The following is a 72,089-nucleotide window of genomic DNA, read 5'->3' on the forward strand; positions in this document are numbered from 1 at the left end:
CATGATCTTTTGTAGCGTATGTCCTTCTCCTTAAGTAAGGTTGCTTGAGTAATTAGCAACAGTAGAATAACTTTCAGAAAAACTAAATTAAACCAGTATGAAGAGCTCAGGAATATAGTACCATGACAACATTCCTGTGAATATAAAATGATGATTTAGGATGAATGTTAATTTGAAAAAAGACATGTTTTGGAGGGTAGCACATGAAGTAAAATAGTTATTTTTGTCACTGTAACATAGAGTATATAACACATTTAAAATATGATTGTATCCAGGTGTTCCTACCGCAGGTTGTCAGTAAATAGAGTGATTTTGTTTTCGTATGTTATATAACCCCATTGCCTCCCACTCTGTGTCACACACTGCAGAGTACAATATGTGTTGGATCGTGGAAGAGGTCATAAATCGCCCCTCTAGCAGCCCGTGTCTCTGTCAGGCCATTTTCAAGAGTGGAAGACAAAAACCCTACAGTAGCTCTTTCTACACCAGTTATGGAAACTAACTCCAGAATTATTTGACCTTTCTCAATTCTGAGAAAAAAGGATTTCTTACCTGTAACTGCTAACCTCAACCTCATGTTGTGGCCATTAATTATAGTGCTCTCAGTAGAGTACACAGCACAGATGTGATGCATCCATCACATTTGAAGAAGTGGGACTCTAAATTATGAATTTTGAAGACGTTACAGTATTTAACAGACAGTGTTAACTTGTGTTGTGCATACAGTGGGTTGACTGAATCTCTCTTGGAGTCTATGTTATTATTTGAAATCTGGTCATAAATTCAAGTTTCCACCCCAGACATGGCTTACACTGGAACGGGGTGAATGAACTGTTCACACCTCCACGACTCTGCTGTGTTTTTGCAGAGGACTCTGTTCTCATCAGAGTTTCATCACTCTTTCAGCTGCAATCTAAGTGAGGGACATCTTTTTATTTGCATGGCAACATTTGATGGTTCAGACGCCATTTTGAACAAAGTTTTGATACCTGACGTACACTTTTATATAGAATGCCGTAGCTGTTTTTAATATGCTGTTCTCAGGATTCAAATTACAATAACAATTAAGCTATCATCCAGATACAGAAAATATAACCAAAGTTGCTATTTTATTACATTTAAATAATAGAAATAAACTGATAAATTAACAAAAGATGAGAAAAATAAATATATACATAAATAATAATATATATGACAAGCCAACAAAAAATAAACCAAGTCACTCTCTCTAACCTTTTTCAAAGTGAGATCTTTTCGTATAGCATAAATAGAACAATACAGCCTACACACTGAAACAAAAATAATAATATAATAATAATAACAATGCAAAAAAGTTATGACAGAACTGTAGAGATCTATTATTTTACACAAATCCTCCACAGCTGCGACATTGTAAATAAGATTCATTGCCAGTCCTATGTCATTGATATGGGTTCTCAAAGAGCCAAATGGAATCAGCATCTCAATGAACACCCTGAGAACACTTTTCCCATGTTACTGATGTCATTGGGGTATCTGAACTAAAGTTGGCATTGACTATTCATGCCAAGACAAATGTCAGCCGGGGCGTCCCTGCTGTGTCCCAGCTTGGGGTCATGGGTTTATTTTACTAAACTATACTAGACTGAAAATCCCTTGCTAGCTGCCTTCTGGGCAGTGGTACTGTAGGGGCTCTGGGAAAGGTTTGGTTCCCAGACAGAACTGGTTTTCTAGACTTGTTGATGACCTTTTCCCTGAACAGGGTAGAACAGCTGACTGGTGGGAGCTGCAAAAAAACTATTCCCATTTTTATTAAGAATCTATTTAACAATTCCCACATTTTATCTCCTTTTACACAAACTGTGAAAGACTCCAGAGCTTATGAGTATGTGGGCCATTGTCGAATAATTTAGTTTTCATTTAGTTTTCCTGTTTAAGGCCGATAGTTACTTGTGTGTGGGTTTACACAAAAGGTTCAGACAGCTGTGATGAATGTATGTCGTGTTTGCTTTTGTCTGTGTAATTATGCATGATTTTCTATGAACAGCCTTCACTCTAAAGGAATGTTTCTCTTGCCGTATCTGGACTTCATTTGACATGCACTGTTTCTTTTTAAGAGAGCCACCTAATATGTTATCATGGTATAAAACACAAACCAGAAGTGTTTCTTTTTTCCATTCTGTAATTTATAGTCACCAATTATGATAGTGGGTGGATGGCTGTATTTACAAATGCAGTTATATTTGAAATCAGATTCAGACAACCAGTCTAAGCTTGGAGAATAAAGAAAAAAAAACTTGTTTCTGTCTCTCTGAGAACCATAAATTATGTTTTGGGAGTGGTGGTTGGACTTTGACGTCTGAGCTAACCAACTTACTCACTCATTGTGGCGTTGTCTCTTTAGAATGAGTAGCAAGCAGTAACAGAATCCTGACAGGCCTGCTGACGCACATCAACTTCAAGCGGACCAATGCATGCTGCTTCAGCCAAGATGCTTTCCTGGAATTCATGAGATGTGACTGACTGACATACAGGCTTCAAAATACTTCTGTCCCAATGGAGGGGGTCCATCCAGACTACTATGTTCCCACCATGTCTGCCTTCGTGATTGATTGCCAAAAAGTTATCTGAAGTTATCTTAGACATTTAACAAACGATTGCCACACTTTCTTCAGTCAGTGTTTTCTTTACGCCACAGTCTGCTTCACACCCAGTAGCGTCTAATGCTGTAGCTCCATTCATTGGGGTTTAGAGGGAAAGAGATGGAGGTACGGTGAAGTTCCTGGTTCTGCAGGATGTTGACACAGTACAGCTCAGAGCACCCACCTCTATGGGAAAAGCAAAACCCAGAAACCCTCTGAACCCCTTTGTTATAGAATATTATGCCTGCCATACTTGCTAAGCATGCTCTTTTGAGGACTTGGAAAAAACTAAGCGCAGATAAACAAATAAAGACACACAGGATGTGTTTAACTATTCTATTTAAAAAAAAAAAAAAAATTAAGACTGCAAAAAGAGTTGAAGAATAGTCACGCATACATGATGGGCAGATTGGCGCAGCATCAGCAGCATTGCCTGTATTGTACCAGACCATTGTGGTGAAGAACGAGGTAAGCTGGAAGACAAAGCTTTTGATTTACCAGTCAATCTACATTCCAACCTTCACCTGTGGTCATGAACTTTGCATGTTAACCAAAAGAATGAAATAGCGAATATAAGCAGCTGAAATGAGTTTCCTGGGCTCATGGGGTACAGAGCTTGGATGTCTGCAGGGCGCCAGAAGTAGAGCCACTGCTCCTTCTCATTGACAAAACCCATTTTAGATGGTTCGGCCATCTAATCAGGATACTTCATGTACACCTTCCACTGGCGGTTTTCCTGGCACGTCCAACTGGTAGGAGGGCTCGGGGTAGACTCAGAACACACAGGAGATTATATATGTCATTGGGCCCGGGAACACCTCAGGGTCTTCCAGGAACGTTGCTGGGGAGAGGGAAGTCTGAACTACTTTGGTTAACCTTCTGCCACTGCAAACCACATCAGAAAATGGATGGATGGATGAAATATGATTAATGTAGGTGGTAGTCCTGTGTTGTCCTTTCTATCTATATTGATAAGCTATTAGTATGGTCCTATTGTTGCTATTTGTGTGTGTGGTGCCGCTGGCCCTGCATATTGAGTTTGGTGGATAAATGTGTGGCCAGTGCCATGGTTGCATGTCAGCACGTTGAAACAGTAATTTTAGAGCAACTGATATAACAATTTAGAGTACGTGAGAAGGATGTTGAAATATTATGTTGCTGTCCATTATTTTTGGATAATGGGGTAGTTATGCTCATGTTATTTGTACTTTCACTAGAGAGTGGGCTTTGCAAATATTAGCAGGGCGACATGCTTACTGCCTAAAATCATTCCTGATATTTGATTGAGGTAAAGTTTACTGCTATTGTCATTATTGTTATGCTGTGTGTTGTTCAAGCAGCACTATAAGGTACAATGATATACTGGGTATGGTATACTGGTATTATAGTACAATTATTCAGACATTGATTGAGAGTTATTTGAACTAGAGTGTAATGCAAGGCCTGAACATGTTATCATTGAGAATTATATTGTGTGTATTGCTTAATGTTACATTGTTATTAATAGTTTGATGGGTCGCTTCAGAACAACTAAACCCAAATAAAATAGCCTAATGGAGCACATGATTCACTTTAGCAGTTTATGATCAAATGTCTAACATTTCACATGTACTGTGTCGTCTTCAGAGTCAAGTTGACCACACAAATATTGAAAGTAATCACAGAAGACAGACTTTGTTGATTATTGACAAACTAAAGAGTTTTTTTTCTAATTTCATTAATCAGTCATTTAGATGTTGTGAATTATCACCTGCAAGTTCAATTCACTAAAGGCTACATTTTTCAAACTTCCTTGTACTTCATCAACGTCTTTTGAGCTCCTTACAAACCTACAGTAGGAAAACCCAGGACCGGGTTACATTTTCATCTCAAATTGGCAGCCCCTCAACTGGATGTGAGTTTGACACAGAAGCAAAACCTTTTTCTGTTTGAGTGTTTTCAAGCTCTTTGTAGGGTAATTTTGTCGAAGAAATAACACACCACTGTCTCGGTCTTTACAACTCCATGATCTTGATGAGAATTTGGTCTCTTAAAATTGCAAACAGGTTAAAAAAAAAAAAGGTATTTTACCAGAAGTTTGTCATTTGTATGAATCCCTGGTGATAAATATAGTGGAAAGAAATTTTTAGAACTGTGAAATAGTCTGATATGGACATTGAAAACATTTTTCTGCTGGTCATTCCACTATATCTCTGTTTTCCAATATCTGTCATCATCTCCCTGCATCTGTCTTTCCATTGCTCCACAGTTGAAAGCCCTTCCTAGGAAAAAGAACATAACTTTTATTTAGAACTGGCAGCTATAGTGCTTTTGTGGATTTTGCTGTCCTAGATGTTCTCTACACAGTACCATATATCATCGTCCCCCTTTCCAAAGTGATTATGTAACACAGCAGTAAGGACATAAACAGTTCAGTGTGCTTTTCTTGGTCCAGATAACAAGTTGCTTTATTTCCCCCAAAATTTGTGTTTATTTTTCTGCCAAGATTAAATTAGCTGATACCACATGTTTGTGTGTTGTTCTACTCTGCCCTCTGTAAAAGACCACTACCGCTACTTCTACTACTACTACAGCGACTTCTGCTATTTCTAGTGCTACTGCTGCCACAGAGATTTTTATAACCAGTTAAAGCAATAAAAAGCAATAAGCATGATTAGACACAGAGTTAAAAGGCTGACAATAACTCAGAATAAAATTTAAAAGTAATGAGTAGTCATAAAACAAAAATGCTTTCACCACATAAGCACAAAATCTGTTTGAAGATGAGACTTAGAAGATGACTCATTTTGACAGACTAAGCTCCTGGATGGTCCCAAGCCTTGAGGCCCACGTGGAAAAATGTCTGATTGACAATTAAGATTCGGCTATGTGGAAAGTTTTGTTCCACTCTGGAGACAAGATGTCAAGTCAAATTTTGTGTGAATCAGCATGAAAAAGACAGATGACGTATAGCGAGCATTTCCCCCATCTGCAACACAATCTATACCAAAGTGTTAAATCTTACAAAATTACCCCTTTCACCGATATTAGTATAATGAGACATTTTCATATTAGATTAGAAAACACACGCTCCTGTAAAAGGTCAGACACATGTTTTCAGCTCCATGATCAAAAAATTGACAGATAGGGTTAAGGTGAAGTGTGTAGCTAATAAAGCCTTGCTTTCCTTCTGTTTTCCTTGTTAAGTGTCCAAGAATCATGTGTAACCATGGAATGTTGACACTGGTAAGTGCTGAAAGGAGGTGGGTAGTCAAATCAGATTATACACTGTGAATGTTTGTTTAAGGAAAGAGTTGTCAGAGGTGAGCCACATCTAAAGGCTCTAATGTTATTTGCTGAGACAGACAAAGGTTTACAGAAGTTTTGACCTGGCCAAATGTGAAATTGTATCTCATTTGACTTTGGTTTAATTGCTTTTCAACATTTGTTACCATGGATTGCAAATTTTCTGTGTGCTATCACTTATCTTCACTCAGCTTTCCTGAATTGAGCGGCAAACACCTTAAAAATTAGCTGAAAAGACTATATACTACTATGACTATTAGCGATGCCATTTCTGTTTTGTTTGTCTGTCCATTGACTTTATAATCCTCTATTTCAGGGAGATGACAAGACCAACAACTCCCCATTCCATCACTGCTCTCCAGCTGTATTCCCAATGAGCCCAGACCGCAACATTTTAGTACTTGCTCTGTCATATCAGCCATTCAAGAAATCCACTGCCAGGAATCAGATAGGAGACCTTCTTAAACCATGATATAAATTTACTTGACATGTTGATTTTGGGAAAACTAATGCACATACTGGAAGACTTTATGCACTGAAGGACACAACTTGTGAAGAAAAGATGATCTGGTCTTCTTTAATTGCACCATTTATTGTGCAAAAAATGTTCTTTCAACAGTGTACTTCTCTGCAGTGGAAAAACCCAAGCTGCGAGGGGTTGTGTTGAGGTTTGGTCCCACTGGAGTGTCTCTATGTGCCTATGTAAGCAGGTGCTCTCTGGGCTCCCCTGTGTCATGGTGGCCAACAACCCTAAAAGTCTGCTGCCTCTCATCCAACCTCCACTTGTTAAAATGCGTCACACATCACCAGTTTTTGTATGTGTATGAGAGAGAGAGAGAGTGAGAGAGAGTGTGTGTGTGTGTGTGTGTGTGTGCGTTTGTGGATTGCCCCATTTTGGATTCCCTGCCCTAGAACTCATTCACAAGTGGTGCAACAAGTCTGGCTAATAATTCAGCATTGTGGGGTTCTTGGAGGGTATACAAGGGAGAAACCTGACACACTTCTCTACCTTGTCCTAGCAAACACAGCTGTTCCTGCATCCCCACATCACTCCTCACTGTCTGAACTCCTTTGCCCAGAATTCCCTTGGCCAAACAAAGCATGCAGGTCAACACAGCAGTGGTGAGTTTATGCTGAGCTGTGCTAAACAAGTATTAGTTTAGAACTCAAAGGCTACTCTGGTAAGAGCTGAATTCTGCAAGTTTTGTGTCTGATATGCTTTTCTCATGGACATTAGTATTGTATAATAAACTTCACTGCCTATAAACACAATACGAGGATACAATTGTGGTGAATCATGAACTAGCCTTGAATCACCATATAATTAAATCAATTTGATCAGGTTTCACCTTTTGTCTATGCATTTTGATATCATGCATTGAGGTCAGAATGAAAATTGCCCCCCTGCCTCGGTTGTAATTGTTTACATATGTAGTTGTTTTTGGTATTTGTATCTGATGACATAACATTTATGGTGCTCTGATAGATGCAGCTTTAAAAGACAAACTGTTGGGTTTTATATCGTTATTATTGTTAAGACTTTTTTTCAACCACCATGTTAATGCTTTGGCCATACCTCAGCAACCGTTATGGAAACAATTATGAGGAGAAAAAAAATCCAAGTATTTGGAGGACACTCACACATACACACACACACTCAGTCGTGTTTCCATCACTTAAGACATTACATTGCCTTACTTTCATTTCCCGGAGACTTTCCCTAATCCTTACCACTATTTGTCTAACCCCTAAACTTAACTCTACCTCAAGCTTAACCTTACTCATACCTCTAAACAAGTCTTAAAATTCAGTGATCTATATTATGAGGACTCTTTTTCCTAAAGGAAATCGAGTCCCCACGATATGACTGTGTACACAGATTTATGTGTTGATGAAATTGGGCTCCTGCTCCACTCATGTCACCTCCTCCACCACCGTGGTGTTTCTCTGCTCCTTCGTGGCCTTGCACCAGAACTGCACAGGCTCCCCTCAGCCCAGTATTTGTCCCTGTCTTGCACCATTTCCAGGAACACTTTGTGCTGCAACCTGCTGATGGCTGGGTCAACATGTGTCTATGCCCTCCACCTTATCAGTTGCTCCATGGATTTCCTCAGCTCCAGAACAAGTCAGCTCTCTCCTACTTGCATCCAAGTCTGATGGATTTCATCAGGAGCTGCAATGTGTTCTTGCCCGAGAGGTCTTACTTGGAGAAGTATCCTGCTGGCTACTGATGATGGAATCCCGCACACTTTCAGTGTTCACATTACTCGCTGGTAAAGTGTGAACTTATAGCACCACACCTTACATTTTCCTGGGAGCTGGCTGCTGTCAGTCCTTGCTAGACCTTCGGCCAGCTGCTTCTGTGTCAGCTTCCCCATCTGTCTGTTTGAGAGCTCTGCTGTGTGATGCCTCCTGCGGCTTTGGATAGGTTGCTCTGCCAGCCTTGGAATGTCCTCTCCTCCTACGACAGGCACTGTGTTGTCCATTCTCACTTTCCTAATTGATTGCTTTATCTTCATCTTTGCATGTCATCAGTTCATCAAGGTACTTGAGGAGCCTCGTCATACATGGGGCTGTCTGTAGGATGCTTGTGATGTCTGTTGTAGGATGCTTGTAGGATGCTTGTGATGCCTGATAGGCAGGTTGGCAGATTATTGATTATTTCAAAGATGGCTACAAAGAGTACTGGGGAAGATGGAACATCCCAGGGCAATGCCACCCTTGAGCTGTTGCCCTCCTGTTGTAAAGTCTTCTGGGGAAAAGTACATGTGGAGGCTGCTGAAATACTTGGTCATTGTGTTGATATCCCAGGATAGCATGTGGAAAAATTCCAATGCGAAATCAATCAACTTGTGTGGCACAGGGCCACGGGTGTTTGCCAAATCAGGCCACACCACATGTAGGTTGCCCTCTCTCTCTTAGCATGCTGTATTTGCTCCCAGATCATGGAGGTATGCTCAATGCATACTGGGAAGCCTGGAAGTCCAACCTTTTGTCAACTTGTGTCGATATACCCATTGCCATTGAGGAAACTTTGTTCAATAATACTACATCATTATTTTCTGATGTAAAATATAGGGAACTCCTGGGATCTGTTATTGGCCCTATGCTTTTATCTCTTCATATTTCACCTCTTGGCCAAATTGAGTACAGTCATGGAATTACTTTCCACTTCACTGTTACACTGATAATGCTCTGCATTATCTTCTTTTAAAAGCTGATGACCCTTCTCAAATGATCAGAGGCCTGCTTGTCTGTTGTGAAAAGCTGGATGTCAAAAAACTTCCTGCTTCTAAATTCAGATAAAACTGACAGGCTGGTCATTGCCCTGACCAGGCATAGATAACAATTTGAGCAAGTGACAGCAACCCTTGACAACTGTGCGATTTCTCAGTGTGTGGCAGTCAAGAACCATGAGGCTACATTTGATCCTACCCGCTCTTGTGACCAGCACATTGAAGACATCACCAAAACAGCCTTTTTCACCTACAGAACATGGCTACAATAGTCTCTTCCATCTATGGCAGTTGTCTGCTGTCTGAATCTGTTGAGGGGTTAAGGTTAGGATTTAAATCCAAACCTAGTCTCAGCCTCAGTGAACCCATTAAACCTAGTATGTAGAGTATAGTCAGTGTGATCCTGCCATTGAGATCACTGTAAACATCTGATAACCACTGTATTTCTCTTACCTTCTGCATGTTTACTCTCTCAAACACACAAGTGTCTAGGCTGAGTGCCCCCCCCAACACACACTCTCTCTCTCTCTCTCTCTCTATTTTCTCCTCCTCCTTCTCTTTTTCATTCAGGCTCTCTCTGCTGGACCATCGGCGGTCTCCCTCTGTACACACAACATCTCTTGCATGTCTGTTCATCTTGGAAGAAAGATCCCTCCTCCTCTACCTGAGGTTTCTTCCATTTTTTCCTGTTAAAGGGATTTTTCTGGAGAGTTTTTCACTGTTGTAAAGCCCCTTGAGGCAAATTGGTGATTTGGGGCTATGTAAATGAAATTAGACTTGAGTCTGTTGTATGATCTGGCCTGGCGAGCCCTCTACATTTCTAAGATCCTTGTGAAACTTTATATACCTAAAGCAGAGACCTGGACATCTCATAAAACAGTGCTTAAAAGTCTGCTTGGGTACTGTATATTCAAGATAAGGGGATTTGAGGTCATCAGTTGCACTGGCACCACACAGCTCTTTTGTAGCTTTAGTGAGGATCACTTTATAGTTACAATTTATAGTTGACTTATGTAAGAGTGGAGTGCTGTTTCAAGCCCGAAGTTGTACTGGCATCCCAGTTTTTGTTTGTCTCCATCACTTAAGTGGTACAAAATATATTGGACAGTACAGTACACTTAAGTTTCTGAGAGTACTCAAGGCTGACTGTTTCTGTTTGTTCTTGTCCCAGTTAAGACTACAAGTCTGCAAACCATTTCCAAGGTTGAATGCATCTCTCTTTTGTTTGGATTTACTTAAATGGACCACATTTTCTGTTGAAGAGGATGATTTGTGGGGGACTGACAGCAGATCTTATCTCGCAAAATGTTCCAGTCAATTATTTGTACATCAAAAAGCAACTTTTTTTTTTAAGTGTTTTTCTTTTTTTCTGGAATAATCCAGCTAATTTGCCCAGCACTGAACATTAAGGTTCAAACTTGAAGTGCTACACCTTCTTACAGGGTCCCTGATTGAAATTCATACCACAGTGAGAGCAACTCTCTGCACAGCTATATTTAGGTTGAGCGGTTTCCAGTCATAAATCCATACTACAAAGAAGACTGCTGTCCGTCTGTGCTACCTACCTGAGAGGGCACTGAAAACATCTGGATAGTAAACCTCACTGGCCTAACTTACCCCAGAACTTACTAACAGAAGTGTTTATTATACTATATTTATATAGTATATTTATGACGATTAGCAATGCTAACTTCCTAACTTATCATCATCTTAAAAGTCTTTGGATTTGGTTGTGATATGTGTTGAACAGTCAGAAAGGGGAAGGGTTAATATGGGGACAACTATTGAAAAACCTCAGGTTGAACTGAGCTGAACCTTTGTGTTAATGCTTCAGTAGCATCAGGTATCATCCCACTGTTGAGGGTGTTGTAAGCCATGTTTCCTGTCGTACTGGGCACCAGACAAAAGCGCTGACAGCAGTGGGCTCATCCCATTCATTCCTGGCCTACAAGACCTTCAGTCTTCAAGCAGCAAATGCTGATCCACTGTTTCTGTTTTTTCTCTCTTGGGTCAGTCACTTTTTACCCTCACTTCACAGTCTACTTGTCAATCATTTTAAGGTTTGACACATTTTGACATTTACCATAAACACTGAAATTGGTTAATCTATAACTAAATAGAGGTAAATTGAAAAAAAAAAAAAATTTGGTAAGACTGCATTTAATAAAACCAATATGTTGGTAGAAACTTGGTCTTTCTACAAAGTCCCAAAGTAAATTCAGTCTTCTTAAACAATCAAATGAAATAAATTGCAAATAATGTTGCACTTGAACAAATATTGATGTTCCTTTTAAAGATAATAAACCATTTTCTACAGGTCATGTGATTTTCAGTAAGTAATATAATTTTCAGTCATGAAATGGAAAGTAAGTCTTCCAGCCTCATGGTGTAAAATTTTGAGTCTTTGAAAATGGCAACAACGTGTACTCAGCTGCTGTCTGTGAAGTATTTTCCATTGTTATTGTGAGCTATGGGAGTGTGTCTGCACATCACTGCTTTGGAAATGTGAGTAACCGCAATATTCTTTTATTCTATTCTCAGTATATTTAGAAAGATGGTTTTCAAGTAATCCATACCATTTATCATTCACTTGTTTCATGTGGTGCTTCATGGTTCAGAAGTTCTTTTGGTTTTAATGTAAGATTTCAAGGCTTGGGCATACAAAAATTTGATTTCAACAACCTCTGATTTAATGATGTCAGTGTTTCCCCACTCTTTCCCGACTGTCTTCCCACACTAGCATAATCAAATAATACTGTGGCATAGCTAAACACTTCTTGCCCTCCAGTGGAGGGAATCAAGCAGGTCTGTGGGCGCATTTGGAGATTGCGCAATTGACCAGATGTCCCAGGAGCTTCAAGATATTTTGCAGGCTCCTGTGTTGTCCCACTTGGACTCTGTATGTTTTTCCTGTTTTATTTTGAAAACACTTACCTTATGTGTTCAAGTTGTTTTATTTTCTCTGTGTTGTCTCCCGCACAGTTTTCTGTGTCACCTGTGTCTCATCAGCCAATTAGTCCTCTGTGTATATATAGTCCAGTCTCTCACCCTTTCAGCTGCCAGGTTGCCTTTGCACTAGCAGTGAGGCAAGTGTTCAAGCTGTCCTTGTTTGTAGTTGGGTATTCCTTGTGCATGTTTTTTTTTTTTTTTTTTTGCCTTTTCCTGATGTTTTGACTTTTGCCTGCTCTGTGCCTGTGTTGTTTGCTATGCTGATTGACTTCTCGTGTATGACCACTGGCTTTCAAGTAAAGACTTTGATTTCTGAACTCTCACCTGGTCTCCTGTGTGATCTCTGCATTTGAGTCGATTCCCTGTTTGAAGAAAAGCAACATTCCTAGTTCAAACACTCACAGCAGACAGCCGGTCTGTGAGGAACTAATATGAAGAATTTGCATATTGTTGTGAAAGAACAAGGTTGGTAAAGACAGGACCCCCTGCCTTTGGACTCCCTCCACCCAGCATGTGGAGAATGACATTGACAGCAGAGAGCGGGTGTTCAGCTTTTAACACCGATCACTGCGCTCTCTGCTGAGCTTGACAGATCAATAGATTGCCAGCGCAGCAGGCCCCTGGGATGGAAACCAACATCACAACAGTGTCACCGCTGAACCTCTTAACAGCGACAAACAATGAAACCTGAGTATGACAAGGAGCCCATTTGCAACTATCTCATGTTCCTTTTTAAAAGCCTATTTAACAGTCTGCGTGAATGGTGGATGAGCAAGGCCTTTTCTGTGATCTGAGGAACGTTTAGTAAGCCAGAATGACATCTTTCATAGGATACTTAATTTACAGTAACATTTGTTTAAAACTGAACTTTTAGTCTGCAATGGACAATCTTTTTTTTTTTATGAGGAACCCTGGTCTTTCTTGAAATGACATATCATGGTATGCTTTTTGTGGTGGAAAAGAGAGAGATTACATGGAGCGTAAAATTGTTTACAGAAGAAATGCCCATTATGCACACTTTTCCAGTCCTGTTTTTGTTTCCAAGTTTCCTTCCATGGGATAAAACAGTGACGTCCTCCCATTCCTGCTGTCCTGCTGATGGTGAATACTGGTTGACACAGATCTCTTAACCTAAATCTGAGACAGAGCCTAGTGTGGACAGTCTGAGGATAAAGGGATGATTGCAGTGGAACTTCAAAAGCCTGTCTTTGGATTGTAGGGGTAAACTAGAGACCATGCAAAGAAACTTACTTCACTTACTTGAAAGGTTGAAAATGTGCTTTACTTCTTTAGATTTCTTTGTGTTTGAAGAACTGGTGTTCTAGGAAATGTGATCCTACTTTTATGAGGACATTTACCTCAAAATTACTGTAGCTGCACAATGCATCTTCATCAATCTGCTCTGTGCTGTCCTCCACAGTGTTCCATTGTTACAAACAGTATATCTTTCTTCAGTTGAGAGGTATCTGGCTGGTCCACATCAGTATACTAAATGCAGGTGTGAGAGTGCAAGCCAAGCACACACTGTATATGCTGTCAGGGAAATGTAAACTTTGAAAAGACTTCCACAGTCTGTAGAGAAGATTTTTTTTCTCTCATTACATTGAACCACTTAGCTTTATGGGATTACGTAATGTTATGTAATTTATTTTAACATCAAGAATTCCTCCACTGATTAGGTAAAGCTTAAATGTCACAGGCTTGATACTGTCTCAAATGGAAAGAAGAACACGTCATTATTTAGCTAACCAGATTTCTGTGATGCATGAGTATTTTTTAAAGAAATCTTCAGAACAGAGGTATTACCAACCAACATGTTTAGATTATACCCTCTATTGTGGATATGGTTGCCAGTGTCTTCAGGGAAGAATAAAGGATACATTTCTTTCTCTGTTTTTGTAGGGGATCAATAATTAAGATATGAAAACAAACAGAGTAGCTAGAAATGGAGAGGGCTTCATTATGCGGAGCACGCTTTTGTTATTGCAGCCCCTCGCAGCTTCTGCTCTGTTAAGCCCCCTCTTCCCTCGTCACATCAATAACCTGAACTGATCATCAAGGTGGGCACTGTTTCCACAACCAGTGTCCTCATAGGAATTACTACGGGCACAGGTGTCTTTATTAGAAAGTCTTCAGCCGAAGCTCCAAAGAGAATATCCAGTGTTTGCCTTAAGGTTGATGCCACTTTTCTTTAAATCAAAATTCTATGATCTTTTTTTTGAGATCCTCTCTATTGTGAGCTGACCCTCAGAATGACAAGACCCACTTGGCCATGTTATTTGAGGTATGACCATTTCTCCATTCAGATTTACATGACAAATCTTTCACCACAAAAATACGAGTGACAGCTTTTATTTACAAAGAAAAACTTGACTCACAGGGGCTGACAAATCTTTCTCAACAGGCTTTTTGTGCCCTCTGCTGACAAAGTTGGGTCTTGCGCTTTAGCCCCAGATTCAAGTCAAGCATACTGTAATGTGTTTGCAGTGACTAAATTATGCTTAGTTATGGTTCAGCACAGTGCTGAATGTTATTAATCCAGTGATCCATGTCTCCTGTATAAAGTAGTGGGTCAAATAAATAAAGCAAGTTTTTTCTTTTTTTTTTTTTTTTTTCACAGTAATGGAAACAGAGTTGTGTGTGTGTGTGTGTTTGTACGTGGCTGAGGGTGTATGTGTTAGTCTATATTCTGTCTCGCACCCCTTCCCCTCCACTCCCTGGTTAAGTTGTTGTTTCTTGACGTGTTTCTTGGTGTGGACAGGCACTTCTGGTATTCTGTGGGCACACTGGCAGCATCGCCATGTCTGTTGTACACCTCAGTGCCAGTCGGTGTGGGCAGCAGGGAAGCCACTTGGAAGAGCTATGTGAGACAGACAGACATTGGCATTTACATTTAGCAGATGAGGGTACAGTGACTATCAATTAATTTAATGGAATCAAATGTCAGACGAGACCCACTAAATACTGAGGTGAATATATTTGTTATTTTGTCGGTAGAAAATAGTTCAACTTGATACGATTATGACAGGGAATAAAAGTATCTACACTGTTACTAATTCAAAAGTCACTGCTACTTATATAACCAGATGCATGTTCAAAACTGTTGTGTCAGGTTGATTTGTGTTCGCTCACATGTTGAAACATGAGAGATGGCAGAGGTGAAGTTTGTAGGTGAAGCTCTTTCCTGGTCTTGAGTCTTGTCGTTGCCTGAGAGAACAGGAGAATCTGGAGCAGGCCAATATTGAAAGTGAGAGCCGATGAACAAATAGCATACTGTCAATGGTAGATTGCAGTGTGAATGTACTACATAATGGAAATGTCTCGATTATGACATGGTCAACACTGCTTAATGCAGTTCAGGTTTAAACATAGCATATAATATAAATCCATTTCTTGCAAGTAAACACTATAGCAGTGTCTCTTACCTGTACGTAGTCCATTTCCTGTTTTGGCTTCCTCTCCCAGCAGCATCTCCAGCAGCAGGCTGTCCATTCTGGCCTCACCCAGCAGCTGTGCTAAGTGGAGAGTCTCCACCATCTGCCAGGCCACGCTCTGCAGGGGAGGCATGATCAGCAAGAGCTCCCCAAACCTTCCCCGCTGCTCACAGGTTGCTTCTTCTAATAGCAGTTGGGCCTGGAAACGCAGATGTCGAACCAGCTGAGGACTTTTCAAACCTGGACAGTCTGCAGGAGAAAAGTAAGAGGACACTTATTGAAGATGAGAGAGTATGACAAAAAAGACTATGAAGAAAAACAGAGGTGAATGAAATAAATACATATGGTTTAATTGTGCTGTAACTTAATTTTATATGACAACAAAAAGTAAGCATAACTTTTGGCATTACTCCTCTGAAAGATTTTTTTTACTTGCTGTCCTTGCAACGGGAAAGTATAGTTTTTAACCAGTCACTGCTTCAGTCCCTAAAACCCTTTCTCAAACTACATAATCAGTATGTACGTAATCAATATTTTATTGGTTCCAAGAATCCAATGGTTGATAAAACTGTGGAATTCAATGAGGCTCTTTTGGCTCCTATCTAAAATGAGGAGCCAAAGGAGTTCTTTTGGGCACCCTGATATCATTTTAAATAAAAAACACATTTTTGCAGGAAATCAAAAATAGTTACTGCATTTAATGTCAAACTTTTGTGAGGACATCATTAAATGTTATGAGTACTGTAGTCTTGTGTGCATACATTAAAACTACTTTGTATTGTCACAAAACAGCAGGGTAAAATGAGAGTAACAGATAATAATTTTTTCAGTGAAAGTAAACACTTTTCAATGAGATGAAAGATGTTTGAATCGAGGTTGTATTATAATCCCAAATTTGGGCTACAGTGTCTTTTTCTTTGCTGGGCTGTGTGGCAGAGTTGTAGTTTGCCTATTCAGTCCTCATGTCCTTTGGTCCTCCTGCCTATTCTTCTTCTGCCTCAGGTAAATGGTCCATTAAATTCAGCAGGGAGCCACCTCCACCTGACTGCCAAAAACCTCACCACATCCTGATATTATTAGAAAATCTCCCCAAAACACTCTGAAGCCAGACCAGACCACTCAGACTAAACTACACATGCAAAAGGCCAAGAAAATAAACAGATCCAAGAGAGAATGTCAAAAAAAGGTATTATTTGTCTGGTGCAATAAACGAGGTCAAGCGGAAGAACAGAAATTAGAATCCACAGTCACCGTCTCACAGACTGATTAGACTGACCTGGCGCAAAGACGACAATAGTTTTGAGGCAAGCAAACTCTTTGTCTGTGATGTCAAGCTCCCTGAGAGGTTTGACCAGCTCCTCTTGGATTCTGAAAGCCACTCTGGACACCTCTATCTGTGCACCTCTCAAGGGGATCACGAAGTCATTGCCTGCTCAATGAATATAAACATATCCTTTCATTTGCAAGATATTTTAGGACAAAGATACATGCTATGACTAAAATGCAATTCCTCATCACATAACTGAACAATGAAATAAAAAAAGAATGCAGCCAGTTTTATACCTAGAAGAATGAGATTGTTGTAAGGTAGAGAGCGTCTCGCCGCCCCTAGAAGAAGATGTTCTGCAGAGTGGGTTCGGAGCAGGGTTACCTGCAAACAGTTTTAAAATGCAAATTAATTGTCATCCAAAGCATCAACCTGAACTGAGAAATGTATACACTCATTGAGTAAAAAAAAAAAAAAAGCCAGTCAGCCACTGTTTATGCGTTAGATATATAGACAGGACAATAGACAGTTGTAAGTTAGCTGTTAGTATAAAAAGTTCTTTAGATATGTCCTCTTTGTACCCTATCATCAATTGGGAGGCTGCAAAACTCAGGGATGTGTTTTGCCCATTCCACCAGCAGGAGGAGTTGCTGCTTCATGGACTGAAACACGTCTCCCACACCAGCTGTCTTCTTGGTGTGGATATCATGGCTCCCAGGTGAGACCAACACTGGAAACTGAGCAGCGGAGCAAAAAGTGAGTTCACAGTGGACTCAGGTGATGCAATGTGGGAATGAACCTTAGAAAAGGTGCATGAGTATATGCGGGGAGGGGGATGAATGGGGGATTTAGGTGATGATGGTGATAGGTGTATGAGTGCTTTTGCACTCAGAGAGCTGTAAAGGCTAAAGCAAGACAAGGCAGGTAGAGGAGATTTGGGTGGATGGAGACCACATGATGACCAATATGGAAAAACACTCCACCAGCATATGATGTCATAGCTCATTTGCCAATCATGTAATTTATTTCTGTGCATTCCCTTTACATGCAAAAGCGTATATCTGGTTGTTATTATTCATTTGAAGGTAATTGAACATCGTCACACAATCCCAGATCAAGTGGTGCAATTAAATGGGCTATGATTAGATGGGGTCCCTCGGCAATTTTGTCATTGCTAAGGAGTAACTGAATCCAGCCTACAGCTACAACCTTTGCAGAATTTAATCGCTGCTTGTCTAAAATGTAACTTATATCCTCTTCGTCTCTGACCTTCATCAACATGATTTCCAGAAATAGTGCAGGGATCCCTTGGCTGGCATATATGTGAAAAGTGTCCGTATGTGTTGCAGAACTTGGTATATGAGCTCTTAAGCAACAGCGTGTTACCTGTTGCACACTGGCCTCTGCCCGCAGGAGCACACTGATGGACAGAGTGCCCACTGTCTGTCCCTTGGTTCTGTGACTGTTGATGCAGTCTCTCTCATTCTGAACAGCTGGAGATTAAAGAGAGGAAAGAACCATCAGAGACATTTCTTGGCTTCTCCAGACATCTGTTTTTTTTTTTCTCACCTCAGCTGCAAACATGTTCTGAAAGAAAAGACCTACTCTTTGCCTCCACAAGGTCCCTCTGTCCTCTGTGAAACTGAAGTTGTTGTTCATGCCAACATTAGCCATGCCAAATGTTGCCTAATTTGCAAATGTGGCAGAAATTGGAGAAAAAAAAAAAATCCTGCGCCCAGAGGTCTTTCATTTGGAGATTGAAGTGTATCTGTTTCAGGATGTAAAACAGCATAGAGTAATCAAATGTCACTGTCTCTAATGTGAAATGAGAAGTGATAAAAATGGGTACCTTTTGACTGGAATTAGGTTTTATTCCTATCATGTACACCTATCTTGATTTGATATATGTTGATGTAATATTCTTATGTTGATAACAGCTTCTTACATTTGCTGTGCACAATAAAAAGTGGGCGTAGATGCCTGGATGCTTGATAGTATGGATTATGTTTAGCGGAGGAGATGTCATCAAATGTTGATGACCCTGTGAAAGTCATTAGAAGCTGAGCAAGCTGGAAGACCTCAGACTGATTCCGATGTGGATTTACAAAGTCAGACAACAGGACCAAGTGCCGGAGTAATCAGTCATCAGAGCTGTCCTCTCAGCAACCAATCAGGAGTGTATTAATCAAACCAGAGGAGGAGAAGGAGCAGGGGGCTAACTCTCCGCTGCAATGACATGGTGCTGCATGACAATGTCAAAAATGAATCTTCTGTAGAGCATCAGTTAAGCCTGGATTGGGAGTAAACAGTTACAGGGAGCGCGCTCTGAGGTCAAGTTTAAAGTGCCTGATATTTTATTCTACAGCATGTTATGCTAACTAGGCAAATTACTGAGGCAAACTTTTTAAATTAGTAGCCCTGGCCCTCACTGCAGGGGATTGTAAGTAACATCTTTCCAGGAAAATGCAGAACAAATATTTGCCCATGCTCAGTCATGTTAATTATTCATGTGTAGAGACTATTCATGGCTCCTCTGATCACATCTTTCTTTCCCTGGATATCTGTGGGAGTTAGTGAAAGATAAGGTCAAAGATGCATATAGAACACATAAATACACACAGAAATCAATGACGACACACTCATTGTTGCACAAGAAATTACTAAACTAAAATATCTAACTAAAATACTAACATATCTTCTCCTTTATTAAATCACCCCTGATCCCCATTTTCCATTTCCTACAAACAGAAATGACACATTTTTAATGTAATGGAGTTCAGCAAATTATTGTTTGGAAGTTTTTTTTTGAATATGTATCTCAATGTTTCATGTAGGTTCTTGTGGTTCAATTACATTTTTAGAATTTAAACCTTGAATGTGCATTGTATTAAATAAAAGAAAGCTGCTTAAGAAGATAAAAACATTTCCACTGACCTTCCTTTTTCATTCCAGCTTTGAAACACTTTTGTAGTCTGCAGTAACGACACTGGTTTCTTTTGTCTTTCTCCACAGAACACTGCCTGTTGAACCTAAAAAAATATTAAATCAGTGGAATTTCCCTTTGCTATCTGTTAGAATATGTAACACAGTTACACATGTTTAATATTTTGAGGTTTAGGAATTGATCATATTTTGTGCTTGAGCCTTCACGTGCAGTGACCTGACAACTTACTCTGCACTCAGGGACACTTTTTAATCCAAGCTAAGACAAGACAGGATCTGTAGCATGATTCAATCAACAGCTCACATGGGAAAGCAAAAAAGAGCCTACAGCTATATCTCACCATTGATTTAGAGTCCCCTGTCATTATATATATGTTATTGCTTCCATGCCTGGACTGGTCCCAGAGACTGTGACTGTGACGGTGGTGACGTTTCATCTATGATATCTCACACTGCTGTACAATATGTGATAACTTTAACACCACAGAGAAACCTCTCACTTCAACTCAAATAAAGACTGTTTTGAAATTCTCAGTGTTCATTGTTATTGTTCCTGGTGTGCATTGTCTAAAATTGAATTAACATGTTGGTGGATATTAAGATATGAAATGAATACATTGTTGTTGAACAATGATCTGTTGTATTTAGAAAGATCTATGATGAACTCACCTACAGTTGTAAGTGTGGTTATTGCGAATGCTCCTCCTGAAGAAGCCTTTGCAGCCATCACAGCTGGATGCACCATAATGCTTACCTGTGGCTCTGTCTGCACATATGGAGCACTGAGTCCTACCTCCATCAGGATGTGATAGTGATGAGGTGGCTGCTGATGAATCTGACAATTAAAAGATAGTAGACACTTAAAATAAAGTATCACAGTATACAGTGGAAATACCTGATGAAAAGTTTGAACATGAGACATGTGATAGACATTAGCATTGTAGGGGAGATGGATTCTCTGAGACCTTTTATTTGGTTGCTAATGAATAAATAAGTATCTCTGAGCCTAATCTAACAAACCTCACAAGTATCTGAGACACATCACGCAGCTGAGAGAACATCAGCTTTGTTAGGAGCAGACAGACACCTTGATAGACACGATTATTCATGATGCCTTTTATCAACTAAGGCCCATAATGAATCTTATTCCACCTTTCTGAACAGAAATAACCTTGCACATGAACATGGCTATGCAGTAAGGTGTTGATTGTGAACTTATGGCCCATTGGGAATCACCTGGGCATTGTTTCATAGGTTTAGCAGGAGCAATGGTGTTGATAATAAAACCAGGGTTATAGGTAGTGATATCACTGCTCTATGTGACTGCCAGTGCTATAGGCCTCAGAGGAGAAGTGCTAGTTATTACTCAAGAGGAAGAGAAAACTCCCCATTTAATTAAAGCAGTTAGAGGTCAGTGGCAAGCCAAAGTCCACAACTCTCCTCTGGCTAATTTTACATTGGATGCTCTGTTTAAATTCTTCTTCCATGTTGCTCTAAATTGCATCTTGCCAGGGTTTGATTGCTGCAGGATTGTCTTTCTTTAAAAGCACTGACCGTCAAATACACGTTCTTGGTGCAGTGTTCTTGCACTGATGCCTGTACTGTACAGACCCTAGGCTATAATGTATGTAAATTGCATACTTAGTTTAGGGAGATGAAGCAGCTAGGGATTGCAATTTAACAGGGAAAATGCGTTCTCTGGTCAAAGATCAGTTAGATTGAATTAAGAGATTAGAATACATTTGCCTTGCAGTTATCTGAATTTGAAGAGCAGTCTGTTGGTAAAGCTTTTTCATTTAAAGTGGCAAGGAAAGGTCCTGATTCAGTTGAACGGAGCCCTAATTATAATGATGACAGGGGATAAGATTATAAAGGGAATTAGATCAGAATATAAACTTATGTAGAATGCTGAAAAGAGTCAAAGGACAGAAGGACATTTTTTTAAGTAAAAATACCAAACATTACCAGTTTCAAGATTCTCAGTTGTAACGATTAGCTGCTTTTCTGTTTTATATCACTGTGAAGTTTCCTTCGGTTTTGGTCCACTGCTTGGACTGAACAAGCACTTTAAAGACTTTGGACTCTGGGATATTGTGATAGGCCACAGGAGGACAGTTTTTTAGATCAAATACTTAATTGAGAAAATAATTGGCAGATTAATTAAAAAATGCTAGTTACAGCCCTAAACTGTGAATGATAACTGTAACAATTACAGTATTTTGTGGATTGAAAAATGATGACACTTTAGAGGGTTACAGTTACAGTCCAGAGTGATTTAGGTGAAGCTGTTTTCATCATACCTGTTGTATTAGTCTGCAGTGGTATCACCATTGTGTCGTTTAAATGCTCAGTGTCTGTGCTGCAATGAGTGTAGTCCAGATTAAGGATAGTCCCAGTAAGCTTCATGGTTCTGATGAGGCTCTATGTTTAGAAGGTTTTTTAAAACTGGTTGACAGGCAAAACTCCAACAGTATTGACTGTAACTTCCAGATCACACATTCAGCTCAGTTTCTCTTCATCATAGGAATCCCATGCGTGGGCTGTATCCCTTTCCTTCCTCCTTCTACAGTTGTTTGCAGCTTTTGTATTTGTCTTCTCGATCATATGAATGTTAACCTTCTTTACAATGTCACTTGGTGGTGGGTTCAAAGGCTGCTCTGTGATGGTCCACTCCAGTGACTTCACAGCACTGAAATTTGGCCCACTGTCTGTTTGCTTGTTTCTTATCAGTAAAGTATAAAGGGGAGAGTTCAGATAAACAAGACTCACTGTGAGGACCAAAAACAGATAAGACCTGTGAGAAAGATGTGTGACCCACATGTTACAATACATTCATGACTAGTTAATTTTATTGGGAAAACAAATGTCATCAAAAAAAGTCAATAGAGTCAAAGACGAGTCCAAAGGGTGCATGCTGGGATGTCTTGTATCGTATTTTAGCAGAAAATTTACATGTTATTCTCTTATCTTGAACAATCAATATGGCACAGAAGAGCAATGTAGCACAAACAAACAGAGTGGGAGACTTTTTAAAAGAGTTTGGATGGTATGTGATTAACCTTTGCTTCTAGTTTTGAGGTAAGTGATATAATACCAGGCCTCATTACAGGGAACACAGATGACATTTGTTTAATACAGACTTCACATCCCATCATATTGGTGTTATTTGGTGCTATTGATCAGCACCTGAAATCTATTACATATAATGCTAATCCACACCTCTTTGATTCAGATAGCACAAGTTTGCAAGATAGTTTTGCTGTCTGTTCAATCGCCATTGTAACAGAAACAGAAATGTCATGATAGCACAGCAAAACTATTCAGTCTGGATTCTTATTCAGAAATGTCATTCGGACCACAAGATAATTCACTACTGTGAAATCAGTGATTATTCAGTGAAAACAAAGACAGTCAGTTCTGTGGCAACTATAAAAAAGATCAAAGAAAATAAAGTTTGGCTAAGAACATTTCATGTCATTAAAATGGCCAGTTCACTGTTGTGGTTCTCTACATGAGCTCAAACACAAATACAAGACAGATAAACATAGCATGCGAGATTTTAAGCATATGTCAGAATGTAGGGACAGAGTTATGAAAAAGTGATAGATGGGGGTAAAGGTGAACGTGGTCACACCATTTTTTTTTCTTTTTTTTTTTTCTTTACAAATTATAACAAATTATATGTCAGACCACATATGAGCTTTCCCAGTACTGATATCCATCATGCTTTGGTGTAATGGGATTTCCTGGGTGAGTAGCACTCCTTCCCTGAATGTCACGCTAGGCCGCAGGTCAGACCTCCCCTGGCAGTGGCTCACATACTTAAGCTTTGTTTAGGTGATTGATAGATCATAAAAACCTCCAAGTTGTAAGGTGACTGCAGAATTGGCTTTGCTGGTCTGTGAGATTCTATCAGGGAAGAGTTAAAATGACCCATGAATATTGAATGTCCATCTTGTGAATTGAAAACATCCCCTTCAAAAAAAAAAAAAAAAAAAAAGCTATACCATGAACTACATTATACAGTAAAGGCCTAACACAGTTTAACTGAAAACTACAAATATTTTCAGTTCTTACAAATACAAAAAACATTTTGTTCAGACTGAATCAATTACAAAAAAAAAAAAAATGTTTACATTTAATTTTGTTCACCTTTAATTATCGATTCCCTGTGGGTGGGGAAGTCAGTCATGCAGATGAGCATCATTCAGGACAATGGACACAACAGGGTTTTCTCCATCCACTGGGGGGAGACAGAGTACATCGTTTCAGGGCTCCTTGTGAAACTGTGCTGAAGCAAATGCTTACCTAAGCACTGCATCATCAAGGTGGTTATAAAACACTTTTACAGGTATAAACTGCTTGTTATTTATTTGTGTGTCCCTGTGCAGTTTTGGTTAGTATGCTATATCATCAAAAAGTGTCAGCATCCACATAACTATGTATTTAAAAAAATATTTAAGCCCTATTAAGTGACACACAATTTAGTTGATGAAATATAATGACAATTTTGAAATTATTGTGCTTCTTTGTCCTCAATTAACCATTGTTAGATTATATTAATTCTCAGTGTGCCCCATATTTTGGTACAAACTCGTCAGTAACTCTCCTCATTTGTTTGACATACCTTTATGATGCAGATTTGTTTTCTCATGTTCGGTAATGTATACCAAATGAATTTTGATGAGTTTACAAAAAATTATTTGCAGTATTCATCCCTGTTTAAAAAGCCAATGCAAAGGTTTGATGGTGGCCTATAGACTCTGACCTGGCCAGGGACCTTTGTTGGATGATATTTTTCTTGTAACAGTTTAGTTTCACTATAAGTTGTCATGGGATACATGACAAACTCACTATATATAAATCAAAACTGGTGGCTGAATCTTCACTAACTCATTGACATGTAACTGCCCCTTCGCAGATCCTCCGTCCTGCTCTGACATACTGTCTGTCAGTCTCTGGATTATGACCAACTCCATGTGCGACGCTCATTCACATAAATTATTTATGCATTTACAGGAATGCAACAGACATATTCCTGCCTATTTGTCAAGTTATTTCTCACTGGGTATAAAGACAGGAGTGCTGCATAAAAGATAGCAGTTAGAAAACAGTAAATGAATGAAATCAAATATTCTGGAAATATTTGCTCTTTAGATAAGAACATTTTCTGTTGGAGCATTTCTCTAGTCCAAACAAGGTCTGACACATTTGTCTCTGTGAATTTGATTAATAAGGCTAGATCTCAGATCTCCACCTGAATACCAATGCAGTGATAAAACCTGAAAGATTAATACAATGTACAGTACAAAAAAGCGAAACCGCAGCCTTTGGAGTTTCATTCAAAAAAATGGGGGGAAAGTAAAACAAAGCAGCAAAAATTGGTCATAAAAGCATGGTAAGCACATGATTTAGTGGGGCGATAAAGAGTGGAAAGGTGGCCATTCATCATGGAGGCTAGCTCACCAGGAGAGGGCCTGTCACAGACACCACCAGGTCTGGGAGGCATTTTGAGAGAGAGAGAGAGAGAGAGAGAGAGACACACAGAGACAGAGACAGAGAGAGAGAGAGCCTTCAGTTGCCCCTTCAACCTGTTTGTTCCAATGGCTTTTCCAGATGGACACATACAGGCCTTAGATGGGTGAGGAGTGCTTTGTCTTTGCCGCTCTGCAACTCCATTGACACAGCAGTGTTGAGGGATGGATGTTGTTAACTGCAAAGTAGAGGACCAGACTTAAGAAAGCTTTGAGCTGCAGAAACACTTGATGGGAACAGAAAAAGCTTTATTGTGGTAACTTCAGATTTCCCTGTAACAATATAGTGTAATGTCTCAGCAAAAGGACCCAAATCTGGCTTGTAAAAGAATTAACTCACCTGCATTTTTATCAATGAAACAGATACCTGTTGTTTTACAGGCCAATGTAAAACGCCATTGATGCTTGATTCATAACTTCTGTATGAATCAAACTAAACTTTGCAGTTGCCTTACTGAGAGTGCTACGAGTAAAGACCACTAATAAGAACCACAAAAGGAAAACTGTCACAAAATATCAGGATTTGTTTATTTTCCATAAATCTCATCTCTCTCTCTCTCTTTCTCTCTTTTCACTCAGGTACATATCAAGCCAGTATGACAAGTCTGAGAGGGTCAGAGGACACTCTGATTTCACTATGTCCAGTCCACTGGGACACACTAATCCACTGATGCACGGTGTCCATTACAGTAGGCACATATGAAACTTTGTGCAAAATTCAGCATATTGGAAAAAATTTGATGTAATCTGATGATTAATTATAATCATTAGTTTTACATTTTACAATTTCCTACCTAGAATTCAAGGTCACAGAAAGAAGCTTTTCAAGGGTGCAGTAAGTACAAGGCAAACTAACTCGTACCCATGTGGGACAGAAATGTTCAGGGAGATGCACAGTATGGATATTTAGAATTTACCAATTTACTTTGCTTAACTAGTGAGATGGTATGACACATTTCACAAATTATTATTTTTCCTTGGAATAGACAATAATTTACATGAATGTTTTGTTTATGTTGACGCATAATAATACTTTTCTTGTTTTGTTTTTAGAGCAAAACAGTCGAAGCAGTCGCAAACTTGCACAGGAGTCAAACATTTCATTAATTGTGCAGCAGCGCACGGAAAGCGTCTCAGTTCAGCTGGAAAACAGACTTCAAGAAATATTAAAAGCCTCCTCATAGCAGTAAGACGCCCCGCGGGAGGTAAAGGTTTTAAAGGTTTAGCTCATTACATTATTTTCAGACAAAAAAAAAAAAAAAAAAATCTTTGTACCTCAACTACGACGCTGTTCGCTGGTGCAAAGTATCATTACAACAGTTAAGCTGCACTGAGCGCCGTAAACTGACTGGTCGTGACAGAAAACAGAGCAGCAGACTGGACCACCTTCAAAGTACCAGGTAAACACAAGCAGACATTTACCAATGTAGTTAAAGAGCAGTGGATTTGTCTCAGAAGAGAGGTCAGAAAACCAGACTTAAGCTAATTGGTAAATTAGTCAGGTGACCACAGACACAATTGTATTGCCGTGAATGTTTGCCTGTGCTGGATAATTAGCGACATAGTTACTTTATAGCTACCTTGGTGCTAGCAGTATAGGAACTTTATTAGCTCATATCCACCAAGAGCTATATGGCTGTGTTTTCTGAAAAATGTCACCTGGTGGACAGAATTTGGTTAATGCACCTTTCATCATTAAAACTGATCAAACCCCCCCCCCCCCAAAAAAAAACGTGTTTGGTAAAAATTTCAAAAGTGGTGGTAACTTCAATTGGTTCTCTTCAGTCCAAGCTCTGTGGAAAAAGCTCCTTCAGTTGTGTTTGGAGTAAAGGAGTCGACTTGACTGTATTATTTTAGAAACATTTTGAAGACAATAAAAGATAAATTCAGACAGTAGTCATATTAGGATACAGGTGTGGGTAAAAACTTGTTTGCCATGCTGTTCCATAACTATCCTTTGTCTCATGCCAGCGGCTAGATGGCTGTATTTCAATTTAAAGCATGTCCAAACTACATATTTATCATAAACGCATTTAATCATGAAACTGCTGTTTAGATGTTTGTAACGTTTAGTTTGACATTAATTGTTTGACATGCAGTTCACAGATTAAGGGCTTCCCACAATTGAGGGATGGAAGAAATTTAGAGATTTAGAGGTGTTGGTAGGTAAATTTTATGACCTTATGGAATCAGGCTAGCTGTTTCCAATCTCTCATGGTCATTATCCTCTCATCTTACTCTCTCTAAAATTATTTATATATTTGTTGTTGTATGGTATATTGTAAACACTCTCACCAACATGTAAATAACTCACAAATGTGGAATTTGTGTGAAAGAATATGAACCTCTCAAATATATTGCTGTCTTAAGTTGCTTTTTTTCCCACTCTTTGATAGAAATTGAACAGTTGGTAACATCAAAGCCCACGGTCACTGTGTCACTATGAACCTGAGATTTTGATTTGTCTTTATTGTTGTTGAATAAGTAAGTTGAGATGTGGGTTGAACAGACCACTGCCAACAGAAGTTCAAGAATGGTTCAAGTGGAGAGCCCCTTCTGCCTCTTTCCTTGTCAGAATTGATAAAGCAAATCTTTGTGTGGCCTTCGAAACATCCTTTCATATGCCTCCCATATGTTTTAAGGACTTTTTTTTTTTGTTATGTAAGCAAGAAACCCGACATGCTTAAAACTGTTGGTGTCAGGGTTTAATTACACTTTGAAACTGTATCTGACCATATTTGCTGTTTCTAAAGTGCCAGTGCAGAAAATGTGATTTTAATTCTGCGCTGTGGATGAATCTGTGTCACTTGCTTGTATTTTTTTCTGCAAATAAAAGAAAAACAGGGCATTGTGAAAAATGATTAAAAAAACCTTTTTCTAAGGTCCTCTGTGAACCAGCATTTTAATTAAAACCACTTGTTTTCAGACCTGTGCTTGCTATTAGTCATGTTTGAGGGATTATAGACAGCACTAATGAAAGTTAAAGATTAAATGGAAAATGCAGATGTGTGAACAATGTGTCTTATTTTATAGCATTTGCAGCTTTTTAGTAATTTTGAAAAACTGACTGACATTGACAAGGTCCCCTAAATCCACTTAAAAATAAAGATGACATTTTTCGGAAATAGAAAAATCTAGAAGGGGTTTCTTGGTTGCCGGTCAGCAGGGGAGCTCTTGAAGGAACTTGAAAACATGTTATCCTTTTCAATCACATTATTAGTACTGCCCAATAAATCCTCAGTTGGGTTATTAAGTTGAAACAAAATGTGTGTAAAAAAAAAAAAAAAAAAAAAATCACCATGACCATACGAGTGGAATGCTAATGTTAAGTTGAGACTGCAACTTTTTAGCCCTGATTTTCTGCTTGCCTACAGTTTTTGGAGATTGCAGAGAAAAGCCCTAGATCAGAGGCAAATCGGCACTCGATCACTGTTTGTGAACTGTTCAAAGGCTCGATCTGAGAGATTTACCGAGGCATGCAGACGCCTAAAAGATATCTAGCAGGCTAAATATCTGGACCTGTTGGGGCGTCCAAATCCAGTAGTGTTGTGACTGGCAATGAGTACGGCAACAATCTACAGCCAATGAATGTGGAAGATACAAAGTGAGGGGAAACCCGGGGAAGGAGTTGCACAGCATTAATCCCTGCTGCCCATGTATCCCAATCCATGCTCTCAAACATATTCTTCTCTTCTTTCCTCCTTGTTTTTTTTGCTGCAAATCAGTGCACAAACAACTTGGATCACTTGTTTCAACATCCATTTTCCAAAAAAAGAGAGAGACTTGTTGGGGATTCCTTGTGGTGAAAGATCTTGTTACCCTCTGTTGCCAATCAGTCATGTAGTGCGCAAACCATAACAATTCAAGATTCCTGATTACAAGACAGGTTGTGTGGTGTGAATAGTACAGGAATCTGACAGCTTTGGTAAGAGAATAACCTCCATGTCATAATTGGGCTGCTATCAAGTGCAGTATTCTTTTGACTGTCTGCATTGTGAATTGTGAGTGACCCTTGATCCAGAGATGGCATGCTGTCATTCAGGCCTCTTATAGCTACTTCCTCAAATGTCCCAGGACAGAGAAAAGGTCAGAATGGATAGCCTCTACCCCCTCCTCATTTCCTACTGCCCTTGGCTCAAATATCATATCTACACATGCTGGACCAGGCAGAGGGTTAGTGTTTTTGAAAAGCATGCCTTAATTAGACGGTACATGTATTTCAGGTATATTTCTTAAAATATGCGATCCTTATGAGAACTTCCAGAGAAGTTTCTTTTTTAAACCTACCACCTACCACCACCAGAGGTGTATTATTTAAAATGCAGTGAAGAGTTTCATCCAACTAGAGCAGTTAAAAACATGTTCTTGCTTGTGTCTTGATGAGAGACTGTGGAAACAAGTGAAGAATGGAAGAGCAGTTCATTTATTTTATACTGCACCCAGCATTAGAGGAAGGGAAGGCAATGATCAGCAGTGAGTCTGGCTGTTGGCCCAGTATGATTATTAAGAATTGGTACTGATAACTGCAAACACTGTATGAATTATGTCATGGCATTGGCATTTGTAATCACATATTTGCTTCCCCCTCTCTCTTTCTGTTTGTGAATCAGCACCCTGTCAGCTCTTCAGCAGATTTCAGAGAGGGAAGAGAAGGGAGAGAAAAAAGAAGAGAAATGACTGTGCAAGGGTTTCAAAACCAGGTATGAAAGTTTTTTTTTTTCTGTTCAAGATTTTGGCATATTTATGGAGCATTACTATAGGAGTGGGCCATTTAATGTTGCACACATTGTTCACATCAAGCTTACAAAAGCTGAAGGCACAGCCATGTGATCATGACCTCGCAGCTGAAGGGCCAAGCTGCATGAATCAAATGGGCTTCAGCATTTTTGAGAACTCAACACAATTAATAGAACCAGGTTATGAAAATAAAAAGATGTAGGAACATTACTTGTCCTAAAGCTTTGTGCTAAGCAGCCTAAGGCGCCCACACATTGCTGAACTGTAGAGACATGGTATGATGCAATTGCTTAGTCTATCAAAACACTTGCAGAGAGAGAGAGAGAGAGAGAGAGAGAGAGAGAGAGAGAGAGAGAGAGAGAGAGAGAGAGAGAGAGAGAGAGAGAGAGAGAGAGAGAGAGAGAGAGATAATAGGCCTTGGTAAGTTGTGTGTAGGATTTATTAAAAATGTAACTCTCATTCCTGCTGAGCTCCCTAAAGATGTTGTATGCATGATTGTGAATGGGGAATAGTGCGTGCATCATCACATTATCTTTAATCACATTACCTTCAGTCAATAGTACTTTTGTGTGAAAAGCAATAATGAGGATGAAATATTTGATATGCCATCTGGGAAAAAAAACTACTTACTTTTTTAAATATCTGAAAGTCAAATGTAATTTAAAAAAACAAAATGGCTCCATGCCAAAATAAAGTAACATTTATAGATAACCACCAACACCATGTCAGATTATTCCAATCTGTTAAAATGATGCTATGTTATACAATATCTGTGTGAATGCTAAGATGGAAACCTGCAGGCCTGTATTGTCCTGACTACAGAAATTTAACCACTGACTCCTGTGGCTGAGTCAGACGAAAATGTGGTGTGCTTTTACTCTGCTCGGCCAAATGTGAAATAAATATAAAGAAAGGAAAATGGCTGCTCTCTTGGCTGTACCCTTGGTCCCTTGCTCTTTGTTAAAACCATATCTCTGCTGCTCCATTGCCCCCAGCTACATTAAATCCTATTAAATTCACCTTCATTAAAGCAGTCCTCTCTAGTCCTTGCAGCAGCCCTGGTGCGGGCCTCTCAAGGACAGAGCAGTAATGAGGGTGGACTGGGTTTAACCTTGAAGAGTACAGGTTTTCATTTCCAAATCAATAACTTATGGTTCAAAACTGCCACTAGATCCAGGCTATAATTTTCAAGCATTAATTGTGTGGATTATGTTTCTCCAGCAGTGAGAAAGTATTTAACATGAAGCTGCAGTGTAGATTGTGCATTTATCATTATTTAAAAAATCTTTTTTTACTTTCTTTTTTACGATAGGATTTGATGGCTTGAACATTTTCTATATCTGTGGGTTTGTGTGCATGTGTACGCTATGCTGCACAGATGGGATAACTTAGGGAGATTGTATTTCAAAGAGTCTGCATGAGTATAAGTGATTAGGCTGTTGGTGCAATTTTCTACAGTGAAACCAAGCAGAGGGCAGTAGGCTGGAATTTCTCCTCAATCCAGTATTGCAGTTAAGTGTCGTCATTCACTCTAAAGAGGGAGAAATCTAAGAAATCTCTTTCACAGCTGTGTAAGACGAGTTTTGGCAGTCACCTGCTGTCAGAAGAAGTAGGAAAATATGAATTATGAATGAAAAAATTAACACGTGGACAACAGACAGACAGCAGGGACAAAAAATGCCTGACCTACAGTAAAGGCGTGAAATTGTTTGAGCTGTCATTTTCCATGTTTTAGTGGGACATTCTCTGTAGTGGGCTTTGGCGTCAGTGTCATATGATTGTATAGAAAGCATTAACTTGTCCTGCGGTGATAATTTCTGCCCGACATGTTCATAATATGAAATATTGGATCTTTTCATAAAATATGGGGGGGGGGGGGCTGTGGTGATCACTGGAGCTTAATTTTTTAATCAACTTCTCTCTTAAATGAAGCTTTATTAAATTACAAAGCTCACACAGAGGGAGTAGGACACAGGCAAAGATGGGCCAGTGTAAAAAAGAGCTTTGTGGGATAATTAAATAAAATTAATAAAAAACCCTCTGCTTGCATAGACTGAGGAGAATGGGAAGGAGAGGAAACCCAGTAGCCATTTTCATGCTCCGCTTTTCTTTCATTCTTTCTCATTAGGGTCTCAGGAAATTTACCATGTGGAATTATGAAAAGAAGAGAAGGATACAATGGCTGCAAGATATTGATGGATAGTAAATGAAGTGAAGTAAATGATAGTTACATTCAGTTTTTTCACATTTAGATTCATGCACAGTGTACGCCGAAAGTAAATATGTCTATTGTTGTATGTGAAGTCATCCAGATCATGATATTTCTTAGAGCTTTATGAAGGCAGCTGGACTTGTTTGAGGTTGTTGAAGACATTTCACCTCTCATCGGAAAGGCTTCTTTAGTTCAGTGCTTATTGCTGCTACTCTGCCAGAGAAAGGAGACGTGATCACATTTGGTCAGCTTACAGGTATGAGAGTGCAAACTACATTGTCATCCTTCAGAGACACACACTTATTTAACTTAAAATATCTCCTAATAGGAACTTCCTAACTACCCCTGTGTTTGTCATCTTGTGAATTGTACTTTAACTCTTAAAGCTCTATTAAATGGTATTTGTTACTTAATCTGTAATTTCTGGTGAAAGGCTTGTTTCATAATTTTTTCTGAACATGATACTTGGGTTTTCTGTCCATATCCTAGTTTAGGTCATTTTAGCAAAGAAAAAACAACAGAGAAAATCCAGGACTTAGGCAGAAAATTTGAACAGACACAAGTTTTAGATCCCTCCCCCACTTTCCGCCGAGCTCGAAAACTGTCTCCCAAGTCCCTCCCCTGACTAACAGAGGAGGTAGTGCACTCCAGAGAGCGTGCGCACATCTTAGCTTGGGTGCACGAGCATAGTATCCACAGCAACTGGAGACACCAGAAAGTATGGAACACACGGGAGTAAGAACTAGCCTATTCTACTCTCAGATAATGTTAGATATTGAATTTATACTTTAGGTAAGACTCAGCGTTTCTGTTTATTTGGCAATAGTCAACTTTGGGAGAAAAGCAAGGTTGTCATGTTTCTGAAAGTACAGCTTGTTTACATAGCCTAGGTTACAGATGAGTAACAGTTAGCATTCATTGCAGCGTTTTACTCACTGGCACTTTGATAAATGTGACATGTTTACCGGATAGAGTTTTGAAACCGAGGCACAGGCCTCAGAGGAAGAGTACATCCCCTCAGCCAGCCAACACTCCCCCTGGGTCTGATTGGTGGTATTGAACCAGGAGCAGTGGATTTATGCAAATTGCATTACAAGCTATAGGTGGAGCCAGAGCAGCCGGTTTTTTACCAAAAGTACCTGCTTAATGTACTACTGTCAGAATATAGTGACAGATTCAGCAAATAAAACAAAAAAATTGTTGCCTACTGAAGGTTCAAGACTTTGACATTGCATCCGTGTTGAAGAGATGACAAGGTTAAAGGGCTTCAGGAAAAATGGACTCCAGACTATTTGGAGGAGAAGGAATCTTGTCCACAATACTTTTTTCTGGCAAAAAGTTAGACCCCGATTCGTAAGAGACTGACAAAGAACAATGGCTGAGATTAAAAGTAAAGATACCCAACCCTTGCACACATTTAAAAAGTAACAATTTAAAAATATCAACACACTCCTCGTAATTGAACATATACCACACAAAAAATTCATAAGAAAGCAAAAAGTGCTTTTAAATTCTTTACCTAACTTTGGCTTCACTCAGAGTGATGCACTCAGCATTGGCTCAAGGCATTGTTCATCACATTAGACTGGTGCTCTAATCACACAGAATTGAGGGAAGTTTCTCTGTAAATAAATATCTGTGAGGTATCTCTTGGGAGGAGATGCCAGTGAGCACTGCTTCATCACATGTCCAATCCACAATTCCTAGAAATGGGCCACAGAGAACATACAGTATCTAATTCATTAACTTAGAGTCAGTTTCATTAATATGGTGTGACAACACTGAATAGACATGATTTTTATACTAGTTGCAATCTTGTCTTGAGAGACGTGTTTAGATAGATCTAATAATAGTTTCTTTCAGAACTGTTTAATATCAGCATATGCCATCCCTCTCATCATGAGACTTTATCTTTGAGGCTTCCTCTTTTTGGTCATGCCTCACACTTCAGTAGTGTGGGCACACTTCTTAGTCTTTAATCATCACAGACCCTGAGGTTAAGGGAATAGTGTGCAGCTCAGTAAATATAGGTCAAATGTGATTATCCTGCAAGGTCAGCATTGAAATTTAACAGCTCCTTCTTCAGCCTGTATGCAGCTAATTGGAGAAGTGATATATTGGCATCGCACAGGTCACATTTGTCTCCTATGGAAAAATATGAGATGGGTAGTTCCTCTTTATGTTGACAGGTTTTGTCTTGTACTTCCCATGAAGTATGGTTTAGTATATGCTACTCTGTGAGGCATCTCCCTCCCTACTCCGTTTTGTGTTTTATCCATTATAGGAGATGTGCTTGTTCTTCTTGCCTTGTTTTACTGTTGCCTTGAACATTTCACACAGTTGTCCTTGACATTTTGTAAAGTCTTATGAGTATTTATAGTCTCTAAAGAGGTCCAGCATTGCGCTGTGGGCTATTGCTATAATGTGTTGTCTCATTTAGAGTTCTGTGTTTTTTTTTTTTTTAATACTGTTTTTATAATTCTCATGAGATTCAACTGATTAGTAGTTTTAGGGCAAAATTGCTTTGACTCTTATTTTAGAGGTAGACATCCCTTCCAACTGTCCTGAAAGTGGTTTATATTCTGGTAAAACCCTTAGCCTCTGTTCTTTTGAATACTCTTTTTTTCAGCTGCATCTGTCTCTCAGGCTCTGCATTGTGAGTTTTGGTAATGTAACAGCATGGGCAGATTAGGTGGAAAGTTTGGTAGCTTTAATGGTGCATGAGATGATCCTTTTCCATCCTTAACCCTGGTGATTAATCTCTTGCGTGACCAGGAATGCAATGTCAGATGGTTAAACAGATTTTTTTGAAATTAACATTTTGAAAGTCTTAACAGTATGTGAGTCAAACTGAGGGGTGCTGAGCAAGGAGTCTCTGAGGAGTGGTTATATTGATTTGTGTTGTAGTAGATCACAATGGTCAGCAACTTCCAGAGTTCAAGTTATCACTCATATTCTGATAGCTTCATGGACATTATATAATCATTTCAATTGATGTATTCTTGTTGAAGAGTGATGGACAACAGTTTCAATTCCAATTGATTCAAATTTTGGTCATGGTCAATGCATGCTGTATTTTCGGCCAGTCAAGTTTATACTGTAGAGGTGTTGTCATAAGACACAACAAACCTGCTCTATTAGACGTTTGACAGAAGTGCCATGGTAATTGAACTCAGCTGTTTTTTTCCCCATGGCATTCGGCTTTTGCACATGGCTTTTCATAATTGGTTAATGATTTATAGTTTTCTGCAAATATTTCTATGATTAGCATTTGGCTTGCTAGCTAGGTAGGTTGACCATTTTTATTTGTTCCTCATTGAATACTACATTGGAAAGCAGACAATGTCGGGTAGAATGCAGTTTGCCAGTAGGACACTCAACTCAGTGGTAGACTAATCAGCCTGGATTGACTGTCACAGTTTTTACTAGGACTATTTATAGATTTTCCCAATCAGACCTGACTGTAGATAGAAAAACTATGTATACCTAAAATAATGCTGATTCTTATGCTTAACATGAGCTCCAGCTTTATCTGTGGAGTTTGGCCATGCTTCTATATTTGAATAGGTGATCTAATTTCTTTCCATAGTCTAACATCATCATAGTCAGGTGAGCTAGAGACTCACCTGAAGAAAACTATCCAACTGTCTTTAGTGATTGTCTATTTTTGTTAGATCCAGTGTGTGTGTCAGTCTTCTACACAATGCGTGCTTGGCTAGACTCTGGCCCTTGCCCTGCTGTGAAGACAAATACAGGGGTAAGACCTGTGAAAGAATGTATTTTGACATGAATGCATCTAAAATTGATGTAAATTGTTAGAGAAATAGGTTGTATTAACTGTAGCAGATTTCCAAAAGACAGTCTCTTAAGTTGACGGTATATGTTTTTACAGCATTTCTTTCAGTAGAGAGTTGTCATGTGCATTTTGTTACTGGTTTTCAATTGTGCCTTACTGAAAAATGTCAAAATTGGAATGTGACCAGGAAACCCTATACTTACCCATGCTTTTAAAGAAAATAAAAACACCCTTGGTGCACACACCACTCATCCCTGCATGGCATGTTATCTAATGTCACTCACAAAATCTTTGCATGTACTTCAAAGCTGAAATATGGTAAAATCATATTTCAGCACCTAATATTGCGCTTTTAGTCACTACAGAGCGTGTAGTTGGGCTAATTCAGTTAGCCCAAACCTCTTCCAGCCAAGGCTCTGAAGTTTTACACTCGTGCCCAGTATGTTGTGAAACTGCTAACACTTTTATGTCTGTCTGTCTATCAAACTTTATAATGCTCTGATTTCTACCCCACTGGCAGTGTCTTTTAATTAGATTATACTGGAGGAATAACCACAGTTCAGAATGCCAATTTGTGTCCCAGGCGGTGTAAAATTTGCTGTTACACTGCCGCCAAACAGAGCAGGTGTGAGTAGACAAGGTCCTTAGGCAAAGAGCAGCAGACTGCTCCGTAAGAGTTTCTCTCTCTCCCTTTCTTTTACCTCTCTCTTCCCTCTTTGCAGTCAAACATTAGAGGCATGAGGGGATAAATAAAAATGATATTCAAGAGTCTGACAATCAAAATAAAATACAGACATTTTGGTACAGATTATGTCTCCAGGGTACAATTTTCTATACTACAAAGAACAGTGATGTTGGCGAGCAAGTATGTATAGTGCGCATACTGTATATTGAAACTGACAGTGTGTTAGTTCACTCAGTCAAACTGATCTCTGACTGAGTAAGAGGTCAAACAGTGTCTACAGCTGGTTGCAAAACCAAACGTTAGGAACATTTATTTCACTCGCTGTTTTGCAGTTTGTTGATGTGTGCCAAAAAATATTATGAACATACTACAATTACACCTCTGATGCATCATTCGGATGCTTGCAACAATCAGACTTTTTTATTCAGTGTGTTAGGAATCTATAATTTACACTGAATATACTAACCCTGTGTTTAAAGAATATAGCCGACGAAAGCAGCAAAGTGAACAGCTGCAGGTAATTAGAGCTGGCCCAGGAATGGCCAGGGATTCAAAGTAAACATGGATGGTTTCCACAATCAACAACATTTACAAATGCAGAAGAAGGAAGCTACTGAATTTGTGAAGAATGTGCAGTGGGAATGGAAAGCATAGAAGCATGAAGCCAGCAGATGTTGAAAATTAAATACATGCGGCATGTGGCTAACAGGACTGTGAGCTTATTCTTCTGATGGCAGACCCTGCAGTTCCCGAGGGCTAGAGGACAGCTGTTCCAGGTTAATACTTACAGGTTTACATCCAGCCAGCCATAGCTAAGATAAAAAAAAAAATGGATTTCCTTTAGGGGAAATTGACCTTAGATTTGGTGGATATCTATGGCCTGCCACTGTTGTTTGCTATCTTACACATATCAAGTCTGATTCCTTAAAATTGGTCAGGAGTTTGCAACACGGTGCAGTTATTGAATTCACTGACTTTAAATGGCATAGCCCTGAAATACTTAAGTCTGTGGGTGCCAACTGGTTCTACTTAAAATTTCTGGAAAGCCTTGAATTATAGATCATCAGCAGAAGGAACCTGATGCTCACCTGTGTCTGTGTGTGTGCCCCCAGCTGATGGTCACAAATTTAGGTGAATGGCAGTACTAGGTAGATTCTGTCAGCCCTGTGAAGTGAACAAACAAACAAACAAACAAACAGGAAACCTATAGTCCTCATGAGGTCAGCAAGGAGTAAATTATCAGGCAGATACATTCTTAACATTGTAGTATTACATGATAAAATTCTTTTTGGGGCTGCATACATTAGATGGACCTTTATTGGAAATATGAAAGAACTTTTTTGGCAGATATGCTTCAGGATTTTGTGGTGAAATCTGTCAGCACTTTGCTGGCTTTACTTTGCTTTCATGTGAAAAATTCAGATTTTTACTCTTGCCTCAAATATCTTAAATTGAGACATATTCTCATGTATTTATATTTGTGGCATTTAAAAGTAGTACAGCAAAGACACTGGTTAAAAAAAATGGCTGGAGGTACCTTGTGGAATACATTGTGTTAAGTCTGTCGCTGTGTGGCGTCCCTTAACTAAATATTAGCACATTGGCTGGGCAGCCTGAGTGTGGTTCTTCCTTCACTGGCTTCCACTGAAACAACCATACTCTGTTTATTCGAAATAGCTGCCTGAAATTTTACTGTCAGACTTTCTGCCTCTCTTGGCTCTTTGGCTGTTGCAACAAAAACATGTCAGTAATATTTAAAATAGTAATGTCATAAATTATTTGCACTAATCTGTGTTGGTATTTGTTCTGACTCATGAAGCAGTGGGTGATTCTAGGCTGGGGAGTATAGGTTTTGTTTTTCAAAGCCAGGGACAGTTTCGCAGAAGTGAAGCTTTAACATTTGCTTTTTGTTTAGCATCACAGCCTGTAGAAAGAAAATATGGCTTTTTACTAGAAAAGAAAGCACTTCATTAGAAAAGACATTCAGCCTAGCATACGGTGCCCATTCATTTCACTGTTAATATTTCAAAAGGTCAGTAATGTGAATAGTTTATTCTTTACAGTAATGCTTCAGTTTTCTTGTCTTAATACTACATGACATACTCTTGGAATCCATCAAAGAAAATAATTTATGTATTTGCAGAGTATGGTGTTTTTTTTATTTTGAGCTTAGAAAAAAGAATTGAGACTTAATGTGGGAAACTGTTCCATGCCTAGAACCTTTTACAAATTGAAATGCGTTTGGTTTGTACTTTTACTGTTGACATTGAGTAGCATTGTTGTTGTTTTGATTTTGCAGTTGCATGTTGGAGTGAAACTTTGTGGGCGGTATCCATTGGACAGAGAAGAGCTTTTTACTTTAAAATTAGAAACTTGTAGCCCTGTATTACAGTGCTGTTAGAGGAAAATATTACGACGCATGATTAGAGACTGCAAATGTTCATGGGATGAAGTTCTAACATTTATTTTTATTCACATTCATTTTAAGCCTTCTGTCCTTCACCTCTTAGTTTGTGTCCACTCCTGCATGTGGGAATCAGGGCAGTGTGCCAACTTTAGCTACCCTGCTTCCCACCCTTTTCACTTCTCTCACCCCTCACACCTCTGCCCACCTCTGCCCCATCTGACCAGGTGCGTCTGTTCAGTCGATCCACTCACGACTGCAGGTTGGGTAGCTTATTATTACTAAATCGTTGCTGTCAGCTCCCATCAGGGCTTAAGATGAATGTTGCCAGCTGTTGCCCTGCTCTCATTATTTCTCTCTTTTTCTGACTGCGTTTTTGACTCGCTCTCGCTTTCTCCTTGTCAGATTTGCTCCTCATGCACTGGCCTCATGGTGGTGGTGAAGCTCCTTCATTGGTGAGTACTTTATTGCAGACCCAGACTGTGCATCCAGCAAACAAGTTCTTAAAAATCCCAGAAGAAGTAAAAAGCATACTAGAGTACAGATGAAAGGGGGAACATTCTGTAGTGTCTCATTTCATAGGGTCATATTGTAGATTTTATTTTGCAGACAGGACAAGATGTGTCAGATAAGATGGTACGTATTCACCACAACTGCTCCCTTGTGTATTCAGTGAGAGGGAGATAGACATTATGTATCTCATGTTAAATCACTTTTAAATGTAGTAGCAGTAGGGAAGGGGCGGATGGTCAGATCTCCACTTAAAGGAGTGATGTTTTTTTGGGCCAGGGGCACATTGGACAGAGTTCAGGCCCTCCTCCTCCCTGGAGGTGGGCTAGGATCATTAGTTTTAGTTTTTGAAGTGTTTGGCCTTTTGATGTTTCTATGTTCTCTTTAGGCAACTTGGCCTGAAGGATATTTAATATCACTCCTACAAATTTCCAGTTAGGAATAATTTGAACTGAGCATCTGTCAAAGAAACTGCCATTTAAATACATTGGTCATGGTTAAAGAGGCATAAAATGAGGACAGATTAGACAGAGCACCTTTCTCTGAAGGCTGGCTCTGGTTGAGTCAGGGCCAACCTGGGGCACATGGACCCAGCAAAACTGCTCCTGCTTTCGTTTCATTAAGTATAACTATCTAACACTGCTGGGATCCAAACTCTCCCCTGGCTGCCCTCCCCATGACCAGCCATGCTTGCCTGTGCTGCGACTGTGGCATGGTGGGGTTTGTTTTAGGGTCTCAGTTACTTGATATTTTATTTATGAATGTTCAGGGGAGTTGGGATGAGATATTATTTCTCTGTGTCTCTGATGCTCTGAGCAACAAGGGACTGGTGTCTCCCCAGTGTCTTCACTTCAAACATTCCTCTTGTGTTTCCACTAGGGTGTGCAGGAGGACCTTCATCAGCATATCCAATCTTAGATTATGTTTTATCACCAAGAGAATCATGAAAGAGCATACATTACGTCTTGTGGAAGAAACTGTCTGTACCTAAAGCAATTGACTGGGTCGGTCTCAAAAATGTTCAGCTTTTCTTCTTTCTGTCAACTAAAACAAAGGCACAGTCACTGTCTGAACCACAGAAAGATATATTCAGAAGGACTGCAGATCAATTAATTTATGTTAATTAACTTCTTGTGACAAGGTGTGTAGAGTTGTTAAGGTATACTATTTTGTAAAAAGAGAAAAAAATTTGCAATGCGTTTTTTTTTTTTTTTTTGTCTTTTGTTGTTTTACACTACTGGAAGTACAATTCTAGTTTAATTTGAACAACATAATTTTTAAACAATAATTGAAAAGTAATTATAGTTCCCATATATATTTTGCGACCAGTAAATATTCTTGTCTTTATCATTTAATATAGATTCATCATACAGCAATAACTGATAACAACTTTGGGAAGGAGTTGTTGAAATTGGTGGAGAACATTGTAAAAACATTGTGAAACATTCTTTTATAGCCCCTACCCCATAAACCCCTTTCTTCCATCACTCTGGGGTCTAGGTATCTGCGAATGGAGTGTGTGAGAGGAACACTTCAGACATTATCTTTAGGGGCAAATAAACAACATATTAATTACGCATTGGATTGACATGGGACAGAAACTCTCTCTCTGTCTGTCTCTTCCTCTCAGTGTCCAAAGTTTTATTTTTGTGCTGTAGATTAACTGCGCCTCATCTGTCCCTCCCTTCTGTCTTTGGTCTTACCATTACATATTTATTCAAGCTCTCTGGCTAAAATGTTTTGATGTGGCACAAGCATTTCAACTCTTTTGATAATTTTCTTAAAAAGGAGTCAACATGACCTCAATCAGGGATACAGGCCTTAGAACTCTGAATACAAATACAGTCCGTCCAGTTTGCTGTAAATTGGATATGCTGTAGTATTTACAGTATGACCTAAACCTATAATATTACAATGAGTTAATATAATTATGAAACTTTGGGAAAAAAATAGTTGTCTCCATATCATAAATTATTCATAAAACAGATGTCTTTTTTCAACAGTGATTTGTATTGGTTTTAGAAGGCATGGACAAATGACATCGTCTTGCTGCTAGGGGCATCAGATCGGCAAGGGGAAATTATGTGTTTTTGTCGTTTAATTTGGAAGAAGTGTTGTGTAATTCCATAATCCCATTCCACTGCCACAACTTATTAAAGCAATGTACAATTTCAGATTCTTTTGCTTCCTCCTTGACATGGTTGCCCTTATTCTTTCACGAATACACCAATGCAATTAACCCTAAGAATGTTCATTAAAAAATTAGATAAGCCCTAAGTGTTAATTGTCTAAAAATAGTTATCTCCATGATAAATAGATCACCTAAGGTCTGAACTAATCACTAATGAGTACTGCATGCAAATTCTAATCTATTTTTTTTAAATGATCAGTTTTACTCTGCTGATACCAATTTGCCCAAATTCATAGTATTGTCTGATATTGAGTTTTTTTCTCTTTCAACCGTTCTACCTCACTGTGTGGTAGGTCAAATTTTAAAGGAGCTATTTGTACATTTTGCTATTGCTACATTGCCAGCATTAGCATGAACAGCTTATTACTTACTATTCCAGAAGAGATGTTGTGATTTCACAATCAAACTGACTTATTAAGAGCTGTCTCCAGCGGTGGAATGCAACGCCAGTGTCAAGTCCTATTTTTATTACTTCCTTTCTTCTATTGAAGTTAGCATGCCAAAAAGCTAGCCTCAGCCTGGCTCGTCACTTTACAATAGCTACTCACTGTAGCCTCCAATCTGCCCTGAAGACGTAGTGCTGCTCAGAAGGCATATTCTAACCTCTTGTGGTATAAAGACAATGATGGCTGAAGCTCTTGTCAAGCTACAATCACCACCACCCACTCCAGGCAAGAAACCATGTGTGGTGGCAGAGAAAACTTACAAATAGCCCCTTTAAGAACCCCTGTTCCACAGGTTTGGTTGGTATCTGGTGATATTGGCATTCTTCAAGTTTACAAGCTCTTGGTTGCTGAGATCTTGGCACAAGCAAGATGGGTCACTTTGCAGTATTGTGTTCAATTTTAAGTAAACCTTGTAATTTGGGTGAAGCTAATTGTAATGGTTCAGAATGAGGGAATTGTCAGTGCATTTGATGCGAGAGGGACCATGCCACCGCTGCACACTTTCAAGTGTGATTGGGTGTTAAATAACTAGATAACAGGGAGTAGTTAATCGGTGTGAAGTTGTAACTTTATCCTCTCTACCTTGGCTTGTCCTGGTGGTGGGAGGAGACGTGGTTGGAGGTGAATGCACTGTTAGTGTGGAATAGGCTGTCAGGGTTCATTAGCCCAAGCCATCTCTATCTCAGGAGGAATGTGGCCAGTGGTTTAAAACCAATTTCCATTACCTGCCTTCATTTTATTAACTTCCGTACCATTACCAGGGAGCTTCCCTTTGACGTTGGTTCCTGCTCACTGTCTTGTACTTCTAAAAGATCCCTCTGGGAGCAAGGCTGTGAGTCCTCACTTATCCTGCTCTGTGTGTTCCCTTTAATCGCCAAGCGCAGTGCCTCAGCCGTCTTCAGCCCTGCGCAAAAGTGTGTGGGGGTGTCAATCTTAGATGTCAGATGTGAGGACCCTTGCATAAACCTCTGTGGCACCCACACTTAAGGCAAGAGCTGACCATAGTATCCATTCAAAACTATAGTTTAAGTTTACTCCCGCCTCTTAAAAGGTAGTCGAGTGGTTAGGGCGCGTACCATGTGTGAGCGCAAGACGCTCTTAGCAGGCAGTCACCGGTTCGACTCCTGATTGGTCTGACTCTTTCCTGCATGTCATTCCCCTCTCTCTACCCCTTTCCTGACAGTCTCCACTGATCTATCATAAAGGCACAAAAAAAAAAAAAAGATCCTCTTAAAAGTTCAAAACTGGTCTGTCAGCTTAGTTTGAATTATCAATGGCTGCTAAATTTTGAGTCAGACATATTGTGTTAGGATAATCCTTTGGGAGCCTGGGATGTGTGGTAAATAGTAACCATGATATCTATCTATTCCACGACCTCAGTCCACCACCACTGATTAGATCTTTTGGGAGCATTTGCCATGAATAAGATGGGCTGTTCTTGGAGCCTGAGTGAAAAAGAGGAGTATGAAGCTTGTGAGACGCCCCTCTTCATGACTGCCACTTGGGAGCACAGGGAAATGGAAGAGGAGGTGAAAGGCCAGGTGTCTGCCACAGAATTTAATTAGAAAGACTGGATGCTTTGTCCTCTGTAAAGTTGCTTCAGGCATTGTTTAATTGCCCCATTCCCCATTTCTTCCAGCAGTCCCTTCTCTAAAGTTCATTAGTATTCATCTTGTACAAGCATTTGAATGTTGATTTCAAGGATGTTCTGCTTTACTGTACTTAAACCATTATGTTAACTCGTAGCCAAATTGCATTATTGTCTAAATGTGTATTGAAATACAGGAACATTGCAATACTTGAACTTGAAACCATTGCAAATGTTGCAGTTGAAACCACTGTAGCTAGCTGATGAGATCAGTAATTGACTGTACTGATTAACTTGCCAGCTATTACAAAAAACCCTCCCAGCTGATGTTTCAGAGAGTAACAAGATAGATTAAGATATGGAGAACTGAAGAAAGAATATTGAATCGTGAGACAGCGTGCAGTGTGCAAACTATGAAATCTTTTTAGGGATTTTCTATTTTCTTTTGAAATTGTTGGAATCAACAGTGTGCGCAAAAGGGGACAGTTTATCATTTTACAAGAACCAGGTTACACCAGAGTTCTGCCTTTTTGCAGTTAAGCATTGCTTACTGGTGTTCAGAGGAAAAATAGTGACTGTATTAAAGAAAGCAATCTTCAAAGGGAAGTCAGAGAGAAAGTTTGGCATCAGAAACATACAATTCAGCTTCATAAAAATCTATTTGATAATTCTGTTTTTCATGATAGACTGGTTAAAACCAGATCAAGCATAAGTTGAGGCACTGGTTCTGTACTGGTTGTTTATTAACTGACAGTTCAGAGCGAGTGACTTAATAAGAGGAATTTTTAGGTCAATCATGGATCGATTTAACATTTAATGAAATCCACCAGGGAGGTTTGGGTTAAATCAGGGTTTTAAAGTTTTGATAAATCAGAGTACGTAATAGGCAATTAACTTAAATTTTCTTGATTCATATGATGGTATTACAAAATATGTTAATAATGTAAGAAACCTTTTAAGACAAAGCAAATTGCTTTTTTGGGGTCTTTTTTCCCCAATCACCAGCCTTGAGTTTTATCAGCAGTGTTTAGCCCAGTTACCAGCATTTAAGAGGTGAAAGCTGAGATTAACCCCTGCAATAACACTGACCATCATTCATTAAAACTGTAATCATGCGTAAAATGAGATTGATAGAAATTTTTCTAAAAGGCTGAGAAAAGGAAATAGAAAAGGAATTATATACCCTGATGCAGGATTTAATGGACAGAAAGTTAATTCAGCTGCGTTCAAAATATGGCAAGGCAGAAAATCCTCCTGGGCAAATTATAGACCTCTCCACCATCATCACAGCATTTCTAACAGGAGACAGAGGTTATGCCCCTTCTAGCAAACCCATACCTGTACTGCAAACTGCATACACACATACACCAACACATATTCTGCTCTGGAATATAATATCTGGTTTATCTAGTTGCTGGGAATAGTTAAATCCTTCATGGGGGAAGCACTCTGTTGGTAGGATTACCTCAGTATTCGCCCACCATTTCTCTCCTTATTATCACATTTTTTTTCTCAACAGGCGAGTTTAAGGCCAGTGTTTTAATGTTCAGCTCTATTCAATCCCTAGCTTTTACACTGGATATAATATTTATTTTGGTTAATCACTTAAGTATCGCAGCGAGCTCAATATCTTCAGGAGTCGGTAACAGGATTATGTGTATGGGTGAAAGTCAGAGCACAAACATACTTTTTATATATACTGCATTATTGAGTTTCCAAAGTAAATTTTTACTTTAAAACAGCCTTGGATGACAGTAGTCTGTCCATTTCACCACTTCTGCCTGGGATAAATTTTGAATACATTTTTTACACTATGACCCATAAATGAAACAGAAACAGCCTTTTTTCTTCCTTTATAGTATTACAAGTAACTTAATGAATATGGATACAGTGTGTCAGAAAAGACACGAAGAATAATAAATGTGATATAACATCTCTGCTGTGCCTGTTTTTCTCTGCTTGCTTGTATTTTTGTATTCACTCTTTCCACAGCTTGGGTCCCCCCTGCATAGTTCACTTAAGAGTGGACTCTGTACCTGCTGTTTTAAAGGTTCATTTTGAACTTACAACCAGGGCTGACACCTGAGGAACCCTGCCTTTGATTGATTGTTGAGACCATTGATCTAATTTTGAAACCTTTGAATTTCTCTTGGCATCCTTCCTTTTTTTTGTATGAAGTGGAATAAACCTAATTTCCGTGTGCCTCATGCAGGGCTTCACTCTCCAAGGTGGGAAAACAGAGAGAATAAATAAATAAAGAAACCCAAGAAACAGGTCTTTCACAGCGGCACAGAGATTTTTATAGACTGGATCAATTAAATTTGTCTTATTTGGAACGATGGGGCTCTGTAACTCAATAAGAGGTAATGTGGTTGAAAATGCCTCTCACTGTGCAGCCATTAGGTGAGAGAATGTTACCATGGGAGTATTAACATGGAGGGATTACAGAGGCATAAGACTGGTCTGAGCCAATTAAAATCAAGAGCAGCCTAGAAAGCGGAGATGTGGGCGGCTGTCTTGGGCTACTGAGTCCTGCTGTGAAGGCAAAAGTGGGAGAGAAAGGACATCACAGCCAGGTCTTGCTGGAAACCAGTAGTGCTTCAGAAAGGAGTGGAGAGACTCTGGCTTTTAATATTAGCATGGCAGAACAACAACCCATGAGTAACTATAGCCTTTACTAAATTGCTGCACATGTAACATGTCCAGCTACCAAGGGCTTTCTCTTTTAGTATTAATGCTATAAAAAATACAATAGACCATGGAAATGAATTTTAGACTAAGATAAATGTTTGTAAGATAAATGATAAAGGTTTTACCAAGATCATTTCAAGAATAGTGAAGGATAAATGCAAAATAACCATGCATCTGTATGTATTTTGCTCATTATACTTGGTCAGTTTGATTATTTAAATGCTAGTATAGACTGCATTAGTTTGAACTCTAGAAATACTTTAAAATTTACAGTGATATTCGAGCCAGAATATATATTCAGGGTCTGTATAATCTACATCAAACACTGCAGAGTTGAAAGTTGGCAGCAAAAGTTTTGTCCTCAACTTGCTGTGGTTTGCATGGATTCACAGTGGATTCCAATTTGAGCTGCAACAATTAGTTGATTAAATGATTAGTTGACTAAAAATTAACTGGCAATTATTTTGAGAATGGAATAATCGCTTAAGTCATTTTTAATGCCAAAAATTAGCTGGTTTAATGCTCTCACATGTGAGATTTAGTTGTCCTGGTCTTACATTACTGTTTTGGACAGTTGGTTGGGCCAAATAAGACAAATGAAGATGTCACCTTGGACTCTAGTGATGTTGTGAGTTGAAACCCTAATTCCAATACTTAAAGGTTCCATATTGTAGAGAGATTTCCATGTCTTTTGTGATTATAAAACAGGTTTAGATGCTATATAAGTTCTGTGGAAATATCAAAATACTCAGTCCACAGAGAAATGTGCACAGCACGTATTCAGAAACTGTGCCTTAAAACGACCTGTCAGCACTTCCGTAATGTCACAACTACACAGTCACCACACTCAGCCATGCCCTCAGCATGGCCTCTCTGGACCATAGACTGTATATAAAAATGGATGTAGACTCTGGGTCTAAAAAGTGGAGCCAATGCAGAAATACCTTAAGCCTCCATTCCATCACTGACCATCAAGGTTTGACCCCACTGGTTGCAAAAAGAAGTCCAATTGTATTGAAGTCTATAGTAAAAATAGCCCTACTTCTCACTTGATTTATTACCTCAGTAAACGTTTCCCTGATGAGTTTATGGTTTCAATCCCTAGTTTCAAGTCTTTTTCAATACAACATGATGTTCATTTTTCAAATTATGGACTGATTTAGAGGAAAATAGATGATAAAGCAGGGTATGCATTAGGGCACACACATCTGGCTACTGTGTGATTGACAGACTGTACCACACATAGCGACCTGCGCAACAATCAGGATAAAGAGCAGGTCAGATTCACTCTTCACTTCTCCACAGCTCCATCTTCTCATCCACACGTGGTTTCTACTGGTTTCAAAAAACCAAGATGACGATGGCTAAATTGGAAACTTAAAAACAGCAGTTCACAAACCAGTGGGTGATATCATGGTGGGTTTCCACTTGATCTGGACCCACTTTCCAGCTTTTTTTTTTGTTGTTTGAACTTTATTTACAACATCAACCTGTCATTCTGTTACTGAGCTATAAAGCTACAAGAAATGTGCAGATGCATATGAACCCCCCCACCCCACCACCCCCCCATTTCCCCCCCACATAAATACACATCAGTGTCTTGCTCAAAGACACTTCGAAGTGTGGATGATTAATGAATGATGTGCTCTACCACCTGGGCTACAGCTGCCCTCTTAAAATACAGTGCTTCTGCCTTAGTCCTTCTGCACCCCATTGACATGAGCTAGTGTGTGCATGTGACTGCCTCTTTCTCTTTCATTTGGCAGAATGTATGATGGCCGGAATTTCTAATATATTTTACTGATTGGCTCCCAGGCAGTTCCATCATACAGTTACTTTCTCAATGAACAAAACCAGAAGGCAGGTCTATTATATGCGTACCAGCGCATGCAGTGACTACCTGACACCAAGCGTGAAGACAGACACAGATATTGTGCATTAAATCATATTCTGGTGAAACTGTGTGTGTTTCAAACATACCTAGCATATGGATAAAGAGCGTATGTGTGGATTATTCCATTGTTTTGAAAAGTTTATATTGTTTAAAGGCCTTTTCATTGTCAATATTAATTGAAGCTGACCACCTATAGTTAGGTGTGCTAGATATGAAATTACAAACTTTTGACCTTTGGGGCGTGCCGGTTTGATGCTGGAAAGATGGGAGGTACCACTTTAAGTTTTTTATTTTTTATTTTTATTATCATTGTGTAATTAATGAGCTATTGGACAAACTATGCATGCAGTTGCATTATATGGTTTTATTTATTGGCACTGTCTTCCTCCAGTATTTTCATTTTCAGGAAAAGGTTTCAAAAATTCTTAAAAATATAGGCTTATTTTTGCTTGTCTTCTGAATTTCCTCCTCTAAGTGGTCTCTTTCTAAAAGCTTGTCATTATTTTAACGTGTGTGTGTGTGTGTGTGTGTGTGTGTGTGTGTGTGTGTGTGTGTGTGTGTGTGTACTTGTACTTGCTACATAATAAGGACCAAAAAAAGTATTTTACTAACAGAGTGAGGACATTTTGGGAAAGTGAGGACATTTTGGCCGGTCCTCACTTTTTGAGACACCTTCAAATCACATGTTGAGGGTTAAGACTTGGTTTTAGAGTTATGGTTAGAATTAGGTTTAGGTTAAGGTTAGGGTCAGGGTTAGGGTTAGGCACTCAGTTGTGATGGTTAAGGTTAGGGTAAGGGGCTAGGGAATGCATTATGTCAATGAGAGTCCTCACAAAGATAGAAGTACAAGTATGTGTGTGTGTGTGTGTGTGTGTGTGTGTGTGTGTGTGTGTGTGTGTGTGTGTGTGTGTGTTTGTGTGTGTTTGTGTGTGTGTGTGTGTGTGTGTGTGTGTGTGTGTGTGTGTGTGTGTGTGTGTGTGTGTGTGTGTGAGTGAGTGAGAGAGCGAGAGAACCCCTTCCCTATCTGTGAACTCAGATGTGTCACTTGCTATGTTGGAGAAGGATGGAAACGCAGAGTGCCTCAGGACATTGTAACAAAGTCCCTTGTGCCACCAGCCCCCCCGACACAATTACCCACTCATGTCTAATTGGCATTTGAGGCTTCTCTGCTTGATCGACCATGGCCACATCAGCATGAAGTGGCAGGGCAGCGCTTGCCAAGCTGTGACTTAACTGGTATCACGCTTTGTTACTCTTCTAGCTGCTTACATAATTTGCTGATGTAAATTTACTCTGCCTAATTAACATCGTCAGCCTCTCATTTAATCTGAGCAGACATGAGATGCATCCGGTCGCTGGTGCTACTGTCCGTTTTGCTGATTTCTGAATGGCAGTGCGTAGGCCTGTCTGTGGGCTGTGGTGCTGGAGTCTATGTGACTTGGTTGAACGAATCCATTACTCAGTACACACACAACTTAGTCTTGGCTTGTGGAGTTGAGAAGAAGGGTTGGGCCTGAAACTAACTTTCCAGAACTGTCCTGAATTAAAAAATTAAGTTCATCTCCGTTGTTGGTTGATTGAAACTGAGCACTTAGCTTGAGAATGGTTTAGACAATGGTGCATGGACACAAATCTGACTGACAGGCCTCGCTGTAGAGAAGAGCTTTGTGATATTTGAGGTGACTGTGGTACAGACAAATAATCATACTCGCAATTAGAGTCCCTTTCTCTACTTTATGGTCTCTGCAGTACTTAATGGCCTGTTCCCACAGAACTGTCTCTGGATGCCTGCACAGTTGTCATTATCCAACTAGATCTCCTGTGTTAATAAATGACAAGCGTCTGGAGTATTGATTTGTTAACCTTCAAAGTGGCGCCATCCAATGCAGACGGTAGAATTATATGAATTTAACAAATGTAGGGGAGTTTGCTCTGAGAGTGGAGTGTTTGTATGGAGTATTTGTATTTGGTTGTGTTTGTGCACATGTAAGGATTGATCCTAAGCTGTGTGTTGTGATTCTGATCTGCTTTTACTGTTACTTCAAACCCTGTCACGGTAGAGACATCAACCTCTACCAACAACAGTGGCAGTTATTGTAGTTCTGCGGAGGATGCCCAGTGTTTGGGTTGTAGACAGAGTGGTTGATGCTGAAACAAGGGCTGCAACCAAGCCATCCACTCATTCAGCCAGTAAGGATATTAGATCAGACTGGTGGTTTGTGATGGTGGCAGGGTCACTGAGCATCTCATTCGCATACCCCCCTCATCACCCAGCTCCCTCCCATTGCTGCTCACCCATTCTGCCGCACTGCAGGGTAATCAGGACAGTGACACTTTATGAGAGAGGGGACGACAAAAGGATTTACACACAAAGTCTGGCAGGGGAATATATCTCATTTGCCTCCAGAGTTTTTAACCTGAATGCATAAACACAAAAGTTAAAGAGAAATAAGTCTGAGTACATTTAGTTTGGCCTAATTGTTCACATTCATTTCCATCAGATCACTCACATGCTGTCAAACTGATATTCTATTATTTTTTAAAAATGTTTGTGGTTTTATGTAATAAACATTACAGAGAAATGTCATGGCTATCAATGTAATTTTTCCAAATAATGCCCACTTTTGCCACAAGCTTTTTTTAGAATTTCAAATGATAATAGAGAAGAGGACCTCATGGCCTTTTGTGCTAAGTCATGCTAGATTCACCTGACATACCTGTACTGCATTACTAGCAAACTCGGCACCAAAGATAGGAAAGATAAGCTAAGTCTGACATAGCAGGAAGAGTTGTGTTTTCTTCTCTCTGAATATGGCGACTCTAGTTTTGTGTGGGTGCCATCTGTTTTTCATTAAGTAGAATGGTAAAGAATAAATGTTAATAAAGGTTAAGAATATCCGTTGGAATGTCCATGGCAATCTGGGAGAGTGAGTATAAAATTAGAGGTGAAAGTATTAAAATATTGATAACACCTCTCTGTGTCCATTGCTAGCCCATATTTTATTCATTCTACCTTGAAGGTAGCATGCAAGATGACCCCTTTTCATTCAGGCCTGTACCTGCTAACTCCTGCTTTCATAAGTTGAGATTCCCTGAGCCTCCACTGACATTTTGCTTCAGTTCAGCCAGTGTGAAGATGTAGTGTATTTTCTTTAAGTTTCTTTTGTGCATTTCTTTTCTCTTTGACATGACTTCTCACATGGCGTTTATGTCTGCTGCTAATCAGATACATGATTACATGTATCTGCTAATCAGATACATGTCATCAGATACATGTTTCTGTGTGATTAAGCCTCACAAGGTCCCATATGATGTCTGTTTCCATGCATGAGAGCAAATAGCAATAATAAATACCTTTCCCAACATTATTAGAGAATTTTATTAATATTGCAGGCCCACTTAGTCCACTTCCTAAAGCCAATATTTTGAATTTTATAGCTGACATCACTTGACAAAAGAGAAACGCTCAGCATGTGTTTGATGACCTACATGATAATTGTTTTAGAACACCCAAATTTTGACTGACGTGAAACACCGAATGCTTCACAATATCTGTCAGAGATGGCCTAGAATGTAAAAGTGTTGTTTTTTTCCCCTGTGTCAAGCACTGCACCATTCTCTTTTATTTTCATTCATTCAAAAAAAAAAAGTATGTATGTATGTATGTATGTATGTATGTATGTATGTATTTGTTTATATATCTTCATTGTGCACCAACATGGTACTAGGATGAGGGTTTTATTAAGTACAGAATGAATAAGTTTGATCTGTGTTTTCTAGAGATTTGGCTGGTTTTTGAAATAATATTCAGTATATGAAAACAGTTTTAATGAGCAGTGTCATTTATCCCACTGTAATCTGTATTGGCTGAGCTGGGTTCCTTTTGAATGTACAAGCCACAGAAGTATATCAAGGACACATGTTGACTTATCCATACACATAGAATTATTTCAGATTTCTAGCAACTCTCCCAAATGATTTATATTTCATAGGGGGCATATTTGCCAGTGCCTCTTTGAAGATCTGTGCAGAGCTTCTGCTCAGACTTTGGTCAGTAATAAACAGGAATTCCCCTGAGGGTAAGGCTCATAGGTGCTGTTTATGTTGACCAATGGAGCCACAGCCTGGAAACCAGAGGAGTAGTGCTGTTGGGATTGAAGCAGGTGGGTTCTGGGCTTCAAAGACCAAAAGATAATCTGCTGAAAAAATCTAAAGCCAGGCTCTGAAATGTGCTGAACATCTACGAGCTTCTGCTTGCAAAGACACACGGCTCATCATGTGGTTCGAGCCAGCCCAGGAATGCTTTGATGCTGCTGATCCCCTAACTTTTGTTAGTTTATTTGACTGAGTTTTTATGTATAATATGTATTCCAAATGGTAGGCCTTCTTTAAAGAACTTAAAGGAAATCCTGAAGAAATAACTTTGGAGTTGAGAGCTTGTGCTAAAGCATCAGTTGATTCAAAGGCTCAGCTGCAAAGTCTTCCATAACACAGAGGGAAAAGTGCCAGGTCAATCGCTGGATAAATTGTAGCAAGAAATGGTACTGCGTAAGCACAGGAGAGTTATTTATCAGGCTTATATCGTTTTAATTTTCTGAGCAGAATGATAATGTTGAAATATTGATTGACTTATTTTGACACCTTTTAAAATTATTCCAAATCATGCAGTGATATACTTTTTGAAGTTTTACTCTTAAACAGCCTTTGTATAGTTAATGTATAGTACAAATATTAAATAGCCAATGTAATGAAGGTATGATAAGTGATTTTAATATAGGGTTAATATAGGGTAATACATAATAAAGCACAATGTACATTTTTTTTCAGTAGTGTAAGTAATGTATATAGTATTTAATATTTATCACAATCCTCAAGTTTGCAAATGTTTGAGTTCATGTGTTTTAGGAGAGAACAATTTTATTTCCAGTACCATTGATGTTTCTCTGCAAATTATGTTCAGTTAAGATTGACTCTTTGAGAAAAGTTCAAATTAACCAGGATTTTTAACTCTCATTTGGACTAACAGTCATTTCATCATGTTTTCAGTTTAAAGGTGACTGATATTAATCCTGAGACACTCAAAAAAGCTGAGACTCTGCTCTTCTCTACTCCCCATTTCTAACCTTCTCCCTTTTTGCAGCATTAAGATGAACATGTGCTACATTTCTCAAGCCTATTTCAATCAAAGCTGCAGACATCCAATTTTTATCACCTACAAGGTGAAGATTCAGAGCAGGCCTGAAAATAGGGAAGTACATTTATGCTCAGTTCCAGTATATTCATATCTATCTGGAGTGCGAGCAGTATTAAAAGGCGCAGCAAATTTAGTTTTCTGACTGAACATTTTGAATTTGGTCCAGCTGTGACCCCTTAAATTATATAAAATCACTGGTATTTTTCATATGCATGCTGATAAATGCAGTTGCTAATAAATCTTTGCTGGGGCAATACAAGCAGGAGAGAGCACAGGTTTTTATAGTTATGTCAAGGTGGTTTCAACTGGAAATTGCTCTCCTAACATGACTATATGGGCAGAATGGATCTTACTAAGGCTGAACTTGGCAATAGAGGAAATAAGTTATTTTATTTTTCCCTTGGTATTCAGCAACATGAGGCCTACCTCTTTATATAACCACTGTGGACTGAGTTCTGCTGCATGTGTACACTGTTTGTCCTGTACAGTCATCTACACCCCATTACAATGTGAATTACTGGCTTTCCTTTTTTTTGTACAAACATTGTCTTTCTTTTTTTAAAAGGACTATTTTAAGTATTAAGTATTTTCATATGAAAATAGAAAAACATGAAATAGATGGAAAGTAATGAAGGAAATGGCCTCCAAGTCTCCATCTTAGTTTATAAAACAGGTTTTAGTGGAGAGTGATTGTGTTCTCTTTGCCTGCAGAGGGGGATGTTGCCCTGGACATGAGCTCATGTCCTGTGTTTTAGGCAGTGGCACGCTCACTACCTGCGCTGGCGTTTCCCCACATTAATGTTATTGTATGCAGGTCTGTAGCATTTCATTATATTATGAAAGCCTGTGTATCTTGGTAGTTTGATGCCGTTTCCCTCTACATTGCTGTTTCTCTGGGTTTACTGTCAGCAGCATACTTGCATGCTCTGTCTTTGTTCACTTAACTGTATTGTTCTCGATACAGTATGTACAAGATCTGAACATAGAAATCTTGCTCTGCACCCAGATAGACAAATTATACTTACCAGAACATTAAAGAGAGCTTTTAAAAAATAAGGATGATTTCACAGATTTCATTTGGTATAAAATGTGCAGGTAAAAGCCACTCAGTAGAGTATTGTATGTAACCAGTCCATAAATATGAGAAATAGTTGAGGTTGAAGAATAGGTTACAGAGGTGGGAGATGAGATGGCGGTGGTTTAGATGGCCCCCCTCCTGGTGCTGGCCGTCAGAAGGAACGAAGTAGCCATTTTGTGGCGAGTGCGGTGGTGCGGTAGAGATGAGATGGTTAACACCCTTCTGCAGTATAGCCACCCTCCTCTCTCTCCCTCTAATTTTCTCTCTCTCCCTCTTTCTTTCCCTCGCTCGTTCGCTCAGTTGACTATGAAGACACTTCATCTTCCCTGACAGTATGACCGCTGCTGCATGTTCTGATGCGTTCAGCATACCTTCATTGCATCATAAATAAATCAGAGAAATGACTTTTTCTTTCTCTTTCTCTCACATGTTCCTTTATCTTGCCCTCTTCTGCGCCTGTTATCTTCAGGAGTCGCTGGAAAACGGGAAATGGTGTGCTGGTGGATTTCCTGTGTGCTCCGACTCTTCCACTGTTCTTACTGCATGTGCAGGATCATCACCCCCCCCAATCCCCTTTTACATTATCTCACAGGAAAGAAATTATTTTTGCTCCGTAATGATATTCAGTTCTTGTTATGACATTATCTGCCTTAACTTTAATTTAAATGTCATGGATGTGTGGGATTTTGTTAATTACTGTGCACAGGGGATACAAAATACAAAGTTGTATAATAGAAACTAAATAGTGTCATTTTTCAGTTTTTGAGAGGGGGTTTGGGGGCGCATTGTGACATAGGGGCTGTACAAATAAACTTGACATGCTTTGTTGTTTGCGCTAGAACCAAAAAAACACACACCAACACCCAAGCATGCATGTACATTTTATGGGGCTGCAGATTACACGAGCAGGCGAGGTAGTGATGGGTGGATGGAGGAGAAGGGGTATGTGGAGGAAGATTGTCAAGAACCTCTCTCTCCCTCCCTCTCCCCCTACTGACTCCCAGTTACCCAGTCCCTCCACCCCTTCCTGTAATCTCCACTCCTCCACGGGTAGTCTCAAACCTTGTGTACGTCCACCACCAACCAATTACCTGGCAACCCTGCCCTTATCCCCAGCACAGGCGTGATGCTGCTGCATGATGGGGTTTTTGTATATTGAATTCCATCTCCTGGTGAGATAAAGGGTGTAGGAACAGGGCTCTGCCGCTGTGCTAGATAAGTGTTTCTCACAAACCGTTCCTTGCTGCTTCTTCTGACACTGATTGTGGAGAAAAGAGACATTGGGGATGGCAGGGGGGAGAAGGCGTGGGGGTGGAGGGTTGTTGCAGCGAGATGGGACCCAATTTCAGTATGATTTTCCTCTTGTTTTTAATTTGTTATAAAGCAGCTCACAGAGAGAAGTTGGATCCAGCTCCTAAATGCTTTTCCTGCTTCACGTTTGTGAAGTCTACATGTCACTATTTAGATCAGTATTCAAATAGCAAGAGAATATTTTCTCTAGCATCTCCTCTTCTCATTGTAGACTTACCAAACACCAGATATTACTGTGTGGATCGATAGTTTATCTTCATTTAGAATGGCTGTTCAATCTGCAGAGGTGACAGTTATGGGTTGAGCTGCTCTGTGGAGTATCAGCTTTTATTCAGCTTCATCCCTTTGCTCTCAGTCCTATTTGTAAGCTGTCCTGAGAAGTGTCCCTTGGTACCTATGGCCTGAGCTGGGCCCATCTATCTGTCTTTGTCTGGCCCACTGCAGGGAACCACACACTCATTGGTTGTCCTGGGGAACAATGTAAGTGATGGACCACCATTCATACATCAAACCTGCAAGGCGTTTGACAGTGCAGGACAGACACATTGAAAATAATGACCACAGCAATATGTATCAGAGGTTAAAAATAGAGCACTGCAGAGAAGTGCTGGAAAAGTTGAAGCTGAGAGCTCTCCTATGTGACCCACCCAACCCCAGCCCTCCCACTGTTTTAGAGGTTAATGGAAGCTGCCTTGAGCGCAGAAGAAAAGATGTTTCCAGTTAGCTAGAATGAGTGATATTCAACTACTTGGACACTAATATGCTCCAATTGAATTTCTCCCTTTGTCAGAGGGGAGTCTGTCCTGCTGTGGACCCTCCCTCACAGCTGTGCCCTTGCCTCCCTCTGCTCCACCAGCACTGAGCATAGCCCCAAAGGTCAAGTGTGAGGGGTCAAGTTTAACCTGAAACCAGACGGAGTGAGAGGGAGGGGCTGGGGTCACTTCTGTGCACCATATTACTCAGCATCAGTGTGAATGTTTGTATTTATCAGTGTGTGGCTTTATCAGTTGTGAATGTTTGTGGTCGCATGTGCGAGTGATGATTCATTTGTACATGGACGTGTCCATTGAGGACAGACTGGGATCTGGTTGCTCAAGCCACATTGTGAGTTGGTCAGAAATGTGCACAAGAACAACTGTATGTTCTTGTAAAGTGCCACAAAGTAATCTCTGTAGTGTGTGTGTAACAACACATTTCCAATTGACCTGCCTATGCAAAGTAAGTCTGACAATATTTAAAGTTTTGTGTGTGAGGTGATGTACCCACTGCAGTCCTCTTGTCTAGTAATATGGCAATGTCTTTTATACTAATGCCAGTTGTGAACTACAATTGATCTCAACTGCATGCAGATAGACAGAAACATACACTAGACTGTAGAGATCTGGATACATATGCTATTGCTTTAGCGTTATGAACGTGATGTACAATGTGTTTGTATTGCTCTCCTGTTTTAGTTTAGTAAATTGCTTGTGGATCTTGAATCTGCTCATGTACATAAACATCTGTATCTCTCTCTCACTTTCTTTCAAACACACACACTCACAGCGTGAGCCAGCCCACACCTGGAACAGATAAAGGGTCTTTCATGTTTGCAGGGCTATCCTGAGGTCACTGAGTGCTGGTGTTGAGAGCTAGTTTTACTAGGAGTGAGTAGAGCTGGAGAAGAAATGAAAAGAAACCATATATATCCAGGTGTTGCAGAGTTAAGGAAGTTTTATTAGTCTACAATTCCTTCCTTGATTTCTTCCAGCACCACAATAGAGATGCACCCTTGGCATCGTACCTTGCCCATCTATTGCAGTTATCTTTTGAGCAAGAGGATGGTTCTTTTTAAATGATCAGCAATAGACCCACATAAATAAAAGCCTATGTTTTTGTCAAGCAGCCGTTTCTGTCTTGTTTCAGGCATTTATGGGAGAATGTGTGCTCCACCAAGTATTAACTTCCACTATATGAACCTCTATCCCCAAGGCTCTGGCCTGACAGTAACTTGTGTGAATATGTACATAAATTTTCACAGAAAAACAATGAACAAAATATACATAGCAAACAGGCATTTATTGAAAGCAGCAGCCACAGCTAATCCAATACACATTTGGAAGTATTACTACTTTACTACTGTGTTCTCTTACATGTGAATTTTATTATTTTTTTAACTTATGTTTATCATAAAGATATTGATGAAGATAATTGATTGATTTCTCTTTCTACATGCTCCATGTTTGTATGTGATCATTAATTTGTAACCTAAGCCTGTTCTCATGACATTACTTTTGCCATTTTCTGGCACCATCATCCTGATCCTGTGCTTTGCATATTTTTTTTTTTTTGCAATAAAGCTTAAATTTATTTAATAGAAGTGTAAAATGAAACAACTGAGAAGCAGCTGTCCACAGCACTGGAACTGAAAAGTGCTTGTTTCAAATCCAGCCAGCAACCTTTGTTGTATGTCACCCCCCTCTTTCTTTTACAGTTACAGTGTTTCCTGTCACTCCACTGCCAGCAGTCCAATAAAGGCAAAATGCCATATAAATAGTCTTTGAAAATGTCTCCTATAGAACTGTTTCCCTTTGAATGTCAGTGTTTTGTGCTGGGGGAAACCTCTGTTTATGTGGTTGTGTGTGAGTACAGGCTTTAATGTATGTGATTGAAAGGACTGAATAGATGTTGAGAAACTGGACATGCTCCCCATGTCCAGTTTCTCACAGTAATCTGTGGGAGAGTGTGGGAGTGTCCGTGACACCCGTATCCCTGTAAAGTTTCCGGTGCAGGTGTAATTCCCTGTTAAATGCCCTGTAATTTACTGCCCTTTGGGAGCACACTGTCTTAGGGTGTGAAAATCAATAGGATGGCGGAGAGGGATTGGGCACGGTGTCTATGCTCAGCCACATTATAGCAGCAGTTAGGGTAATTCTGTAATGGCAGGCGATGAGGTTCAACCTATCTAACGCTCTATCTGAAGCAGATAAATGTTTTATAACACCATCGTTTAACCCATTCTACCCACTCCACCCTGCCCCCACATCTCTGAAGACTATGCCCAGAGACTGTTCTTAGAGCTGAGGTCCAGACTGTGGTGGTGGCGGTGGTAGTGTGCGAGTGTGTGTATTTGTGTGTGTGTGGGGTTCACCCCCCCCATCTCCCTGGGTGTGCATTCCAACTCTTAATGCTCTGTAACCTTGTAAAGATAGCCTGAGGCATTTTAGCATATAGCTGATCTTCAAAACCCCCCAGTTGTTTCAGAGGGAAACCATGCGGAAAACATGCATTGAATCTTACAAGATACTGCATGTATAATGTAGCATACAGCAGATCATATAGAGAACTGAATAATATAACCCTAATTTGGTGCACCTCTGAGCATGCAGAGTGGGTAATTTAACTATAACACAATGAGATTGATAAGAATGATCATTGAAGATGTGGACTAAGGAGGAAGTAGTGGGATGATGGAGGATGATCGATCAGAATATAGTGCCATTGCCTTGACTTTGTTTCTAATAAAAGCACGAGCGAAGCCTTTGTGTAAATGAGAGGCAGAGTGAGTGTGATGGTGAAGAAGTGGCTGAAGAGGGAGATCCCACGCAGATTTACAGCCCAGTCCACATGACGTGTCTCGGCTTCAGCGGGGACATGCAATTCATTCTGCCAGAACTGAGCGGAGAGATCTCATTGTGCCTGCCTGGATTGGCACCAACAGCAATCACTTGTTTCTGATTTATTAGATAGCCAAGGAAATTAATTTTGTTCCAAAATGCATGGTCGGAAATTAGATGGTGAAATTGTGTGAAAGAATCAGTGATTGTTTTCCCCCCCTGCTATCCCCCCGGAGGTACTGATAACTGCTGATCTCTGTGACACCATTAATGAAAAACTTATTCAGATTCTGGAAAAAAACAAAACAAAACAAAACAAAAAACTATCTTTAGCAATGTTGTAATTAACTTGGCTATCTCTCCAACCCTTAACATGATTTGAACCGCCCATTAACATTCCCCTGTAAATCTGTCCGCGAGCACTCAGGTCATGGCTGGCTGTGGACCTTAGGAAGTTCTGTCCTCTCTTCTACTTCCTGTTCACATGTCTGCAGATCCGGTCCTTCATACAGTAGAGGAAAAGTGATTTGCACAGTTGGATTGGCTCTCTTTAGTAGTTTGATCATTCATCACATTTGCTGTACCTAAAATAGTCAAAAAATAGATAGAAAAACAGTAACACTTTCTTTGCACATTGAAGTTGACAATATCAATATGCAGCAATATAAAACAGTGTAGAAGTTGTTACTTTAAGTAACACAGGGGAAACCCAGGGTAGCCTGTTTTTGTGATTATACCTCTGCATCGTGTTTTACTAATAGTTTCACATTATTTGCCATTGTGGTCACACTTGATCATTACCGTGTCCATGGATGATCACATTCATTATCCACCGAAGTGTGTATCAGCTAATAGCGAATGCAATCTCGATGTGAAATGATTGACTGTGGAGAATACTTGTCTCACATTTTCACCCTGTCACATTTTTTTATTTGACCATGAATAAATATCAATGCCAAGGCTATGCAAAATGAGCCATGTTTACACTGAAGTTAAAGAAGTGTGTAGTTCTTTCAGCATAGCATAGTATATTTTCACTCTCTTAAATATCAGGATGCATATTCAAACTTCATGGTCTTTTTACTACTTTAAATGATTGGATTAATTTTGCACATAGTGTGAGTATATATTGTATCTGTCTACTTGTTCAACCTTTTGTAATGTGTTTTTGTTGTCCTGCCATCAGGGTAAAAGGTTGTCAGAAGTATATTTTCTCTACTCATTTACCCTAAAGGCAGTGAAAACAGAAAACAAAACCTCAGATGGGCGAGCATGCCAATATATTCACATTGTTACCTGTCTACTTAAGTACTCAGCAAGATCAGGCTTTTTTTATTTTGACTATTTATCCATGAAAACAGTGACGCAGCCGTAAACATGCAACCATTCACACCACACACACCATTCAAAACTTACAACATCGCACAACTATAAATCCACGCTAATCCCTGCTGGATATTTGATAATTCACTTTTATTCTCCTGTGTGTCTCTCTGCCTCTCTATCCCCAGCATTTTCTCCTCCACCAAGGCAGTTCCACCATTTTCTCAGGATTGAATGCAAATTGGTTAAAACACTGATCAGAACTTATTACAAAATGGAGCCTTGCTTAGAGAAAGAAATGGTGCATCACTATGAGAGCAAGGATGGGAGGGGCTGGGGGAGCCTGAAAGTGGGCTGGGAGCGGTGGTGGGTGGGGCTACTGGGTGTGTGTGTGTGTGTGTGTGTGTGTGTGTGTGTGTGTTGGGGGGGGGGTATGTGTGGCAGGGATGGGAAAATTAGATTTATTTTTTTCATGTGGTGAAGAGAGGGAGGATGGAAGGGGGTTTCGGGGTTCAGTAATGGCACCAACAGTATTTTATATATGTACAGATGGAAGAAAATGAAAATGTTTTCTGAATAGGTTTTCTCATTGCATCTACTTTCCGCTCTTGTGTGTGTGTTTCTGTCTGTACTTCTCTGTCTTTCTTTATTTAACCCACCCAGATCCACCCCTCCTCCTACTTCCTTTTTTTGCTGGCAGCTCCCCAAGGTTATGGCATGTCTGGACATCTAATCAGGCCAAGTCTTGATGCTGAATATGTTGTGCCCCTCATCCCCTCATCCCCACACCCTATACTGTTTATCCTATACTTGCCATTATATATTCAAGCCTTTGTCCAGTCTCCACTGCACACCCTGCTGTGATAAATGAACACGACCTTGGAAAATAGAAAGGTTGAAGAACAATGATTCCACTTTTTATGAATTAATTTTCTCCTAGGTCGCCTGTGTTCAGCAGGTACAGAGGTAATGCATAACTCACTCTCACCCATGTCTAGTAAAGGCATGCATTTGAACATTTGAAATTTATTGAAGCAGAATTGAGGCACAGGCTACATGTGTGAGCCATTAGGAGTAATTTAGGCAGTTATGTCTCTTGTCCCTTTGACCTAAAGGGATCATTTTTGCACCTTGTCAGTAATAATAAAAAAGGAACAGCTCCCTTTTTGTTTGATTTTTAGATCTGTGCATCCGTATGTCACCTTGTGGGTTCCCTGGCAAATTGCATTGGAGCGGCTAAATAATAGATTTTCTGGCAAATTTGATGAAAGACATGTCAGGAAGAAGTTGTTTAATCTAGCAAAGGTTCAGTATTGTAATATTTCAGAAGATGTGGACAGTTGCACACCGAAAGCAGGTTTAACAGTGGACAGTGTCTATGTTACTGACCTTTTAGTGAAAGGGGTGCCCCCTCTCTCTAACCTCTTGCCTGACAGCAGACAGCAGTACCAGTGCCTAGCCAGTAGATGGTGTGCCTCGTTCAGATTTTCACGGTTTCCACTCACTGAGCCTTGCTTGCTCACCCGTGACTTGTGAAAGCGCTCTGGGGTAGGCCTCCCTAACCTATCATCCCACACCCCCCTCAACACCCCTCTGAGCACCCCTTCCATCTCTGCCATCTCCCCCATTGCCCCCCTCCCTATCCATCCAGGGGGCAGAGTCACCGAGGTGGCAGTTCTAACAAGCTGCCGGGGACCGCACTGCTCAAATGAGCCAAATCAAAAAGAAAAGGGGGAGTGGGATAGGTAGCGCCATGAACCCCCTGCAGAGAACAACCATTCTGATGAATATGAAATGAATTTGTAATGCTTGACACGATAAGCCCAAGGATAACCCTGTGCTCAGGCGACATCTTTACCCTGACATCCTTCAGACATTAAAAGATGCACAAGAAAACATCAACAAAAATTACTATAGCAACAACTGGCCAGCTAGGCGTGAATTATCTGTAGACTGATTTTTGAACAGGGACATGAGCGAGTCAATGAATTGCAAATTAACAGCATTTAGATGTCTTTTTTTGTTGTGGACAAGGTGAAGTGTTCATCTAACCTTCCAATGTGTGTTCATGTCCTTTATGAAAAGGACATGGGACAGGTGGATGACTTAGACACTACAACACCACTGACTTTTTTTTAGATTCATTGACTGGCAGCCTGGCATTAATAAGAGAGCACTCCTGTATCATTTTCTTTTTCTCTGTCAAGTCCCCATCCTCTCCTCCCGTCCTGTCTTCATTCTTCATTCTCTCTGCACCTCTCTGATTTCTCATTTCATTTTGTGGTGCAGTTGCTATCCTTCTGCATCTTGCATCTCTCTTGGGCTGTCTTCTCGGGGTCCATGATGAAACAGCGTCAGGTCACTCCACCAAGAAATATACGGGATCGTGGAGGAGAAAAAAAAAAAGCCCACCATATTGTGTCCTCTCGCATCATGCAGCTTTAGTCTGTCACTTCCTCAGCACACATTCAAATGTGTGAGTGAGCATGCACATACATGCACGCAAACACACACAGCTGCACGTAAGCACACGTGCACATACACTCATGTGGTTGCTGCACACTTCATTTAACACATACAGATGCAGGGCTTTATGGTTTTCTTAAACCCAGAAAACAAGGAAGTGCACAGAAATTGTAAAAGCCTGTGTATCATTTTATGTTCACAAATGCTCCTGGCATGGAAGAAGAGCCATTGAAATTGCTCATCCAAGAGAAGGGAATAGGAAACTTTGTGTATAATAACATGAATGGTAATGCTTCAGTTTTATGCCCCTATTTCGTCTGTATGTGTGCAGTCTCAGAGCCCTGAACCTAGATTTCACAATGATTTCACAATTTACAAAATGTAATGCATACAGAAATGACAATATCAGAAATGTTTTTTCTTTCTCCTTTTCTTCCTCTTGGTGTTTTTAAGCTTTCTGTGAGTTTAAAGAATTACACAGTGAATGTGGCTTCACCTGCAGTACTCAAGGCTTTTATTTTCTGCAAGGTGCTCTTTTGGTGGATTCTCATCTGAGAGAACCCTGCATAGTTATCGAAAAGTAATGGAACCGTCTTATATACGCAAGTGTGAAAGCAAGAACCCTGATGCTGCTTGGACACAAATGTTTTTTGGTGCTTTTACTGTTATTCCTCCTTTGAATTTAGTGGCTGTAAAAAGAATAGATAGACATCAGTGTTTATGTGTGGAAATGTCTATATATAAAGTAGTTAGATGTAGTGAAGACAGACTAACTGTCTTTATGATTTCATTTAATTTTGTAATTATTTGTGTTTCAAATTTGTGTTGATGTTTTTCAAGATGCCTGGAGAAAGTAAGTTAATATCCTGTTACTGAAATTAAGATGAGACACAAACAGGAAAATTTGCACGAAGTAAGACTGAACACCCCTCATTAGTGTTAATGAAAAAACATCCAAAAACACTGAACAGTGTTACCTAAGTTTTTCTCCTTTTCTTGTTCACAGAGCAATTTTGTTCAGTGGACACACTTAAGACATAAGTATCTCTCTGTTAGTCACACCTTGCCTTATTGACCTTTGGATGGTACTACTGGGCCTGTGACTGACGTCACCTGTGACCCCTCTCCAAACAGTGGGTCAGGAAGGCACTGAGGGATACTGCCGGTGTGTAGTTTAATATGGTGCACCGTCACTATATTACCACTGAACTGTCAACCTCCAGATCAAAATAGAGAGCTTGTGATTCTTTTGTGACCTATCTAGATGCAAATGCTGATGTTGTCTTCATCTCTAAGTTGTCATCCAGAAATTCTTGTCAGGGAAGGTGCATCACGCACTGAGAAAGTTTTCTTTGAAGGAGCAACATGTGGTGATGTATTCATTAACAGTAAGATGTCATTTAGAACAGCTGAGAAACAACTACAGCTCATTGTTGGTATGTTGATCCTGGTTGGTAAGTCATTTCCTCAACGCTTTTGTGAGTATTGTCTTCAGACTGAATGCAGGAGGTGTTTTTGCTTTTGGTTTTCCTGAGTGGACACAATAAAAGCAATTTCTCTATAAAGCCACTCAAACATGGAGTGAATGGACAAAAGAGATTGGAGAAAATCTGGGCCACAGCAGAATCCAGCCTGCCCCGCTGCTAACCTCCTCTCAAACAAACATAGCAGCCATTTCCTCCCTCTGTCTCTGGAGCCCCTCGCCCCTTGCTGAAGCACCAATTCAGCCGGCTGCAGTACAGGTGTTGTGACGTGTGCCATTTCTGTCCTATTTGATATTGTATTAAAACTGCATGTCATCTCAAATTTTCACACAGAACAGTGTGTGTAAAAAAAAAAAAAAACCAGTGTGTATAAAACAAGATTCTTCAAGATATTTAATGGTTTCTATATGTATAATATTTTTTGTTGTTGTTTGTTTTAAAAATTGTTTAAAAAATTGCAGAAATTATTTTAAAGCAATAAAATATAATTTTATTTGTATATCATACATTTTCAAAAAATGTATTATGAAAATAATAATTTAAATGAGATCCCAGCTGCAAACACTCCTGAATTAAACAGTTGTTAGTGACAAATGAAAATGATGTGAAATTATGAATCTTAGTTATCTGCTTTTTTATTTTGACAAGCTTAAACTATTTATTTAAACCTAGCTAAGGGACTTTCATCAGCTGAGTCTAATGGTGAATTTTATGTACGGATGCATCTGGTAGGAATCAGCTGACCCCGCTCAGGGAGCTGAAAGTGAAAGAGGCTGTTCTGCTTTAGCACTGGCCGAACTGCCAAAGTCACAGCCCGATCGGACTAAATCCCTGGCGTGTCTGCAAAGTCAAGCGTGATGGAATCATTGCTGTGCTGTACTAAGCAGTGAAAAACACCACTAAGTTGATCCAACAAAGGGTAGAAATATTCCAGTAATGTCCTGTCTTGGACAATTTATGTAATGTCAAAAATTGTTTAAATGATCATAAATGCTTTCTATATATATATATATATATATATATATATATATATATATACACACACACACATGCACATACATATATATTCATCACATTTGTTTTCATGCAGATATCAGTTGGGGGTTGTTTTTGTTTTGTTTTATTGCATCTTATTTACTTAGATGTGCTATTTTATTTTAATTTTGTTTTTTTTGTGTAGTTTTTTTCTTTTATCTTGTAAAAAAATTCTAAAATAGTGTAAATTCTCTCAAATATAATACAGTATGTTCACAATTAATAAATTGTTTTATATTACACAAATATTACACAATTTTATATTCTGCATATTTAAATCTACTGTAATTTAAATGTAATGTTTGTTTTTATGTTTGCAACGGTCTTAAAATAAAAGTAATTTTATTTTCTTCTTGTTTCGCCCCTGACATGGATGGGGTATTGAGGGTTTAGGGACAGAGGGAGGAGACGGTATGTTTTTTATTGTATTATTTTTTGATTCTCTCTCTCTCTGTCTCCTGACATATCTGTATTCCTCATCTTCTGTCTCCTCTTTGAATAGAAATAAACAAACAGGAGAAGGTTTTTTTTGAGTCGTCCTCTTGCCTTACCATTTTCATCAGCTGCTCTGATAGCCATGAATCTTGTCACTCATGTTTTTCATCAACTCATGTCCGTGGAGCGTGTGGTGAGTCTTGGAGATGGCCGCTGAAGCGAATGCAGTGGTCAGAAAGAGAGTCACACAACCCAGATAGAAAATAAAACATACACACACACACACACACACACACACACACACACACACACACACACACACACACACACACAGGCAATATCACCGTCTCCATAATTTCAGGCCAGAGATATGTACTCACAGCAAAAACGGAGAGTACTGAAATAATACATGGTAGTAAAATGTCTGTACTTCTGTGAATTACATGTACATCTTTTAGAGGTGAATTGACTAGACAGACAAAAACGAGAACAGTGTGTGTACTTGAAAAAAAACACATCTTTGCATGGACTTTGCTTTTTTACTGGCAAAATGTTGTGTAAGACGTTCAGGAATTTTGTTGAAGGAAAACCGTGTTTTCTTGTGAACGCTGGCAAAGAAAGCAGAAAACAGGAGAGCGGGGTGTGTACTGTAGTGTTTCCTTCTGGTTCGAATCTCAGATGGCAGGAGCCAGTTACTATCACTGGTGCTTCTCTTTGCATCTGGGTTCTGCTGCTTGTCAGCTCAGCTGTAGTTGTTTTCATATGTGAGCCATGTTTCTTTTGGTGCAATTTTTTTCTGCCTCCTGGATACTTTGTTCTTTCAACCTGAACTTGACATTGTTTTCCCTGCTTATGTTCATGGCTGGAATGATTGGCTGTGACAAAATGGGCATCTCCCTCCATTCTCAAAAAAGAGTGATGGCCTCTCAGACAGCTGTCATTTACCATTAGTCATGCCCTATTCTCCTTAGGTGATTTTGTTTCTTATTGCTTTTTGTTATGCCCATGATGTTTTTCCCTCCTTTTTTTACAGGTAATGTCAAGCACATTTTATGCCATTTCCCCTAAACCCACGACTGTCTCTGTGACTGAAATAATCACATTCTTTAGGCGTTAATTGTGATTTAATTGCCCTAATTACTTCATTATCTCATACATGATTAAGATAATTAGCTCAGTGTTAAACACTGTGACTTTTTTCTTGTAAGACAGAAAGAATTCCCCTTGATTAGCTAATGAGATTAATTATACTCAGTGATACACCAGGTATAATTGTGAAAATTCCCACCTGCAATTCCACTTTCACACCATTAATGTGAAATCACTGTAAATGAAGACATGCATGTGTCTTTATCGGGTAATTAATTAGAAATGATGGCACGCACAGTTTAAATGTGAAATGTGGATAATGTATGTTCGTGTCGTGGGGTTTTCTCTTTTAGAAATTGTTCTTTCAGAATGAGGTCAATCAGCGTTGACATTTCTCTGCTTTAGGATTTGATGTTAAATTTTTTTTTTTTTTTAAGAAATCAATTTTTTCAGGTTTAGAAGTTTTTGAGACATCTTTGCATAAATTGGACATTGTAGCTCTTAAATTGTAATTACTAAGCAGGGAATGGATTTTGAAAAGTGGCCTAATATCTGCTTCTCTGAAGAGTTTGAAAGAGATATTAGGCCTGTTTCATAGAAACTGTAGCTTGAATATGGTCAGCATGCGTTGAATCATGCTGAATCAATCAGCGTGGTTAGCCTTTAGTGGAATTTAACCATTGTGAACACAGAAGCCTAAGTTTAATATGGGATGCAGCTGGAAAATCTAGCGATGTGCTACAAATCTGAGGATGGCTGGCAGCCTCGATTGTCTATGTGTGTTTTTCTATCTTTCCCTTCTCCACCCTCTGTCTCTTTCCCTCTGTGTGTCTGCAGTCAGAAGGTAGAGTCAGTTTTACTGTCACTACCTGTGAAATTGTATTCCACGAAGATGGATGCTTTCTCTTATATTCATGACATCCAGGGAAGCACAGTCACCTCCAAAACTGTTTAATATGGATGCCGTGGAGGCGGACACATATACACACATTCATACACGCAAACACAAAACGTGCACGCACACATTAACACATGCACGTAAATGTACTCCTGCACCTTCACAGACACACACACATACTTTTTTTTTTGCCCCAAAGACAATGCATGGCTGGTGTTTTGCTCCTGCTGATGATGAAGAGTGGTAGTGACAGTGCTGCTCTCAGTAGGGTTGATGCATTACAACACAGTGCTGCCATGTTGCGTAAATTCTCTGTCTCTCCTCATTGAGAACATGGAGGCTTCTCATCTAGCATGGTACACCAGTGCACTTTAGCTTCTCTGCTCCTCTGTTGTTTCATCTCTGGAGTTTCATGATGACATTCACTCTGTGTAGGCTAGTCATCTGTTTTCTGCTATTGTCATTTGCCTTTGGTGTGTGTGTATTCTCTTTTCTGGGCTGAGTGGCAGTCCAGCGTTTTATTATACTCAGCGGGGTTTGCCATGGATCCCTGTGCAGTTACTGAAGAGTACATGTGCTCTGCAAGTGTGGCCCACCTTCCTCCCCTCGTAGGGGGGAAACCATGCAGAGTAATCTGCTCCTGTTGGACTGAACGAGACAGACCATGAGTAAATTGGTGGGTTCTGTGTATGCAACATTTGTGTGTGCACATGTGGTTGGGTGTATGTGTTTATTTGCACTGACAGAGAGGATCAGGATGGAGAGGCGTGGTCTGTGGGTCAAAGGGGGCAGAGGAGACTCACAGTTGAAGGGTTTTAGGGCTGCAGCCGCAGAAACACACAAGATTAATAAAACAACACTGAGTGCTAGATAGGACTCTGAGGGTACCAACAGACCCTTTCTCTCCTCCCTTTTGACTCTAACCATGCCTTCGTTCCTCCACTGCTACCTTAATGTAACCAAGAGATGGATCCCCACAAGTCTTTTTTTGGGGGGGTTGGGTAGGGGGGCAGGGCATTGTTTCATTTGGGCTGTGTTTTCCCTCTCAGCTCAATGCTACAGTACATAGCCAGTACCCTGCTCCTGTCTGCATGAAACCAGCAGGTCCTCCCAAGCGTACAGGGTTCCTCCTTACTATGTTGTCTGCGCTGTCTAGACCCTCAAGTATCTCTTCCTGAAATCCTGATACAACAGGACAGTCAGACACAGCTTTTTGCATGTACAGGGATACAAAAATACAGAGCGCATGTGTACTCTTTTAGGAATATCTCCACGGAGAGGCTCCTTGAACAGTTGCAATGTTGCTACATTTCGTTCTCTGTGTGCCTGTTTGGTTGCGCTCTATTGTAGAACTAAACTTAGGCACCATGCCCTAGCTGCGGGTTGTATAGAGTTTCTACACCTCATTCTTTGGTGAGGGGGAGGAGGGGAATCACAGAGTCTGTGGAAATGGGGGTTCTGTTCAGAGGTTCAGAAGAGAGGTTTTGTGTAATCCTATGCTAAATTCAGCATCAGATCTTTTGGGGAGCTGTGTAAAACCAGTATGTTTTTCTTGTCTTTACTTTTCCTGCACACCTCAAAAATGATGATAGCACATGGCTTTTCAGCTATCTCACCCTCAAGGCAAAATGTACAAGGCTGCTAGGCGGCGTTACTTCTTCCTCTTCCTAGAAACAGCTAACCCCCTCAAAGGATGCTGATGTCTGGTTAGGGAATGCCTATGAGCAGAAATGGGGAAGAAGGAGGGAGGTTTGTGATGGGGTGGGGGTAAGATAGGGTTTGGGGGGGTAGAACGGGAAGAGGAGGGGATGGAATATGTGTTTGATTCAAAGAAAAAAAAAAGTCAATTCGGTCCCCCTGTTCTTTGTAGAACATTTAGCTTTGACCCTCCCTTGCTTTCTCTACTCCCTCCCACCACCCCCCCAACTCATACACACACAGACACACAGGGTCCAGCAGATCTGCAGGATATCACACCAGCGAGCCTTTTCTGTCTTCTGCACAGAGATTCATGCTTCTTGATATATATCTACTGTATAGTGTGTATATGTCCACACTGTTGCAACAGGCAGACACTGAAGGAGGAGAGAGGGAAATAGGGAGAGAGAGTGACAGGAAGAGAGTGAGGGAGGAAGAGAGAGAGGTAGAGTGAGAGTCAGACTGAAATAGGAAAAGGGAGGGGGAGAGCTTTATATGTTGGTTACATGTTTATGATGCAGTGCAAAATATCAATTTAGACTTTAAAAGTCTTGAGGATAGAATCAGAGTATTTCTCATATATGTGGTGAACTAGTCCACATAGCTGAAGCCAAAGCCCTGACCAGACCTCTACTTGTGCTGAGCAGACTGGAGGCGACCCAGGGTAAGTTATGGGCTTTTTTCTTTCTCTCCCTCTCTACGCTGCTGATTACGATGCTGCTGATTGATTGGTTAGAGGCTGTGGATTATCACGGGCCGCTCGTCACCAGGTACCTGATGATGAGAGGAGAGAGAGACGAGAGGAGGAGGAGAGGAGGGAGGTGGGGGGTGGAGGAGGGGTGGAAATTAGATGAGCATGGCCAGTGCTCACATCACCAGATCTCACTAACTCTCTTTCTGATTTCTCTGTTTACTCTGCCGTTGCACATTTGTATACCGCATGTGCAAAAATTGATTTTGTGCATCTGTGTGTATTTGTGTATCATCTTGATGTGTGTGTGTGGTCTCAGCCGGCACACGTTGCCAGCTCGCCTGCCTTTCCTTCCGTCAAACTGGCGTGTGCTGATGAGGCTGTGGGGAGGGGTTTGCTGATGAGGGAAAGCCAGAGGGGCCTTTTTGTGAATATGCAGATGAGGGGCATGTGTAAATGGGAGGGGGCTTGACGTGAGTGTGTGCCACACGCTTTACTGTTTGTATGTTCCCCATAGGGAGCCTGATCCTCAACAGATTGCCGGCGTTTGGTGTGATCTTGCCGCTGCTTTGTTTGGGGCATTCAGTGACAAAGATAGAGAAAAGCGAAGAGGAGAGCCGGGGAGGGGAAAAGTGGAGGGGAAAAAAAACCAGTTAGAAAAATACAGCTGAAGAGAAGGGAGAAAAAATGGTAGAGCAGCTTCAGGGCATATTTTCACCCCATTGACAAGACGTGATGATTGCTGTTTTGCCCCCTCCCTCCTCCCCTTTACCTCCCCAGACGTTTTTCTAATCCATTTGCATGTCAAAGCAGTGGAGGCCACTGTGCAGATTAGTATGAGATGACATAATGATGTAATGAATTAAATGCTCCTGTTTAACCACTGCACTTTGCTTTAGTGGGAGGCAAGGGATGAGGGGCAAATAAGAGAGAAACAAGTTAGGATGAGGCACCGACTTTTCTGTTGGGTTTTCTGTCACACTCATCTTAGGGACATTGATTGAAATCATCTTTTCTACTTGATTTGATGACAACACTACTTTCAGTGATCTTAATTATATTTACATATTTTATTGAATTTTCTGGTGAAGAAGTAACTGTTTTCTTTTAAAGTTTTCTTTTAAAATCAAAGAAAATATGTAATCTATTTTTTTCAACTTGTAGTTTTCAATGATAAGTAAAAAAAAAATAAAATCAATTCTTCATATTAATGAAAGAATGATTAGCCACGGCTAGGAAGAGTTGTGTGAAGATCAACAAAAATAAAATAAAATTTAAAAAAATATCTCTTTTTCTTATTCAAGAAAGAGGTTAGAGGAGCACACAGGGCTTCTTTCTCAAATTTCTAGTTTCTCACTCATTCATTTT

The 72,089-nt window shown here is 39.8% G+C and overlaps 1 protein-coding gene and 1 long non-coding RNA gene across 7 annotated transcripts; one reads left to right on the forward strand and one right to left on the reverse strand.

Moving 5' to 3' along the window:
- Nucleotides 1-14,427: 14,427 nt before the first annotated feature.
- LOC139627759 (hepatocyte nuclear factor 4-beta-like) lies at nucleotides 14,428-26,684 on the reverse strand. Of its 4 annotated transcripts, XM_071488845.1 has the most exons (12): nucleotides 26,545-26,684; nucleotides 25,364-25,448; nucleotides 23,888-23,978; nucleotides 20,405-20,570; nucleotides 19,727-19,821; nucleotides 18,179-18,285; nucleotides 17,374-17,529; nucleotides 17,089-17,176; nucleotides 16,802-16,954; nucleotides 15,517-15,774; nucleotides 15,224-15,316; nucleotides 14,428-14,951 (listed from the first exon to the last, which is right to left on the reverse strand). In XM_071488845.1, exons 3-12 carry the CDS (start codon nucleotides 23,940-23,942, stop codon nucleotides 14,908-14,910), a joined length of 1,215 nt encoding a protein of 404 aa, XP_071344946.1. In that variant the 5' UTR covers nucleotides 23,943-23,978; nucleotides 25,364-25,448; nucleotides 26,545-26,684; the 3' UTR covers nucleotides 14,428-14,907. The 4 variants fall into 4 exon arrangements, with proteins under 4 accessions (XP_071344946.1, XP_071344947.1, XP_071344949.1 ...); XM_071488846.1 differs by lacking the exons at nucleotides 25,364-25,448; nucleotides 26,545-26,684 and adding an exon at nucleotides 25,202-25,220; XM_071488848.1 differs by lacking the exons at nucleotides 23,888-23,978; nucleotides 25,364-25,448; nucleotides 26,545-26,684 and adding an exon at nucleotides 22,036-22,408 and having other exon boundaries at nucleotides 15,224-15,298.
- Nucleotides 25,636-43,607, forward strand: LOC139627760 (uncharacterized). Of its 3 annotated transcripts, XR_011692621.1 has the most exons (6): nucleotides 25,636-25,958; nucleotides 26,068-26,104; nucleotides 26,323-26,669; nucleotides 29,880-29,969; nucleotides 39,509-39,558; nucleotides 40,493-43,607. It is a non-coding gene; the product is annotated as an uncharacterized lncRNA (long non-coding RNA). The 3 variants fall into 3 exon arrangements; XR_011692620.1 differs by having other exon boundaries at nucleotides 25,643-26,104; XR_011692622.1 differs by lacking the exons at nucleotides 25,636-25,958; nucleotides 26,068-26,104 and adding an exon at nucleotides 26,114-26,214.
- Nucleotides 43,608-72,089: the final 28,482 nt, after the last annotated feature.

This window comes from Trachinotus anak, unplaced genomic scaffold (genome assembly GCF_046630095.1).
Source record: "Trachinotus anak isolate AG129_WGS33_773 ecotype Australia unplaced genomic scaffold, CSIRO_AGI_Tana_v1 ptg000011l, whole genome shotgun sequence".
Classification (NCBI taxonomy): domain Eukaryota; kingdom Metazoa; phylum Chordata; class Actinopteri; order Carangiformes; family Carangidae; genus Trachinotus; species Trachinotus anak.

Bases quoted from the DNA above. Each gene is read 5' to 3' on its own strand.
- LOC139627759 (XM_071488847.1), bottom strand. From the start codon at position 22,141: ATGAAGCTTACTGGGACTATCCTTAATCTGGACTACACTCATTGCAGC. The intron at 15,775-16,801 runs GTCAGTCTAATC...TTTCTCCTGCAG, and splicing joins TATTGTCGTCTTTGCGCCAG to ACTGTCCAGGTTTGAAAAGT. The intron at 14,952-15,223 runs GTGAGCGAACAC...TGTCTCACATAG, and splicing joins CATCTCTCATGTTTCAACAT to CTCTTCCAAGTGGCTTCCCT.